Source organism: Diadema setosum, chromosome 8, assembly GCF_964275005.1.
Source record: "Diadema setosum chromosome 8, eeDiaSeto1, whole genome shotgun sequence".
Classification (NCBI taxonomy): Eukaryota; Metazoa; Echinodermata; class Echinoidea; order Diadematoida; family Diadematidae; genus Diadema; species Diadema setosum.
Window position 1 is genome coordinate 28,349,433 of NC_092692.1, and position 72,089 is coordinate 28,421,521.

At 38.3% G+C, this 72,089-nt stretch overlaps 1 protein-coding gene across 1 annotated transcript; it reads right to left on the reverse strand.

The window, feature by feature from the left end:
- Positions 1–10,219: 10,219 nt before the first annotated feature.
- LOC140232180 (uncharacterized) lies at positions 10,220–58,901 on the reverse strand. Its single transcript, XM_072312319.1, has 12 exons — positions 58,847–58,901; positions 58,519–58,640; positions 48,339–48,530; positions 24,846–24,974; positions 23,204–23,331; positions 21,034–21,121; positions 19,886–20,019; positions 16,048–16,132; positions 15,534–15,658; positions 14,161–14,310; positions 11,805–13,078; positions 10,220–10,665 (listed from the first exon to the last, which is right to left on the reverse strand). Exons 1-12 carry the CDS (start codon positions 58,899–58,901, stop codon positions 10,220–10,222), a joined length of 2,928 nt encoding a protein of 975 aa, XP_072168420.1.
- Between the last annotated feature and the right edge of the window lie 13,188 nt (positions 58,902–72,089).

Consider the following 72,089-nt stretch of genomic DNA (forward strand, 5'->3'; position numbering starts at 1 on the left):
GTGCCTATTTTTTGTGTGTTACATTTACTACACACATAGTGTAACTTTACACTTCTACTTAGCAAATGTAGACAAATGTAGAGGGCAACATATACATCTTATTTGAATGACAATAAGAAAACATACTATAATCGATTGACAACAATCACTGACAAATAATCCTTTCTAACACATGCATAGTATTTTTAAGCAAACGACAGGATATTCTAGACAGCTACTCATCACTTAAACATTAAAGATACTGCCTGATGGCAATCAATTTCAATAATATAAGTAACAAAAAAAAAACTATAATGATTAAACTCAGCAAATTCAACAACAAAAAAAGTATTCCATATGAAATGTCGATATTACAGTTTGTAATTGCAAGAAGACATGGAAATCTTTAAACATAATTGTTTTATCAGGGGCGGATGCAGGAATTCCATGAAGAGGGGGCGCCTTTACAAAATTAGAGGGGGTGCACATGCCCCCCCCCCCCAATTTTTTTTTTTTTTTTTTCATTTCTGTTTTGGCAAAAAAATAAAAATAAAGGGGGGAGGCATGCCTGGTGTGCTCCCCCATGAATCCGCCACTGTTTATGCTAACATAATGCTTTAAAGCTGATTACTTTTAAGGATATTCTGTATTTTTCAGAAAACTTTTTTGATTTGGACTGCATAGTCAACTTCGTAAAGCTTTATGCATCACAACTACAGGTGGCAAGGCAAAAGCATTTTAATCGGGATGCGGATAGGGAGGGAGGGACTTTTTTGTTTTGTTCTTTCAGTCACAAGTGCTCAAATTTTTTAACTTCTTTTAGTTCCCAGATTAATAGGATGTTAAAAATAGGGTGATTCAGGCTCAGGCCCTGTCACAGTTCGATAGCCATTTCTTCAAACAAACAAGAGCATTTTGAGACTGTTGTTCACACAGTCAACTGGTATGCCTCTGTCTCTCACTTCTCACTGCATCCGCCATAAGACCATCGTCCATCCTTTGTGTTCCAATGAAGCTATTGACCTTGACCACTGACAAAGGATAAACCTTCAACCCTTTCTGCACAAAGGATATATTCTTGATTTATTCATTTCCATCCATTACATGAGATTATATTATCAATCGAACAGTCTCCAGAGAATTTGCATCCAGATATGAAATTTTTAGCTCAATTCTGGTGACATTTGACATTCCCCTTTGACCTTCAACCTTTAGAAAAGAGGCCAAAAAAAAAACATCTTGTTTGAAGGGCAAACATGGACAAAGTTTCCCTCAGAATATGTTCTTTCAGGGACAGAAATCTTTTTCAGGGAATGGGCAGTTTGCAGTTTTGAGAAACTTCGTAGATGCACACATATGAGAATCTACTTGTGTTGTGTAAGCAGTTTTCACAAGTGAGCATAGTATCGTATAGGTACAGAAAAAAAAAGAAAAAAAGAAGAGTACTTGCTTTCCCTATCTCTTCAATTCCTGTGATAAGATAGCAATGAATCCGACTGCGTATGAGCAGTATGAAAAGATTTTTCTGCTGTATATCACCTTTGAACTAGAGCACATACAATAGGATTATCACGAAGAAACATAGCACATTTTAGTACCACACACATTCTCAATGCAACACACTGAAATCACAGCAAACTAATACAACAAATGAAATGATTAAAATAATGATAATACACATTCTGTTAGCAAAATAGCAATCACTTTCCTCTCTATATATAAAGTATTTATGATAAAATATATCTTTATATGCAAATGACCCTTCGTTACATGTGACCCTCTCATTTCAATTCTACTCAAATCACTTCATACACTAACAATGAAAAGAATATGGTTTCATTTCTTGTGATATCCAAAACTACACATATTCTTCACGTGCAGTGATGTTAGGTGAACATTCAATATCTACTTTACAAAAACATGTGTATAATTTTATCACCTATCATTTGGATTTGAAGTCATTCATCCCAATACATATCACATACATATCACTTCTCCGGACACTTGAAGTTGTCCTCTCCACAAAAGTAATACACTAAACTAGTCTCGATTCAGTCAATTCTAAAGTCTGGCCACCATTTTTTACAGCAAGAAGTTGATACCTTCACAAGAACATAACTTATTCCTTAGAGAAAGAGTTGTGCCTGTGATATCTATATTTTTTTTTTTTTTTGGCTCAAAGATTAATGAATACATCGCTACTACATCACACATTTTCAAAAATTCATCAATAGGAAACACAAGAAATTGGAAGGACACTTCAATTTCAGACTAAGACACTTAGTTCATAGTTTCAACTCCTACCAGACTCTGACAATGTACATTACAATAGAAATGTTTCCTAAAGTGGTGAGATAGAGGCAACAACGCAGTGAAAATCACAAAAACAAAGCAAACAGGATGAACAAAACCTAGCTATTTCTAGGCACCAATGCAATGCCAATCAAAGATACTTTAAATACAGAGAATCAAATGACAATAGCTTCTTTAGTGTATGTCTGATTCTGCTAAATTTTTTAGCAATCAATTGTAAACTCTCCATATTCCTTTAAAATATGTAAACTCCTTGATATCTGCCTGAAAAAAAAAACTAGAAATGTCGCTACGGCGACTGATGCCTCCGCCATAATGCATGATTCTCCCAATAGGTGTATAGTACAATGTCTTGACAATGTGTGATGACAGTTTCACATAACTGGCAAAATATCGAAATAACAGGTTTGTCAGAAATATCTTGAATGTTCACTTTCCACGAACTGGGTTTGCTATAATTGTCTATTAAAGAGTGCAGGTACACATATTTGGGGAATTGAAAATTTTTACTTGACTTCTGACCGACCTTATTATAAGTTTATGCATTGAGTATAATTTTCAAGGTATGAAGAAAGAGTGTAATTACAGTACAATTTTTTTTTTTCATTTAAACCTGACCTTTGACCCTTAACCTTTGACCTTTGACCTTCCGGCTGGAAATTTCCAAGAGAATCTCCATCAAGTAATACATGTACATATCGTCGGTTGAGAATGATAAGGGCGTTCAGTTGCCACTAAACCCATAGTGTTCAAGACCACTTAACGCCCTTCTCATTCTCAACAGACGATATATTAAACACTTTTAAAACTAATAATGCAATCATTGCATATACTAGTATGCATGTATGAGGGAAATACAGTAGTAACATTTTGAGGAGTTGACCTTGACCTTTGAACCCCTGACTATTGACCCATGACCCCTAAATTCCCTAGATAATCCCTGCCAGTCAGTACATGCATATGTACCATGCTCCATGAAGATACATTGAACCATTTGCGAGAAAAGTGATATTGCAACATTTTCACCTAACCTTTGACCTTTTGACCTTTGACCTTATGACATGAAACTCTCTCTGGAGAATCCTTACGCAGTAGTACATGTCTACACTAAGTTTCAAGAAAATAAGTGCGTGCATTGCATAGATATGGGGGAAATAGCAACATTTTTAGCATTTGACCTTGACCTTTTGACCTTTGACCTCTTGTCAATGTCACTAGAATCTACTCAACTAATTGTCCCATCATACATCATCCTTGGACCAAGTTTGGTGAAAGCTGCTTCATCCAGTTTTGAGTTATCACATAAACAGATAAATTTTAGGATTTGACCTTGATCTTTGACCTTTGACCTCTGTCCGATTTCACTGAAAAACTAATCAAGTAATTGTCCCATCATACATCATCCTCCAACAAAGTTTGGTGAAATTTGCTCCATACAGTCTTGAGTTATCGCGTAAACGGATACAATTTCATGATTTGACCTTGACCTTTAGCCGATTTCACCCAAAATCTTATCAAATCGTTGCCCCATCATACTTCATACTTGACCAAGTTTGGTAAAATTCCAGTAAATATTACTCAAGTTATCGCGTAAACGAAAGCGGACGGACGTACGGACGTACAGACGTACGGACGTACGTACGGACGGACGGACAACCCGAAAACATAATGCCTCCGGCACCACTTCGTGGCGGAGGCATAAAAAATCACAGAGTATCCAAGGCATGTCTTTAGGCAGTGGACAAACTTTGATGTGCTTCTAACAGGGTCATCTCAGAAACAACAAGGCCTTGTAAGAGTCAGCTAACGTCCTTTTGGACCTCAACTGTTGGGATGTGATGAGACAAGTTCAGATGATTCCATATATACAACTGCACATTAGTACCATGTCTCATGCCAAAAATAGTCTCACCTGGGTGCAATACGAGAGGGACATATTTTATAACAATAATGACAACAGTACTGACAATGATGATGATGATGATGATGATGATGATGATGATGATGATGATGATGATGATGATGATGATGATGATGATGATAATAATAATAATAATAATAATAATAATAATAATAATAATTATAATAATAATAACAAATATTAATCAAAATTAAAAACACAGATCATAATAAAACCAAGAGAATAATTTGAATTACAGGCAGAAAAAAAAAAAGATGATCATGTATCTGAAACACAAGCTGACAACTTGAGTTTGCTACAAATGTAAGGCAGAAAATATTGACTATCTCCCTTGAATACTCATCATATCACTTGTTTCTTTTTTTCTTTCCAGTGATAAACCTGTTGGTGGCTTGCTTGATGAGCCACATCTTAGCTCAATGTTTCCTATGGCTGCTGTACCCTGGCATGTTAAAGTCACAAAGAAAGTTAGGCACGTTTTCCTGATAGCAGACGCCAGAGTCAGCTGTAATACGATACGCACTGAATATACTGGCAGAAGAGAGTTTAAACTGGTATACTTAATAATCCAAAGCAAAAGACAATATATGATTTCCAAATTATTCCCATCTTTCTCTTTTGATATAACATGCACTGGCGATTTGATATTCATTGACAATGTAAAACAATACATGTCTGCCTGCTGTGTGATAACATGACGTTTTACAGGAAAACTTATCGTACACTAAATCCTTGAACACAAATTATCCTACTCAGCAAGAAGAGGTGAATACAGCAATATCATGAATACGCAGTGCACTTGAAGAAATGCTGCAGATATGTTATGCAAGGCTTAATCTAATTTCTTGCGTGATGTTGTTTTCTTCTTTTGTTTTGTTCACTGCTTTTGGTATACAGTAAATGTCAATCAAGCTCTTGACATTTCCAGGCAATCATGTTAACACAAATATATACATATTATGTTAGACTAAAGTGTGAATGGAGGCATGAAGTTGAAGACATATTTGAAAACCAAAGCTATCATAGTTCCACCATATGAAAGACATGTCCTTACATACTTAAAGCTTTGTGAAGTAAATAATTAACAATCAAAAAGAAGCTATATACATAAAAACTGACACAGTGCACTTCCTTTATAACGAACACGGTTACAGCGAAGTAAAAATTCAGGCGGCAACATTTTTCACTCTATGTATTTCCATTGTTGATTTGTTCTGTTATAACAAATTTCGATATAACAAAAATTCGGACACATAACAAAAGAAAACTGCCGGTCCCGATGACTTCGTTATAATAGGAATCCACTATATATCCATCTACAACACTTTTAACATTATGATATTATTCCATACAGTATGAAGCATTAGGGCTGCAAGACTGTACAAATTGACTTTGCTAATGCCCCTCACTTGAAACACATAAGATAACTGTCAATGAAACATGCATTCACTGTGCAGGTACACAAAACGTTTCATCAAACAAAGGCATTTTTCAAGAGAATCATGGGCACAAAATTTTTGAGACAAATTTGAAATAAAAATTGCAAACCAGACTTCTAACACAACTTTTGACATCACAGACTTGAGTTGTGATTTCTGGTAACTTGAGATTAAAAAAAAAAGAAAAGAAAATATCACTGAATATGCCAGAGTTAAGAATAACACAAAATAAAACAATGACAATATAACTCTGCAGTTGTGTCTGGAGTACGGAGAGATAAAGTGATGACAACAAATTTGAAAGAAACATCCTCAGAACATAGTGAAAGTTAAAAGTAAGTAAGTCGGCAAGTTACAACAAAGGAATCAAATTCAACAAATTATTGGCTAAGAGCTAATAAAGCCATTACGTTAATGGCACTTGCACAAGTTTATGCTGAAAATAAAAAAGAAAGAAGAAAAATCACTATTAGTGATTGGTGGCAGGCAAGTATTCATCTCTTTTGAATATAAAAATAATCAAACTGCACAGAATTTCTGAACTGTCATTTTTTATGATAAAATCTGAAAATACAAGTAAAGCATATAGCTAGGCATTGTTGTCCTTTCTTTGTAAATATATCTAAATAGAGAAAAATTTACAGTCTTTCCTGATAAAGCTATTTGGAATGTCATCTACCTCTAACTTATAAGTTTACACCAAGGTACTATCATATGTTGATTATTTCAGAATCAAAACTACATTGCAAAATATGAATACATGACTCGTGTGCGGGAAGTAGGGGAGAAGAATCAGAATATTAAAGAATGATTTCATGAATACTATGAATTATATCAATTCTCTTTGCACCACTTTTTTCCCTTGTATGTTACTTTCTTACCATACCGCCTTCTCATACATACTTTACTTTGGATGTAACCAACAAAAACAACAAGAAAAGCACTAGGAGAGCGCAGACCTTCGCCAAGCAGCTCATTTCCACCGACATACACATAATGCTGAAAATGGCTCTACTTCCCAATGATAAAGAATTCTTCCAAGTGTCTCTACCTGATAGCTTCCAGTTGCGCCTCAAGAGCACGCTCAGTGTGCACATGCACACCTCAAATACCGTGCAGATTGAATTTCCTTGTTTGAAACACTGGTCTTTCACTGGCTAGTATATCACTAGAAACCCCACGCAGTGATTAATTGCATGGCAAATCTCAATTTGTTTCCTACTTAAAAGGAGAGGGAGAAAGTCATACTGCAAGGGAGGACCCATTCTTGTAAAATCCAGAAGTTCAGTGAACATTTGAGGAAGTCAAGAACATTATGTTGTAGCGATGTAAATTCTAAAGTATAGTGGCAACCTTCTGATTGGCAGCATACTTGAGTGCTTCAGTAATCATACTGACTAACTGCATCTTCAGAAATTAGAATAATTTGCTATCTTCCAGATACATGTCAAATGGAAATAATTGTTTTGTTTTTTCATTGTTTTTTTTAAACAAAAAGAATTGATTAGTGACTTTCATAAGCACAAAAAATAGGTGAGGGGCAAATTAAAGGTGACAAAAGAATTGCATGATTGCAGCAATTCTTTCAACATACCCATCAAAAAGCCTGTTCACTGAATTTTTGGCACAGAAATGATCACATGTTTCATGTTATTTGGGTGTGTGTGTGTGTGTTTGTGAGTACAGAGTTTCAATCAGCTGGTGTTTCTGTTTTACCACTTTCAGTCAAAACTACTTTTTCTCAGGATTAATTCTCAACTGAGGCGATACATAATACATCTCTATGAAGAACAGCTAGTGATAGAGTTTTCATTAAACATTCAACAATTCATTGTTACTCATAGGGAGAAAGGAACCTAAGATTCCTTTGAAGTAACAACATAAAACATGTCCAAATTCAGCACTCACTGATGATAGTATTGACCTAAATTCTATCCTTCTCTGTGACTTTTGTCAGTGAGGGAAAATGCAAAATCCTAATCAAACTGAAATAGTCTCCACACCATGCACATCATGCATTCTGTGACATAAATATAAAGTCTGAAAGCAGAAATGACACTAATGATAGAAAAGAAAGGACACAATTAATATTAGGGAGTATGCTAGCCTAAAGAGAAATTTTTCAAAATCTTGCCTACATACATCAATGACACTATCACAGGTTTCTTGGCCCCAAAGAATGCATTATTTATCATTCCAGGGGCTAGATAAGTACTTTTTTTTTAAAGGTAATGCAAGAGTTGGTGAAAATAGACTGGACATAAAGTACTGCTGCTGTAGTGCTTGTAGTACTTTTCATAACACTAAGGATGATAAATACACTGTAGCTATAAAAAGGTGGGTAAAGATCTGCAAAATTCCTGTATTTTGCTACATTTTGATGATGTACAACTTCTGTACACCCCTATCGATAACATCTCTCGTGTAATGGAACTTAGATAACTCATAATCTATTGATATCTAATCTGAAACAATGCTTCAATAACCTCCAATATCTGGCACTGAGACTACACCCAATACTTTTCTCTATTAAGAAAAAAAATATCCATGTTCAAAAACTCCTGGCCAACATAAAATCAATCAAGTTTCTATGAGTCCCAAAATAATCTTTACAAGCCAGCAGCGCTACCACAAACAGAGAAATACAGACTGAATACTACTATTAAACTAATGCCTTAAATTGCTTTTTAATTTGTGCTCCCTGTACAAGAGAGAGAAATTAAGAAGGTAATTGCCATACACAATTTCTTTTCTAATATATCCCCATGGATCAAATTTCTAACACTACAAAATAACCTGAATGCTAAACACACTATAAAAATGCTGTTACTAATGAATACATTTCTGAATACAACGAAAAAAAACAATCAATCTATAATCTATATATGGATTATATTTATCTATCTATATTTTACTCAACATATTTTCTTGTTTTTCTGTGGACTTTGTTTAAATCCTGAATAGGTACAGTTCAATTTGAGCATGTTCTTGTCCAAACCACCAGACTTTTGTCCGAATACAGTCAACACATAGGTACCGAGTAATATAACTGAGCACAAGCAAACCTAGTACTATGAGGACAGTAGAAGTTCTGATACCTGTAAATTCCTGCACTCGATTCAACTACTAAACTTCATCTCTTTCCAAATTTGCTCAATCTCTGTTCAAGAGACAATCCGTTGTATGAAAACTACATAACATCCCACAGCACTTTCAGCTGTTGGTCATTACTTCATGAGAAATCTTACTAAAAAAAGAATTAAAACTTTATATGCAATGACTGCGCAGTCAAATTGTTTTTGGACACAAAATGCATTTATCCACACACAAATCTAATGAAATTAATTGCACATTGAAAGATAAGAATTAGAACAGAGTGAAAACAAGAGGCATATTTCCCAAAGACAAAAGAGGAACAAATTCTTCATGAAGCAAAATCATGTTTTTCAACTGCTCTGCTCCATTTGAATCCCTCTTGCATATATGCTAAAAATCTCTAATTTGACATCAATGCCATTTTTTGGTAGGAAGATAGGGATCACGAAAAATGCATCAGATAGAAACAACCAGATAGACACAATGCTTAATAGGAAAAAAAAAATGCAAGCATGTTTTTGACAAATGCAACAAGGAAACACTGGCTGAAGGATGGACATAAGGCATCATGTATGCGATCAAAATATATTTTGGTAACTTCTTCATGTGCTACGTCCTACTTAATGTTCCTGCAAGCCATCTGCTCCATCACAGAATGATGACCTGGAAACCTCACTCATGCTCGTATGTTATAACATGGGCAATCAAGCTGGCTACATCATATTTCAAATGCACAAACTATAGATGAGCTACACTTAAAAGCAACTGTTGCCACCCTCTCGAATTAGTACTGTTACATCGGATGAACACGGCAGGCGAAAGTCTGCTGCTGTCACATTTGTGCCCAAAACATCACACCAAGACAAGTAGCTTGACGCTAGCAATCACACACAACCTTTCTTTTCACGAAAGAGTCTTTCAAATCCATACAATCTTTAATACCAAGTTTCCTTTTTAAGAATGTAAAATGTCTTTATAATCTGTTCAATCTCAGTGAACCATGGTACCAGATATCTCCTAACAAAACATACAAATCCAACTTGAGAGGATCCTGACTAATATGGCCATATTTTCCTGCACCCAGAGAAAGTTCTTGTGAAATTCTCAACGAAGTATGCAATAATAACACACCTAGTAGAGTAGTCCATCATATCCACAGACTCATGACATAACACAATATAGCACATATATTATTTCCCAAAACTATATTTTGCAGTTAATCATGTTTTCATATGAAATTCAAAATGGCAGACACAATAATGAGATGAGATTTGAGCTTGCTCCATCATACCCGAATGATCATAACCTTGCCATTCTCTCTCACAACTAAACTTCACTTTCTCATCGCTGATGCTAATAAACAGTAGGTTTACTACCGGCATAAGGCATTGCGTAATACACACACAGGCAGGCACAAGAGTACCTAACTGCATCTATGACAAGAAAAAAGAAAGAAGAAAAAAAAAAAGCCTCACAACTCGTCAAGAATGCTGGAGTCAGTCGACACAGACTGGACCACATGGGCATTTTGACCGTCCCCACTGACTTCAAACTCGATGTCCCCAAAGCCAGACGTCAGGCCGGGTCCCATGCTGGGGACTTCAAAGTCCAAGAGGTTGGCCCCTGCGTCCCCCGATGCCGCACTCGCCATCAAATCCCCCGAGTCTAAGATAACCTTTGAACTCTCTAAGCCTTCCGTCGTCACGGCGACCTGGCTGGCTGAAGAGTGACCCCCCTCCTCGTCCTCGTCCTCCTCGTCTTTGTGGATCTCGATGGACTTCTTCTTCTTCCCCGACGAGACGGTCAGCATGGTCATACCAAAGGGTTTCTTGGCTGCTGTGTTGACCTCTGCGTAGCCCTGCGGGAGTGCCTCATGGTCTGGGCTCACTGGGGTTGGAGTGGGATCCAGTTTTTGTTCTGCAGTCATGAAGCAGAGACGGGAGAAGATAGATGAATATTCATACACTTTATTTGAATATCCATACACTTTATTCTGTTTCAACTTGTTTGTTTCTTTATTTGCTCTTTTCACTTTGAAAATCACATATATTATAAATCTTGCCAAAAAAAGAGATATTTGCTATGAAGTGTGTCACTTTGGTTCGTGCAACACTATTGAACATACACTGCCACATCGCTGTTCCTGTTACTGTTAAGTGGATATTTTTGTGTGAATAATTTTTCCCACTTGGCCAGAAAAATGTCTTGAGTTTCGCATGTTTTCAATTTCGGGGAAACAACGACATTGACCGGTGGAACGCATGGCATGCAAAAATGTTTGCATACTTTTATTTTCACACTACATGTACTTTCTGGTTGTGCAAATTGCATGAAAATGTCAAAACAGCAAAAATTTCCTGTTTCACAGAATCCATACACAGTCTATGACATTGCTTTGCCGCTTGGCATCTGCAAGGCAACATTGGCTCGATTCTTCCATTTGATTTGATGATTACTTCCTCTTCACAAAGATTCTCCCTTTTTCCATTGCTTTCATATTTTATGATTTAGTGAAGGTATGCAGCCTTCAATAGAAGGAATCATTTTATTGCTTCTGCAGTAATGGAAACAAAAAAAGAGATACTAATACTTCATCAGTGAAACTTGTTGGAATTACATTTGACTCAATTTGAAAATTACTGGGGAAAGAATTTAAGATCGTCAATCCAATCTCGAACAATTATTATAAAACAGAGGGACCTTTTACCATAATATCATGGAAATATCTGTCAAAGAATTGAACAGATTTTCCAAGCATATGCTGAATAAAATAACTGCTTGTAATTTTATTCAGGGAACTACCATTATATCAAAGTCCAAGGGACCAGCAGTTTTCCTTTGTTGGATTGAAATTGTGTTCTAGCCAAAGAATAAAGTATATAAAGATATATAGATAATAATTTTGGTGCCAGAACTTTTACTTTTATTGCAACAAGAGTTTCATATAACTGTGTTCTTTATAATGGGAGTGAACTGTACTATTACAGAACATTTCAATTCTATTTCACATTTTTATGGGGCATGCATACTAAATCAAAACTTTTTTCTTTGTTCACCTTCCAGGGTGATAGCCCCAAAGCTCTGTAGGGACTGTTCCTTGATGGGGGAGTCGTTTGGCGCAAAGACATCATTGGACGTTTCAGCAACCGCAGGAGTCTCAACGTCAATGTTGAAGCTAATGGATGTATCTGACGGCTGGTTTGTTGGGGTGTTGAAGAGGGTTGAGGAAGATTGTGAGAAATCTCCAAGGAGGTCTCCGTATTCGATCTTTGCGCCCGGAGTAGGTGTTTCCTTCACTGTGGAGCTGTCTTCCCCTGAGGTCAGGCCAAATGAGAGGTCTGAGCTCTCAAATTCCCCAAACCCGTTGCTGTTGGCAAAGTCAGGGCTGTCCTGGTTCGAAGCATCGCCTGCGGATTCAACTGCCGAGGCGAAGACCCCCGGATCGGAGGATTCCGCGGCACTGAAGGGATTGCTAGACTTGGTGTTGAAAGACTCTGTGAAAGTGACAGTGTTGTCGCCACTATCAAGCATGCTGCTTAAGGCTGTGTTGTAGGCATCTGAGGAGGAGCTGGTATCACCAGCTGTCTGTGAGGAGGCGAACGGGGTGCTGGCACTCACTAGAAGGTGGTCTTCAGTTGAGGAGAAGAACTCCGGAGTCTTTGAGGAAGCCTCTGCACTAGTGTCGTGCTCCATACTGTCTATGCTCAACTGCATTTCACCTTTTGGCATTTCAGTGTCCAGAGCATCTCCAAATCCTATCTCCACTGACTCATTGCCTAGGAGAGGCGGTTCTGCATGGATCACCGGAGTTGTCTTGCTGACGACAACCTCGTCCATGACAGGCACTTGCTGCTGCAAGTCCATTGCGGCGCTCGTTACAATCTTGTCTGACAGTAGAGATGCCTCTGAGGGCTCTTCTGATGCTGGCATCATCAGCGGGTCTGATTTGGCTGCATCCTCGGGCTCATTGTCACCAAATGAGGGGAGTGTGACATCAACACTGACGACCTGTATGGATTGCTCTGGTGGCAGATCTCCGCCCATGACGGATAGGGGGTCCTGCTGCGGACCACCAGCTGAAATGGGGTCAAGGGTCACCCCTACGACTCCCTGACCTGCCTCTTCCAGTCGCTGGGCATCCTGGGACGCCTCGCTGCACTCTGAAGAGCTCTGATTGGCCATGGCTGGTTTCAGTGCATTCCAGCGAGTCTCAAAATCTTCCATGTCTACCCGGTCAACATTCTTTTTCAGATGGGACAGCAGCTCATGCACCTCTTTGACAGTGGGTCTAGCATCACAGTCTAGCCAACAGAACATCATTATCTCAAACCTGCAGAATCAATCAAAATAAAAAGACTGGAAATTGTAGACTATCATTTAAGGCTTTGACACTTTGCAACATGGCAAATTCAGCATATCAATAACCAGCAAAACACAATAGCAAGGAATAGTACACTGTATTACGTGAGAAGATAAGATTTCCATACAGGTGAGGGGGCTGCCTGGGAAATGGAAAAGGCTAACTGAATGTCCATCTCTTGTTAGTCCACATCATCATGCCTATCCCCATATCATGTTCCACACATACAGAAGACATAAAGAAGAAGAGCAAACTGGGAAGTGAAAGGCAGTGAGGTAGCGTGTGGGAACCCATAAACGACAGTAAAATGCGCTGATGAATATTTTAGGATCATGCTGGCCATGATTCTGCCATTTAAACACAAATTAACAAAAGAAAAAATTGGATAGAGAGATATAAATGCATTGCCTGGTGACATCCAGGGTCTTTTACAAACCACTCAACAAAAATTGCAATCTATGATTAATGTGGTTTACCATGAAAGCAGTTTAACAGCAACCAACCAGCCATGAGCCCTTAGGCAGTTGCACTTGACACACCAACTATTCTATCTTACAATATATTCTAATCGCTAAATGGAGCAGGTCACAGGTGTTTATATTCTAGTTTTTTTTCCAGGGGGACAAACTTACAGGCTTTTATGGTGTGATAGCCACTCTGTATGCAGGTGCATGTATTCTAAGGCAAAAGCGAGGTGAGACCAATGTACAATATTCACCTGCATTACACACAAATCTAGAAAAGGAAGTATTTCACCATCTCCTGTGACTAATGGCAAAAGAAAACTACTGTAAAAAATGATATATTCGCAGTATGAAATTTTCGCGAATTGCAGCCTATTGCCTTTTTTGCAGCATGAAATTTTTAGCAGATTGCCAGTGGCATTCAATGCACATAGTGTAGACTAAAGAAATGTTAGTGCATTTTAATTTTCCGAATCTCGGCTCTCACAAAATTTGCGAAATTAAAATGCAAGCGAACATTCCTCATTTTACAGTATTGATAAGGACCATAACGCACATATGTTGTGAAACAGAAGAACCAGGACTCACCATCTGTTTGCATATTTGATCTTCAGGCTGGGTTTGTCCAGTTTGATCTGTTGCTCCACAACCACCTGCCGTAAGACCTGCTCATCACTCAGGTCCGGGTAGGGCTGGTCCCCGCACGTCGACAGCTCCAGCATCATCACTCCGAAGGACCTGCGGAGCGGCAAAACCAAAATGAAAACATAGCCTTGATTTCTAAGTTTCCTCAGAAAGTCATCACAGCACTGATAAGATGTGCGCTTTACAGCATGTCCAAAAAATAATAATTACAATCGGATTTTCGCATTGAAAACTCCCAAAATGATTAAACTGTCTAAATGCTACTTCAGGGTTTTAAAATACAACATCTTAGCTCTATTTTGCAGAAAACCTCATTCAATTTGGTTACGCCGTCACAGAGAAATGTGGCTTGTTGTAAAGCATGTCATGAGTCTGATTCTTCCAAGTTTAGCACTTGCAATTGGATGCTCTTGGACTGTGAACACAATGGACAGAACTTGGAGGGAAGAGATTCCTGCCATGCTCTACAAAATTCCTCATTTCTCTTTAACCACAGAATCAAATCGAATGGGGTTTTTTGTAAGATGTGGGCAATGAGTTATAGTTTCATACCCTGAAATTGTATGTGGAGTGATTCACTATTTTTAAAGTTATCATTGCAGAAGGTCCCGTTGTAATTTTTTTGGGAACATACGGTCCAAGGACATGTAATTAGTTTTAAAATTGAATCAAAATGCTAACAATAGTAAGATGAAATAGGATGATTCAATTATCTTTGAACTAATTAAGAAAAAAAACAAAAATATTCATCCGTGTAATAAATGCATATGTTGTGTCACATACAGTAAGTATGTACTGTACCTGCTATTAAAAGAAAATACACTGGAAGCTGTCTTGTTATAGAATTAACAGGGCAGTAAATTCATTTGGCATAAACACCACACCACGATCCCCTTAAGAGACTTAAGTTGTATATAACAGTTCCTACAAGGAAAAGGGGGTGATGTTGGTAAGAAATGGTTTGTGCAATTTTCCTTGAATGTTTGTAAAAGGAAATATCTTTCTCTGTAATGGAGGGCAAGTGAAAACAGTCCATCCTTGCTTTGCTTGAAACATCATGCATAAAATATGCATTTTCTTCAGATAGTTTGAAAACACTTACATTAAATGAAAGATACATTTAACAAGTTTAAATATTTTGTTGGATTTGTGCCATTTTAGTAACACTTTTACTAATTTGGTGCTTTGCTTTCACTGCAGTCTGGCTGTAGTAATTTCTTTCATAACACTTTCAGAATTATTTACAGTCTTTACAGACTGGGAGAGGGTCAGAGCCAGAGTAAATGGGTTCTATGGACATGAGATAAATCGCTGACCAGACATTTGACGCCTTGGTGATCTTTTTTGGCCGGATGTCTTCGCCGGCGACCTCGATGACCTCCGGTGACAGCCACCTGATCGGGACAGCATGGCGTCCATCTCTCGTTATGTAGTAATCCTCCTGAAGGTGTGCAGTAATGAATACAAGTTTCTTTCATACATCACGAGACTACACATACCACTTACCTAAAGGATAATTTGAGCATGACTGAGCACACAAGGCTCTTTGCACTAAGTCTGTCTTTCAACAACCTTTTACTATTCAACTGTTTGAAGATACACACTAATACAGACATTAATCCCTGTCACAATGAAACCAAAATCAGTAAATAGATAAAACACATCCTTTACAATAATTATCAGTCCCACTCAGTGAAGGTTCGCATTCTTTATGCCCGTGAGGTTAAGATGAATCCCGTCTTTTCCAGTAACTGCACAGGGACAGAAATTCTCATCAGTAGAGACTGCACAAGCAGAACATTACTGCCTGCAGCCCATCCTGATACTTACAGAGTACTGCTCCAGAGCTAGTCCATAATCTCCAATCTTGACTGAGGTGTCAGCACAGACCTGGCAGTTTCTAGCAGCAAGATCACTGGAAACATGAGTAGAATTTGAATAAGAAAGAATTATTCTAGTCCATACAGATACAATTAAGTTTAACAAACATATTCCAAATTGCACAACTGAGAGCAATTGCTTTCAGCCGATTTCTTGTGACCACTGATATGTCCATAACGATTTCCATCAACTCTCTGTATACATGATTTAATATAATGCATGGATCTACAATGAACAGGTAAGTTGTAGCTCCCTGATTATTGTTTGCAAACATTTCACAATCTAGAAGACATGGAAATCCACAAAGTCAAGGGTTTGGGGACAGAATTGAATTTGGATCATCATGCCCCACCCCCATCTTCTCAACTATCCATAGCTACCAAACTAAGCCACCGTTGCCTCTCATTGTCAGGAACATCTGTTATCACTTACATGTACCTATTTCAATGTTTCAACACAAATTGGCCAAACTACTTCTGGATCTGGAGAACACAATCATCGAAATTTGAAAGAGTTTTGGGTCTTACAGGCATAGAATGATTCCTGCAAAGTTTGGTGAACATACAGTGTATGATGAGCAACTTAAAAAAAAAAAATTAATAAATGTGGACTACAAACAATAAAATCGAGACAGACGACAGTAAATGGATGAAAAGCAGTTACAATGGCTTACATTTAAGTCACATTCAAAACTGAAAAAAAAAAAAAAAACATTGAGGATTCAACTCCTCCCCATCCCCACCCCTAACACACACGATCATTAGGGAGGAGACATAATTATTTCCTGTTGAGTTGAGGATCCTAGGCTTTTATATTCCTGTATCACCTCTGTACAGATTCTAAAGACATGTCTTGGAAACCATTCCAGGAAATAGCTTTATGTTGACTGGCAGATCTGAGCTCCTACAAGCACCAACATGTTTGGCACAATAAGCATGTGACTTGGCTCCATAGGTTCTGTAATATTAACCCTTTAGCTCTTGATCAACATATGTTGTGTGTGTGCACATGCCATGCATGTCTGTGGGTGTGTACAAAAAATGTATGTGTGCATGTGTACATGTATATGTGTACAAGAATGTTGGGTGGGGGTGGGGTCATGTAAAACATGCAGAAGCTTCTTCGCCTATTTAATTTCACCCCTGTATCACCCCACTCGGCAGATTGATCTCCAGTACTATTGTGAAATTGAAGATGAAGAATTTGGGGTTTGCAATGTGCGTTGACCTGAAAGGTCTGGCTGAGGAGAAAAGAGGAGTAAGGAAATTAGAAACTAAGGTAAAAGAATACAAAAATGAGAAGAGAAGCAGAAAGGGAAAGGAGAAATAAGTAAAAAGTAGAAGAAATGTGGAGGGGAGGAAAACAGGAAGATGTAAAAGAGGTAAAGTATGTTTGCTGGAGAAGAGGCAGAGTAGGAGAATAGATGAGAAGACAGGAAGAGAAGAGGTACAACTGTAGAAGCAGAAGTAGTCAATAAAGACTTTGATCTCTCTCTCTACATGCTTCCTTTCTTCCACAACAATCCTTTTTAGGACTTCATCAAGACAGGAGAACCTGTAGTCTTTTGTGACTACTTCTATTTCTACCTCTTCTCCTCCTTTCTGCTCAACTTTTCTCTTACTTCGCCTTTCCTCTACCCACATACCTTAACCTCCTTCATTTCTTCTTCTTTTCCTCCACTCCAATATCTTCCACTTTTTACTTCTTTCCCTTCCAATCTTTTCTTCTCTTCTCATGTTTGCCTTCTCTTACATTTCTCATTTTCTCTTCTCCTCCATTCTAACCAAAAAGACCTTTTTCAGGTCAACACACGCGGTGATCTGCAAATTCTGCAGCTTTACGTTCATTTTTGCCATACACACTACATGGGCTGATTTTGCTACAACACACATTTCCCATAGACCCTTGCCCAAGTATACTCAGGACCCGTCTTCAACTAATCAATACAGTGATATTTCCTGCATTCCTCGGTGAAATGAGCTTGACACTGCAAGATTTATTAGGGTGCTATGGTGTTAAGAGTCTACAACCAAAATTATTTCGAATGATTTTCATTGATTTATTATATATTTTTTTGTTTGGGGGGGGGGGGGCAAACAAAACTAGGGTATCGAAAAAAGAGAAAAAGACCAATAATTTCTACTGTCACAGTACATTTACATTTAAAGAATTCAAGATTGACAAAGCCCTATACCTGCAGCAATTCGTTTGACAAAATTTCAATGCATCCGGGGTTTCCAAGCAGCTTTTAATTCCCATTATATATACACCTGTGCAGATGAAATCTGGTATGGCAATTGTGCAACGATTCTTTCCATCGTGTCTTGAAATATCTATGTGCTCGTTGTGCAAATAAATATCTTCATTTCACACGTACAGCTGCAATCTGGCATGGCAACTAAGCAATATCTGTTGTTCATTGTTTCCAACTTTGTGGTTTAAAAAAAAAACCCCTCTCTCCAAACTTGTTGCTAATCATGGCATGGGAATTGCACAACATGTCTCCAAACTGTATTGTGCAAAACTCTTCCCTTTCTAGAGGGGGAGAAGGTTTCAGATCCCCATAATTGTCCAGTACCAAAAACTTTTCAGTATAAGAACAATGGAATAAACTAGAAATGTCGCTACGGCGACTGGTGTATGCCTCCGCCATAATGCATGGTTCTCCTAATAGGTCTATAGTACAATGTCTTGACAATGTGTGATGACAGTTTCACACAATTGGCAAAATATTAAAATGACAGGTTTGCCACAAATGTGCTGAATGTTCACTTTCCTAGAACTAGGTTCAACTGGATGAATGATTAAAACGTCAGAGTGCAGGTATTTGGGGGAACTGATGATTTTCACTTGACTTTTGACCCTTTTACAAGTTTATGCATTGAGCAATTTTCAAGGTATTGAGAAAAAGTATAATTTCAGTATCAAATGGTAAAATAGTATTATCGAAACCTGGCCTTTGACCTTTGACCCCACAGTTCCAAAGAGAATCACTGTTAGGTAGAACATGCATAAATATGTAAGTTTCATGACAATACCTTGAGTTACTTTTGAGATATGGAGGAAAAAGTGCAATTTAGCACTTTCACTTGACCTTTGACCTTTTGGCAAGAAACTTCCCACAGAATATATATTGGGTTATACATGCATACATCAAGTTTTTAAAAAGTCCTTCAGGCATTGCATAAATATAAGGAAAGTAGTTATATTTTGAGGAGTTGACCTTGACCTTTGACCCCTGACCTTTGACCCATGACCCCCAACTTCCCTAGATAATCACTGCCCATCGGTACAAGTATATATACTATGTTCCATGAAGATACCTTGAACCATTTGCGAGATATGGAGAAAAACATGAAATTTCAATTTTTTTTTCACAAAATAACCTGTGACCTTTGACCTTTGACCCTGTGACCCTAAAATCCACACAAAGTATCATCCCCCAAGGATATACCCTCATACTAAGTTTGATGCAAAACCACCACACGGTTCTTGAGATATCGACAAAAACAAAACGGGACGGACGGACGGACGGACGACCCGAAAACATAATGCCTCCGGCCACTTCGTTGGCGGAGGCATAAAAATCCCCCTTTTGACTCCACTGGTTCGCCACTATTGGCTAAGCAGTTTTCAAGAGCATTTGTGTGTGTGTGTGTGTGTGTGTGTTGTGTGTGTGCTAAATACATGTACAACTAAGGCAATTGCAGTTTTCTGCAAACAACATAAGAGTAAGAAAAAAGAAGAAAAGTGAGGATAGCATATTGAAGTCTTTGTGGTGGCTTACATGTGAATAAAATCAGCCTGGTGGAGCCAGAGCAGACCCGAAATGATGTCGTGCGCCATGCGCAGCTGGATGTCTTTCTGTGCCAAATCATCTATCGAGCCACGGTTCTTGCGCAAATAACTTTTGAGGTCACCCTACAGACAGTCAAAAATAACGCACACGATAATATCATTTGATGGGTATGGAAGAACAGGAGAGTGTTATTCAATGCTAGTTGATTCTGTTTTTCTTTGCTCATTACACTGGTAGATGGTTTAAATACCACAATGCATGAATACAAAAAAACAAGTACTCAGGAAATTAAAAGAACAAAGCACTCTAAAAACTACAAGAAACAAGTAATTAGAAAAAAAGTTTGTACTAAAAATACATTGTGTGGCTCCTTTGCATCTTGGACACAAGAATATGCTGTGGAAATGCTGAAGAGATTCTGTAACCCTATTATATGTGCTCAGGCATTTAGCTTAACTTGCCTGGATTTTCTTTGTTTGTTTGTTTGTTTGTTTTTTGTTTTGTTTTTTGTCAGGATTCAGTAATCCATCCAAACTTGACCTAGTTGAACAGCACTGAAGATTAGCGAGTCCATTCAGGTGTAGAAATGCGCTTCAGTTGAACAGGAAAACCATGGTGATACAATAGAGAATAGGGGATTTATATGTAATCTCCATTCGTTGGCAATTCGTGTTGAGACACCTGCTCCAACTGGCAAAGAAAACACTCTAGTGTGTGGGTCAATCAGCAAATAAGGGTTAAATAGTACACTTAGTTTGAAAGTACTCTTCACCACAAAGAAAAAAAGAAAACAAAAACATTTTTTCATGAACTCAGATCATGGAGTGGAGGACATAGGCATCAAATTGTATTTCACTGAACATTGTAACCATGCAAGTTGAGGCCAAAAAAAAAATTAAGTTGTTGAGTTTTTTTTTTTTCTCTCTCTCTCTCTCTTTCTCACGAAGAAGGAATTTCAATTAGCAAGGAGCAACTTATTTCACACGGCATTCAACACTTGAGTGCAGACATCTCGCCACAAGCTTAATCATTGATGGACAAGCTCAAAAGTTCATTAACACCTTTTGGGTAACTATATTAACCGAGGTGTTTGCTCTGTCTCTGTTTGGCTGATGAGAACCCCTACCGGTACTTACGTAGGGAGCGTATTCCAGGACCAGGAGCAGTGGGATGGTCTCGATACACTGGCCGAGGAGCATCAGCACATTGGGGTGATTCACTTCTCTGTTCAAAATGATAGAAATTACCATTGAAATAATATGATTTTGTTCAAATTTATGATGCCCCAGCTCATCTGGTATCAAAAAGATAGTCAAGGGGCAGTATGAGATTCTGAAATTATCTACTCACAGCTCATGTAAAATGGAGGGGGGGGGGGAATAAACTGAAAGAGCAGGAATCCTTGGAAAGGCTGGATTGAAAAAGTACTACCAGCAAAAGAACAAAAATCAAAAGCATTATAATTTATAGTACCATGTTTACATCATAATCATTCAACTACCCTTAAAATTTGCGAGACACACTCATAAGAGCCAAAGGAGTTTATTTTAAAAAGAGCTATGATTCATCTTACACTCAATTTATTGAGCATAACTCTGTGAACTGACTGTAAGATCAATTCTGCTTGTATGATTGATTTAAAGCACAGATTAAATAGCAAATCGAACATTAACTTTTTCTGAATCGCATCAATGGTAAGATTGTTCTGCTGATCAATCTTTATGAAACAGGCCCAAGGACTGATAACTAAAGACATCTAGCCTCTCTACTATATTTTGGTATCCAAGCTACAATAGAGAACCCTCCTTTGATGAATACACACCCACGACCATCATTATATGTCTTGGGTGGTTGGCCTGATTCTGAGTTCTTGTCCTCTTCCACGTTACTCAGTAGTACATGGCTATTTACGAAAGTCAATTTATTATTCACACAACTTAACAGTCTCCAGACACCTCTTTTACTCCTGGCTGGCTGTTTTCTTTTACTGTCTTCACACTTTATGCTGATCTTTTATCTCCCCTTCCTTTTGACACTATCCCTGTCTGTAGAAGTTGTACATGAAACTAAACCTAAGTCAATAGGAATTGGCTCTCCCCCTCAGAATGACAGAAACTCATTGGTGTCGATGGGAGGGTCTTCAATCCTCCCGTTGACGAGAAAGGCGTAACTTTGTACTTTGTACCTGAGTAGGTAAGTGATGTCTAAATTCCATAATCCTATACCCTTTTGGTTTTTGAATGCATGCAGTTCTTATTGACACTAAACCTAAATTTGAATGAGGAGTAAGTTAATAAATAAATACTTTTTCATAGGTGCAGCTCATCAAAACAAGGCAAATCTAATCTAGAACATACTATATAAACCTTTTTTTTTGTATGTGAAATATTGATCCACATTCTTTTTTCTCTCTCTCTCTCTCTTTTTTTTTTTTTGGGGGGGGGGGGGGAGCAAATTGCCCACCAAGGCAGGGCTCCGTTTAATCTTGCAAACGGCAATAACAACACTTCTCTGAGGAGCAACTTAAGGGAAAAACATCTGAGAAATAATTACGCCAGAAGGAAATTGTACATGCACTCAGCAATATCTTACTCTCATAGACAACTCGCAGTCTCCCTTTCTCCAAGAGAAAAAAAGAAGAAGAAATAAATGTAACACAAGCCATACACACATACCAGCATGTTGACATTTATCCTGTGAAAGTCAAGCTCAGCTATACCAACTTTATGATCGATGTATCCTCGTTTTAATAGAATAACAGCCTGATCATATGTCATATCATGTCATTTTTTTTTTCCGCATTTAAAAGGTGTAGACTGTGCATTGTCAATGTGAGTGACATGTCTTCACTATATCTTACTCACCTTTCACTGACAGTATAAGTTAATTTTGCTAGTTGCCACTGGTTCACAAGTTTATCAGTGAGAAGAAACTACCATGGTATGAATAGTAATACCCATAGTAATGATAGTATTTGGAGTAGCAGCAGTAGAAGTAGTAGTAGCAGCAGCAGTTGTAATCATAATGATGATATTAACTATGAAGATGATAACAATTATACATGTAATAATAACATTAACAATTGATCCATCTATTTCTATCATCCCTTCTTTTTTCATTACCCCCCCCCCCCCCTCATCCTTGCTGCTTTCAATCTCTGTCATGCTATGCCAACCAAGCCTTCCTATGATTGTTAGGCAATCTTACAATCCCATCTCACACCAACCAGACCTACTGCTGGAAGAAGGGGGTGGGGCCACATCGTGGATGTGGGCGTGGATGTGGGTGTGGCTGGGTTAATCTCACCTGTAAGGCTGTACCTCCTGAAGGAAGAGGAGCTGTTCCTCCGGACTGGCCGTGTCCCTCAGCTGCTTGATCACCACCCTGGTCTTTCTCATGCCCTGGTGAAGCCTGTGGGCCTCTCCTTGCAACACCTGCACCATGCATTCAAATTTATGCAAATTTATGCCAAATTATGCAAATTTCATTTTTTCTCTGAAAAAAAAAGGAATAGAACAGATTCACAAGTTTAGAACAAGTTCGTAACGATCGATGATTAACTGCTTATTGAAATGGTCATTTAAAGAGTTGCATAAAGTTACTATTTTATAGAAATTATTGCAGCAGATAATCATATCAGGAATGATACATGATAATTAAAAATTCATTCAAAATGAAATATCTATTAAAGGTGATACGCAGCAGCTTTTACTTGGAGGGAGTCCCAAATGCTTTAATATGCATACACATACTTTGGCTTTTGTTGTCAATTGCAACAAGGCTATTCTATGGCTTTCCTTTACAGTCATCACATTGCTAGGCCAACTCATGATCTCATTCTGCGTCTCAGACCTCACACAGACACACACACAGCGTGCACAGTGAGAATTCTGTGAAGGATGAAGTCTTTTGAACTTTGGAGTATGTGCACCAGTCAGTACATGATACTGTATGTGCACTTGATATCGAGCGGCCATCCCCGCCATCCCCCCCCCCCCACCTTCACAATTTCACAAAACGAAAGAGAATTTATTGACGTTAACAGCATGGTCATGTGACTTGCAGAGATACCACATTGCTGGTAAGTACAAAAATATCTTTCTTTTATACACACAATATGATATGTAACTTTGTGTTTTGTTTTGTTTTTTTAACTTCTCTTGATCTGTTTCTTTGGTTTTATTTGTTTGATTAAAAAACCATTTTTACACTTTTCCTCTACACATCTGCAAATGACTGAATTCAAATGATTACCAGGGGGGCGTTTCATCAACGAGTTCGTCGGAGGTTTTCACCGACAAATTTGCTATCAGCCAATCAGACGCAAGGATTTCAGTAGCTTTTAACAGTTGTCGGTGTAAATCACCGACAAAAAATTTCATGAAACACCCCCCAGGCATACCTACATAGTTATGTGTTTTCCTGCTGACTAGAATTCAAGAGCTTCAACTTCAGGAGCATCATTTGTTATTATGTTATTGCATTTAGATTTTGTAAGCAGGTTATAAAACTTTACCAATAAATGATATTAAGTGAATAAATGCCCACATGACATCCTGTTGTAGTTGTAGCTGTTGCTCCATTTATTACCTTTCAGCTTTTTGATAGATATGCTGCTGTTTGACTCTTTAAAAAACATACAAACAAACAATTGAAGGGGGAGTGTATTTTGCCCCTTGACCAAACATGTTCTAAACCGAACAACCCCCCTCCCCCACACACACACACACACATTCCCACCCACAATGAAAAAACATTGCACAGCCTCTACACAAATTTCTTCTTTACTGCAATCCTAAGAGGGTCGCTTGTCTAGGTTTGTTTGTTTGTTTGTTTGTTTGAATCAAAACAACAACAGATACCACAGAATTGCCATTATCTTAAAGTCAGAGTGGAACACCAAAACCCTGCCAACGACAACAAAATTCAACAGGACCAGTCACCTTACCTTGCCAAACCATCCATTTCCGAGCTCATCTACATAGTTCAGTTGGTCTCTCGGAAAGACAAATCTGGGTGAGTTGAGGTGCTTCAATTCTCCTTGGTTTGAATTAGCATCTGCTTTTGATGACCCAACCTATGAGGAAGAAATAGAGAGAGTAAAACAAATTATTTGGCAGACATTTATACACTAGGCAATACAGGCATAAGTACTCTGCTCGGTAGTTTGAACATATGGCTCTCAACAACAATAAAAAAGGAACAAAAAAACTCAGCGACTGAAAAAAAAAAAGATCATAAAAAAATAGATATGAAATACAGGTAAGAGATATTGCCCCTTCATCACCAGATTACCGGACATTGAACACTTTGATACACAATTGAACTCACTTAGTCACAGGCTGTGTATTGCACAGGATTTGAATACTTTTAGTAACCACACCAGTCTTTTCTAGACACACACAATTCTTCCTGCTCTAAAACAATTACACTCAACCTTGCCTAAGTCAAATCTGTTTGGACTGAAGAGATAGCTTTGACTTAGAGAAAATTCAACTTATGAGGGATTAAAATCGATAGAATATAAAGAGAAGAGCACTTGAAAAGACTTAGTGTATTAGGCGATTATTCAACTTAATGCGAGGACGACTTAAAGGGATGGTACAGTATTGGTGGAGATGAGAATTGGGCTATTAACTTTTTGTGAGATACCAAGAAACCACTTATGAAAAAGTACAGAGCATACCATTTTAAGAGGGATTCAAAGTTTATTTGATGAAAATCGGGATTGGAATGACTGAAACATCCAAAAACAAATTAATACAAAGCGATTGTAATGAAATGTAGTCCCACACTTTATTAGAATCGCTCTGTTTTGGATATCTCAGCCATTTCAAAACCAATTTTCACAAATAAACGTTGAATTCCTCATGGAATTACATGCTCTTTCATATTTCATAAGAGGTTTCTCATTATCTCACCAAAAAATGGTAGAAACCTGAAATTAGGTCTCATCCAAATCTATACGATCCCTTTAAGCAAGGTTGACTGTATAATGTATGTTTGTTTGTTTGTTTGGTTTTTTTTTTTTTTTTGGGGGGGGGGGTAAGGGAGAGCAGTGAGGCATGTTAAGCTTTATTGTTATCAACAAATGCGAATTGTTCGCGTCCAATAGAAATTACATTTTAAGTTGCTGGTATTATGGCAGATAGCTCTTCTCCAGCCCATCATTTAGCTTTCAATCATATCATCCCTTTTAGATGCAGGTAACCATGAGTATCTGGGTTGAGTGCATTTAACAGTTAAATTGACAGTGGGCACAGGTGCATTAGCCTGACAGCTACTGTCAGTGGCGACGTAAAGACAGGAGTGCTATAAATCTGAATGCTGAACGCCATTGCTGAAAATGGTAGGATACTGGAAGTACTTTGCTCATGAAAAGTCTGATGTTGTCGTCGTTCGGTCTGTGATTCTTGTATTAGCAGGCTAAGGGGTGACCTCTATTCATGTCAATTACATGCCACAGAGAGGTACAGTAAACTCCATTTCTCCTTTCTCTCTCTGTCTCTCTCTCTCTGTCACTCTAGATTAAAGGATGTGTACAGTTCTGGTCGAGGTGAGAATTTAGCTTTTAGGCCAAGTAAAAAAAGAAAGTAGTTTCTCGTCCGGGTTTTTTGAGCAAGGCGATGAGGGAGGTCCTTACTATTTGATATCTTACTATTTTTTCAAGGATCGTCAAAATGAAAGAAATAGGGCCTATGTGTTTCTCGTCCGGTAATTCTGAGAAAGGTAACGAGAGAGGGCTTTACAATTTTCTATATTCAATTTATGAAATGAAATATCACTCTGGTAGCTGTGTTATGAGACCATGTCCCAAGTGTACGTCTTGCCTGCACTCTGTGCATTTTCAAACAAATAGATATATGTGCCATACTTGAAATGAAACTTCATGCATGCAAAAATACATTTGCTTTTTCTTTCCACTACAGATGTCAGGGGAAAATGACCATCTTAATACTGGTATTTAGTGTTGTAATGGCTTTTCTGATACCAGTGTTCTTGCAATTCTGATGTATTGTGCTATCAATTGAAACAGGTATAAAACATGTCTTTCAACAAATGTACGACTGAAATAAATTCCATGATATTCAAAACACTGCTTTATTTATTGGTGTTTGTGACTTTTTGTGTCCACACAGCTGGTATGTATATCTGCAGTTCTTCACAGTACAATTGTAGCATATTCAACTGGAAACTGGCTTGTACAATTGCAGATGGATGTCAAAATGATACTGATATGGCATTCTAGCATTAAACGTTTAAAGATGTTTCTTCATGTTCTAAAAAGACATTTGATAATCACTCATTATTTGGATGATGAATGATTGTATAACAGTACACACTACAGATGATACCACTCACGGCTGTGTCCGTGAATTTACATCGTGAAGAAAAGTATCCCGCAGAAATACGAGACAAACCAGAATCCGTGGAAAAGTTATTTATTTTGTAGATACACTCATTTAATAATTCTACATTTGCTGGAAAAGCGCATTCATTTTCTCTTCAAAATAGAATGTATCGCCGTGACAGACCAGGGGATGGGGACCCTGGACAGCTACAAAACACGCACACTTTGCCGATATACGGTGCGGCACGGCCACTGCACTGGCACCGTGTACCAGGGAGGTGTGGACCTCCCTGCTGGCACCGTACCTTCCGACACTGCACACACATGCACATAGTCACAATGACATGAAAATGTATACAAACTCGATACCGTACAATCCTCACAAGCATTTGTACAGTACAATTCATCCGCTTAAAATATCAGAAACGGGGAAAAATACGAACAACGCGCGAAATATGCGTGGAATATCAGCGATTGTTCGCAAAAATGTTGCCGCTATCGCGTTCACGACGTACCGAGTGCGCTGTACATCACAGCCCAGCAACTAGGCCGGCCCGCGCCGCCGCGCCGCCCATCCAACTACAGTGCAGTTCGACTGCTTTGTGGGTCATTCCTTCTTGCCGATCGGCCGAGCTCGCAGTGTTATGCATGCGTTATTACATACGCACTACACACAGAAGCTACAGCTGTACTACAGTCTACAGCTAAGTAGAGGACGCAAGGCGTAAAAATTAGAAATGAGACGTCACGATTGTTAGGTGAATTGTCGATCTTTTTTTTTTCCGGCGGCCGAAAAAATAGTAAATATCAAAAAAGTCGATGCGGCAACTGAAAATCGATGCGGGCGGGGAGCGGGCTGGGACGAGAATTATGGTATTTTCAGCGCCATTTTTAAAATAGTAAATAGTAAAAAAATCGATGCGGCGGCCAAAATCGATGCGCGCGAGGACGAGAAACTGGTTTCTTTTTTTACTTGGCCTTAACGCTTTGCGATATATTCAGAAACCACTCTATGAGATGTCAAAAGAGCACGCAAAGCTAAGGGGTATCAAAAGTCCATTTGATGAAAATCGGCTTTGAAATGGCTGAGATATCCAAAAACAAAGTGAAACAAAGAGATCCTAATAAAAGACATGGCCTGTAGTCTTTTATTATTATCACTTTTTTGGATATCTCAGCCATTTGAAAACCAATTTTCATCAAATAAACATTGAATCCTTGTTAGAATTACATGCTCTTTCATATTTCATAAGAGGTTTCTCAGTATCTCACTTAGGTATGTTCAAAACATGAATCCCCATCTAAACCAGAACTGTACAGTCCCTTTAACACTCCCTTTTTAGTGTTGGAAACTGGAAGCACAGCTGTCATTATTATTTAAAAAAAAAAAAAAAAAAAAAAAAAAAATCTGTGTAGGATTTGTTCTGCATGGTTTACAAACATACACTTCCACTGGTAATACAGGAATTCCTGGACAAGTTTTAGGGAAAGACTAGCTCAACTTGCAAAATACAATACTTCCACACATCTACCATATGTGAGTCTTTTGAAAATCCATGTGACAACATGGCTGGGGAAAAAAAAGTCACTGTTTCATTTTGATTCATCAAACCACTTTTGTGGAATTCTCACATTTAAACATGTACATGATTGTATACATTGTACACTGCATCATATGCCATTCCAGATGAGGGACATGTCATTTAGAAGCTGTGTATTTTCCTCTGATAGATTCCAAATCCCTTGATTCAGGCTTGAATTGACACTACACAGATTATTTGACAGAAATGTACTTCACTGAAAACATTATGTTCAGAGCGTTTAATTGCCCGCCTGACAAAGAAACTGTGACTCATTAAAATTCCCCGTCTGATCAGACCTACAATAAACCCTGTCTATAGATGTGCTGGGAGATTACATTTTTTTTTTTTTTTTTGTCACCTAACTTCACTGCAATACCTGTTATTCATTGTAGATAGACATAGTATACCCATGGGTATGACAGCTATGACTATGTTACAATGTATGTTTCATTGCTATTACCTACTATAAAATCAGGCATTTTCATGTGCATGAATTTTTCGAGAAATTCACCAGGAGACAAGATTCGTGAAATTTAGATGCATACAAAAGTTCTTGTCTACACTATATGCATTGAATGCCAGTGGCAATTCACAAAAATTTCATACTGAGAAAGGGGTCATTGGCTCCAATGGGTGAAGATTTCTGGTTTTAATACAGTACTGCAGATCTATCAGGAATATTTTGCGTTTACATTGTTATCTCAATTCCATGAGTAAAATATGCCCATTTGTAATAGAATCATGTCTGAACAAACATATCTTTGTGGTAGTATTCTAAGAAAATAACATTTTTAAACGCTTTTTAGTCAGCATTAACTGCATACCAGTAATCTTAATAGCCCTACATCTTTTTTATTGGATCAAAGTTATGCACCGTAGTTCACCTATGATACCTTTTAGAAATTAACCATCATGAGCTAACAGGTTATTAACGCACACAATATGATCCCATATTATCTGAACATTAGTTTTGACATAGTCACTCTGACCTGTTTCCATGGCAACATGTATGACTATTGCTGTGATTGGCACACACTCGCTTTAGGAATTCAACAAATAGTGGTATGAGAGGCAAAGGTCAAGTCAGATGGTGTATCACACGTATAATATTGCCCAACCTTCAAACACGACACAGACAATAGCGTTGCCCTACCAGTCATAAAATTAGTGTAATTCACAGATTATACACACACTCTGTACATTAACCTGCCTTTTAACGCTTTTCTGTGAGGTCACACAGGCAAATGAATGACTGTCATAAAAAACATACAGACTGTAATGTCAGATAGATATAGATGTGGTTTCGATTTTGCTTGGTATCCGAATATCTGGAGGGTCAGAAAGACATCAATGTGTGGGAAGAGTAAAACAAACTTGTGAAACACAGTTTGAATAGCATGTTATGGCTTCTTGTGTGGATCTTGAAATTGTCCCCTTTGGCAGAAGACTACACTCTGACATCCATATAATTTGAGAGCTTTAGATTTTCGCGAGACAGACGTTCAAAGAAAAAAAAAATGTTCTGCGCACGCACAAAATCGTTTATCAAAGTTCATCATTCAGTCTTCAAAGTTTTCACAACACATGCTGGGTCTTTTTTGCATCCACTCAGTTCACAACGCAAAGAGAGCCCTGCATGTACTGATGCACTGATCATATGGGGGCACCATTTTACTTTTAATGGGTTGCATCTTTGCGTAATCTAAAGCTTCTTTGCAACACAACACAAGAGGAGAGGAGAGCAGCCAACACAATCGTCATCAAAACATCCGTGTTGCAAAAATATCTAAAGTTTCCTATAATTGTTTTGTGCCTATAAGAGGCTATGATACACCGCTTGTATCTATTTCTTATTTGTTTTCAAAAGGGTACCATTTTTACTGCAGCTTGTGAGGACATGAACTTCATCTGATATATCACTTCATATGAAACAACAGGAAGAGATGTCATTGTCTCAAAAACAAATGTGAACACTTTGTATGCTTGTCCAATTTTGATCAGATTTCCACAAGTCAATTTACTTCTGCTGTACTGGAGAGCATTAGACTGATTAAGACCTCCCTTTGGTAAATGTGCCATCTCTTTCAACTGTAGCCTGCATGTAGCTTTTATTCTCTCTTCAATGATTGAATCATGAGAGGTGCGGCCAAAAATCTAATGGATATTATTCACTGCCACCAAAAAATAAAAAATAAAATAAAAATAAAAATAGAAAGGTATGGAAATGAACCAATGCAATATTCAACACAACATCCTTCATCTGACGAAAAATAAAATGATAATGATAAAAAAAAAAATTAAAAAATCAGGCATCACTGATCCCCGCCCCCCCCCCCCCCCCCAGTGTTTACAATGCCAAAGTATGAACTATTAATTTCCCTACTGGTTCTGTGAACATACAAACAACACATACTGTATATGCTATATATTTCGCGTGGGTTTTATTTTCGCGAATTTCGCGAGTCGGGAGCTATTCGCGAAATTAACAACACGCGAAAATATTACCTTCCAAAATGAATCCCTTGCCTTGATGATACGAACATTTCAGTACTAGTATACCATGTCACTGCTTACCGAACAGACCGTATAAACTGGCTAAGCTTGTTTACGTACATATAGCACGTCCACATCGAACTACAGTTTGACCTCGATTATCCGGCCATGTCGGGACCGGCGCTCATCCGGATAAGCGAACTGGCTGGATATGGGAGACACAATGTTAATGTATATAGCTGCCGTCCAAGCTGCCGTCCCAGTGCACTGGCAGCTAGGCAGGTAGCGTACCCCGCAACGGTGGTGTAATCTATGCTAGCCTGCGCAAAATTGTAGTCCCTTCTTCACAAAAATAAAGTATATGCTTTATGACTCAGTGAAAATCATACATGTTTTACCTCAGATATTGAGAAACCTATCATGCCAATCTTATGAAATTAGTGAAATAGATCTATGAAAAGATATTAAAGTCACTGTTTTTTCTCAATTTTTGGATGAAAAAAAAACAACAGTCCTTCGTGAACGCGTCCGGATAATAGAGATTTCCGGATAAAAGGAGGTCGGATAATCGAGGTCGAACTGTACTAGTATACACAGCCCAGTCGTTGTAAGTAGCATTCGCACAGCACAGTAGACGGCCCAATACTATTTCTGCGAGAAATTCCACTTTCTTTTGTTTTTGTTTTTTTCATTGGCCACAACGTCACAAGCGCGCGGCGTGTCACCCTTGATTACATGTGCGCTATAGCTCTTGCCTTTGCATGCCGCTAAGTCTTTACAAGTACTGTATGTCAACTTTAGGGGCCGGGGCTTCGTATGCTCCAGCTGGTTGCCGCTGAATTTACTCGTACCCCTCGTACCACTCGTCAGAAATCTAGCACGATATACTTAACCACTTCAAAAATGTTGAATTCTAACGACTAAACTTACTAGTTTGCAGAGTTTGGTAAGTTTTTTTCATGCAGTGTATAACTAGTATCATTCTTATTTGCTAGTAAGTTGAAAATTCACACTTTCTTTGCCATTTCATATTTTCTCTGGTCCCCCAATCGCGAATTTAACCACTCGCGAAAATGTGTGACAGCGGCAATACGCGAAAATTTATGTACGCTGTGACAGAGCGAGTGGATCAATCCTGTGTCATACATGCACCACAAATTGATGATATTGAATATCAGTCATTTGAAAGGATGACATTTCATTTTACAGCATATAGTTAGTGCATCAATACTGCAGCCGCCATATTGGCTCTATGGGATAAAAGGTGATCATTCAGCAGAAAACTGTCTTCTCCTTTGCAAACCATAATATTAAGGGATACAAAGAAATTGTTGAGTTCGCAAACCATAATATAAAGAAATACAAAGAAGATGTTGAGTCTTTGGAAATTTGTGGAAAGTTTCGGCTGTTTCCCCAGTACAAACTGTTACAATCAAATATATAAGAAATGTTGAGTCTGGGGAAACTTATGGAAAATTTTGGGAAGGGTGCTAGCCCCAGAGAGGAGGGAGAAGCACCACACATATATACATGGGATTTTCCATCATGACCAGCCAGGTGGTAGTGGACAGTCGCTAAGACAAAGTAGAGTGTAGTCTAATGGTCAGCCTGATGGTCACTTTTGAACAGGCATGATCATGGCCTAAAGCCATGTAACCGACAACTGATTGGAGGATGGTTTGCATAAATTATTAAGGGGTGGAGCATGTAAATGCTATTATATTCATTATGTTGTTGCTAGGTGTTGCTAGGTGGTGCTAGACAAAATTTTCCATAGCACCATGTGCTGCACCCTCAGAATCATTATAAATAGAATGATTTTGTTCTTTGAAGTCAGTTGATTCGAGCATTCATGTATTCATCGGTCACTCATTGAGTGGGAGATACCCACTCTCTTATACCGCACCGGAAGACTTGTGAACTTCATCTACAAGACAATAAACGACCATCTTTGTACATATTGTACATCACTGTCTGCTTCGAAGTTCTTCAAAGTGTCATCGTGTGGTTGTTGAGCGTGAAAGGTACGCCAGTGTGCTGACAATGCGGCATTGCTGAAAACCATCCAGTTACATTTGGTGGCAGCGGTGGGATGAACTCCCAGTACCTGAGCAACAATTAATACCATCAGCTGAGACTCTATTTCTGCGCTGTGTGAACCAGAAATATTGCCTGACCCGGGAGAAGCTGAGTAGCAACCGTGCTGTTGGTGACAAAGTTGCTTTGAAATACTGTCTTGGGACTCGAAAGCTTTGTGTGCGAGTTCCAACATCGAGAAAGACTGGAAAAGCTGAGCCCAAAACTTGTATCAGTCGTCTGCAACGCAGTTGGGGTGTCGTCAACACCGACGTTGGGCAATGAGGTCCAGCCTGTGGCTTTGCAGACAGACGGGAGATCGAGGGGCTGACTGAGACGACATCGTGCACTGGAGTGAGCAGTCGTCAGGACAGAGTCTGGAACAAGACTACAGCAGGGGACAGCTGGCTGACCCAGAGTGACGGCAGCAACGGCAGCAACGGTGACCACAAGGAGCCAAGGCCAGTTGACTGATAAGGGGGAGCGAAAGTCTTATCAGAGGGGTAAGTGAGTTTCTCTTAATTAGTCAACTTCAAGGCAAGGCAGAGAGAGTGGACACACTACTGCGATACATTGTATTACCTTTATATTGTATGTGTAGTGAAAAGGTTGCATGTTGATTAGTTAGAAACATGGAGGAAGAGGGTAACCTAAGTCAGTTAAGGATGCAGGAGTTGAGACAAAAATGTGAAGAGTTGGGGCTGTCACATGAAGGGTTGAATAGGAACCAGTTGATCAAAAACATAGAAGAGGCAAAGGAAGAGCAGGCTTCGCCTCTGCCAAGTGCACCAGTCATGAGCACAGATAAGACTACGACCCAAAACACTGCTGCGCGCACTGAGTCTGATACAATGGAAGAAGCACGCATGCAATTTGAACTTGAAAAGATGCGGATGCAGGTGCGCCTTGCTGAATTAGAAAATGCCAAATTGGAAATTGAGCGCAAGGGGACCAATGCAGGGTCTTTTGGTTTAGATGGGGGTATCAGAAGGATGCCGATGTACAAAGAAGGAGAAGATGTTGATGTGTTTCTCCGTGCTTTTGAGAAGATGGCGCAATTAAATGAGTGGCCAAGGGAGGTATGGGCACTACAGCTCGCCCCCTTACTGGCAGGTAGAGCTAGGGAGGCATACTCAAGACTGTCACTTGAAAGTAGTAGAGTGTATGATGAAGTCAAATTAGCCATCTTGCGTAGGTATGACCTCACACCCGAGGCATATAGGGTCAAGTTCAGGGAACTGAAGGTGGATAGGGACGAGACCTATACTGAGTTTTCTGTAAAGCTGACGGACCTTCTCGGGCGGTGGCTCCAGGGGGCGGGGGCTTTAAACGATCTAGACAGACTAAAGGAGGAGATCCTAAAAGAGCAAATGCTAAAACAAGTATCTTTTGACCTAAGGGTGTGGCTCCGAGACCATGAGCCAGATACACTGGGTGACATGGCAAGGCTTGCCGACCAGTATGTCATCAGCAGAAAAGGGGCAGGTAAACCACAGGGACACTGGGGTAAAGCAGGCCCTAATCACTCCCCTAAACCAGGTTGGAATTCGGGATCAGGAGGGGGAAAAGGAGAAAGTAAGCCAAACCCTCAACAGAATAAGAAGCAAAATGAGGATAGGGGTAACTACAGAGCAAAGGTGAGGTGTTACACCTGTGATAAGTTTGGTCATATCGCAGTAAATTGTCCAAATGCCCACAAATCTGAGGTCCAGGCAGAGAAGAAGGGGAATGACAAATCCAAGGAACACGGTCCCACCTATTTCTGTAGACCTGAGCCCCACCCCAAACTAAGACCATACATTAGTGACGCCAGACTGGGGGACAGACATGTACGTTTGCTGCGTGATTCGGGATGCACTCATTCTCTAGCGAGAAGTGATGTTGTAGATCCTACATTCATTATCCCAGGTGAGACAGTGAAAATGAGAGGTCTCTTTAGTAAGAAAGAGGTACCGATTGCACGTGTGCATCTCATTAGTGAGCCATACGGGATCAAGAAATGGATCCGTGTTGGACTGGTAGATGAGATTGAAGTTGATGTTTTGCTTGGAAATGAGGTGCTAGATGAGAATGACCCTGACTTAGACATCCCCGACTATGTGAGTAGAAAAGAGGCAAGCTTAGTGGTAACAAGAAATCAGGCCCGTGAAAAGGAGTTAAAAGAAGAGCAAACTAGAGCAGAAGTGATCAGATCCAAAGTTCAGGTGAGGGACTTGTTCGGGGAGAATGAGCAAGGGGAGGCTGCAGATAGCGGCAATGATGATGATGAGAGAGAGGATGGTGCACATGAGGTGAATGATGAGAATGATGTGCACGATGATGATACAACTGTGGGGACAGGTGAGTCTGATACCACTAGTGACAAGGCAGCAAACGGAGAAGAGCCACAAGGAGAGAAAATACTCCCCACTTACTTAGACATTGGTAGAAAGGAATTGATTCAAGCCCAACAAGATGACCCCTCATTGAAATCAGTATGGGAGAAGGTGGAAAAGAAAGAGGGAAATGAGGGAAGATGTCATTTCTATGTCGAGAATGGGGTACTCATGCGAGAGTGGTCAGGAAACTCTAAATCAGAAAGTAGGGAGGTGTACACGCAAATAGTAGTACCAAAGGGGTATAGAACAAGACTACTGGAGGTTGCCCATGACAACCTAACAGCTGGTCACCTCGGGGTAGGCAAAACACAGCAAAGATTGATGCAGAATTTTTATTGGCCTGGTATTTTCAGAGATGTGGCAGAATTTTGCAAGACTTGTGGTCCGTGCCAAAAGTGTGCAAGCCAGACAAGAGGGATTAGTAGGGCAAAACTAGTCTCGGTGCCAGTCATTGGCAGCCCCTTCAGAAAGATAGCACTTGACATAGTAGGGCCACTGCCTCGTAGTAAGAAGGGAAACAGGTACATTCTTGTTGTGTGTGATTACGCAACCCGGTATCCAGAGGCAGTACCCCTCCCCTCCATTGAGGCGGAGAGAGTGGCAGACGAGCTGATAAGGATCTTTAGTAGAGTAGGGATCCCCCATGAACTCTTGTCAGACCAGGGGTCAAATTTTATGTCCCTACTCATGAAGCAGCTGTGCAGTAGTCTAGGCATTAAACAGATAAGGACCAGCCCCTACCATCCCCAGGCTAATGGCCTAGTTGAAAGATTTAATGCTACCCTGAAAGACATGCTCAAACCCTACACACTGGAGGGAAATGTGACCTGGGATGACCTCATCCCATATGTATTGTTTGCCTATCGGGAGGTTCCCCAAGAATCTACAGGGTTTTCCCCTTTTGAGCTCCTGTATGGACACAGAGTAAGAGGGCCCCTAGATGTGATCAGAGAGGCATGGTTGGGAGAGACAGTGCCAGAGGAAGGGTTAGTATCATATGTGCTAAATTGTAGGGAAAGATTAGCCAACATCACAACAGCTGCCCAAAAGAACCTTGCCCAAGCCCAGAAGAGGCAGAAAGCCTGGTACGACAGGAAAGCCAGGACAAAAGACCTACAAGTAGGCGACAAGGTGTTAGTCCTCCTCCCATCAAGCAGCAACAAGCTGCTAGCCAAATGGCAAGGACCCTATCCTGTGATACAGAAATTGAGTGATGTGAATTACGTAGTTGAGATGGGGGACAAGAGGAAGAAGCATAGAGTATTTCACACAAACATGCTGCGAGTTTGGAGAGAGCGAGAGGAATGTGTGATGTACACGGATGTGGATGATGGAAATGATGACGAGTACCTAGACCAGTTTATAGAGCCACTGACACAAAGAGGGACCTCTAGTGAAGTGGAACTCCCTGACTACCTGACAACACAACAAACCCAACAATTAGGTGACGTCATTCATGACTTTACGGACATCCTAAGTGACAATCCCGGACGGACTGACAGGATTGAACACGACTTAGTGACATCCAATGACCACCCCATTAGGCAAAAGGCCTATCGACTACCTCATGCTGTGAGAGAGACAGTAAAAAGGGAGCTAGATGAAATGCTTGAGGCAGGGGTAATTTCCCATTCAGATTCCCCATATGCGAGTCCCTTAGTAATCGTAAAAAAGAAGGATAGGTCACTAAGACTTTGCGTCGATTACCGAAAGCTTAATCAGGTGACAGAGTTTGACGCCTACCCTATGCCCAACATTGAGGCTATCATTGATGAGTTGGGAAAAGCCAAATTCATGACAACCATAGATCTAACCAAGGGATATTGGCAAGTCCCTCTCACAAAAGAAGCAAGGAAGAAATCTGCTTTCATAACCCCTTTTGGCCTTTTCGAGTTTAATGTCATGCCATTTGGCATGCAAGGCGCGCCAGCAACTTTTCAGAGGTTGGTGGACCAGGTGCTGCTCGGCGTGAATGAATTTGCGACAGCATACATAGATGATATCATCATCTACAGCGAGTCATGGGATGAACATCTTGCTCATGTGCGGGAGGTGCTTGGTAGACTGCGAGCGGCTGGCTTGACAGCAAAACCGAGCAAATGCAAGTTTGCACGAAAAGAGGTATTATACCTTGGCTTTGTTTTGGGTGAGGGATGTGTCAAGCCAGAGCCTGCGAAGATTGACGCAGTTGTGAATTTCCCTCAACCAGTCACAAAAACTGACGTGCGCGCATTTCTAGGACTGACTGGATACTACCGTAAATTCATCCCTAACTACAGCAAAGTGGCAGCCCCACTCTCAGATCTCACTCGCAAGAACGAACCAAGGTTAGTTAGGTGGAACAGCAAGTGCAGTGAAGCACTGGAGGTACTCAAACATGCACTAGTGAAATCCCCTGTGCTTAGAAACCCTGACTTTGAGAAAGAGTTCATTGTACAGGTTGATGCATCTGACAGAGGTATTGGGGCAGTGCTCAGTCAGAAAGATGAGAAAGTGGAAGAGCACCCCATAGCCTACATCAGCAAAAAGTTGCTACCAAGGGAACAAAGGTACGCCACGATTGAGAAGGAATGCCTGGCAATCGTGTGGGCTATCCAAAAGTTTCAGCCGTACCTGTTTGGGAGGAAGTTCCTTGTACAGACAGATCACAATCCACTCCGATGGCTCCATCAGATGCAGAACCATAATGCTAGGTTAATGAGATGGTGTCTGCAGCTGCAGGCTTACCCCATGCGTGTAGAACACAGAAGCGGGGCTAAAAATGGAAATGCGGACGGTCTGTCACGCATGTAAGCTGTGACTATTAGGCAATTATAGCTACTCCTAGTTGTGCGGACTTTGCTCTCTGGTAATAGAATTATGAGAAAATGTATGTTAATGCCTTGTATCTCAGTCATGATAATGATGTTGGTAGAGAACATATAGTCCTGTATAATATGTTAACATCACAAGTTAACCCTCTGCCTTGCTGTTGACTATAAGAGAACTCTCTACCCGAAAACCCCTTTAAAGTACCTAACGATGTGAATTTGAATTTCATCATCACTTGGACACTAAATACCATTCTGGCCAAGAAGAAGGATTCCGTAAGCATGGATGCCACACTAAATATTTGAACGGCTGCAAGATGAACACTAAGAAGTTTAGTGAACATTGTTCCTGTGGCCAGGATTAATTTGTCATCATTCTACACATTGAATAATGCACTATGAATGATGTGAATTTTGTTTAATCACTATCCAAAGAATTATGCACTGAATGTGGAAGGAAAGTGGCGATTCAAATGCTTATACTCGCTCACAGCTGGCTCTCATTTTGCAGGAAGAGATGAATATTTATAATTACCATGTGTATTCTGAGCATTTTCAAGTATGATAATATGATGTGCCAATAACACATATATTGAGCAAGTGCAAAACATGGTTTGAATTTCTGACAGTTCAGTTGGTCAGATGACAAATAATGAATGTGTGTAAATAATTACTTTATGTTTAATTCTTTCAACAGGGAGCAGAATTATCTCTTGGTGTACATGATGAATTTAATGTGACTTTGATGCATAATCATTGGTTAATGGAAATGGGTATATGAAAAAGAATGTTGATCTTTATCATTCCACCCCATTTACATTATCTTAAGGAGGGGGAAGTTTGTGACAGAGCGAGTGGATCAATCCTGTGTCATACATGCACCACAAATTGATGATATTGAATATCAGTCATTTGAAAGGATGACATTTCATTTTACAGCATATAGTTAGTGCATCAATACTGCAGCCGCCATATTGGCTCTATGGGATAAAAGGTGATCATTCAGCAGAAAACTGTCTTCTCCTTTGCAAACCATAATATTAAGGGATACAAAGAAATTGTTGAGTTCGCAAACCATAATATAAAGAAATACAAAGAAGATGTTGAGTCTTTGGAAATTTGTGGAAAGTTTCGGCTGTTTCCCCAGTACAAACTGTTACAATCAAATATATAAGAAATGTTGAGTCTGGGGAAACTTATGGAAAATTTTGGGAAGGGTGCTAGCCCCAGAGAGGAGGGAGAAGCACCACACATATATACATGGGATTTTCCATCATGACCAGCCAGGTGGTAGTGGACAGTCGCTAAGACAAAGTAGAGTGTAGTCTAATGGTCAGCCTGATGGTCACTTTTGAACAGGCATGATCATGGCCTAAAGCCATGTAACCGACAACTGATTGGAGGATGGTTTGCATAAATTATTAAGGGGTGGAGCATGTAAATGCTATTATATTCATTATGTTGTTGCTAGGTGTTGCTAGGTGGTGCTAGACAAAATTTTCCATAGCACCATGTGCTGCACCCTCAGAATCATTATAAATAGAATGATTTTGTTCTTTGAAGTCAGTTGATTCGAGCATTCATGTATTCATCGGTCACTCATTGAGTGGGAGATACCCACTCTCTTATACCGCACCGGAAGACTTGTGAACTTCATCTACAAGACAATAAACGACCATCTTTGTACATATTGTACATCACTGTCTGCTTCGAAGTTCTTCAAAGTGTCATCGTGTGGTTGTTGAGCGTGAAAGGTACGCCAGTGTGCTGAGAATGCGGCATTGCTGAAAACCATCCAGTTACAACGCGAAAATTATAGCGTATACAGTACTACTTTGCACTTTATGATAGTATAAAGGCCTCTGGTACAAGCACCATGAATATTATGCAATTTACCGGTACTTAATAAACTGACTTCTATTATACGCTTGAAGTAAATTTTTGTAAATGTAATTTCAATTCAATACAAAACATTTTTTACAAAGATTTGAAATCCTCCCAACGATAAATATAGTAGCAACTGTATACTGAAACAAAAAATATGTATGGATGACATAGTTTTCAACGATACACACAAAACCTATCAAATACTGGCCGGGTACAGAAATATTCAGTACACAATGCCACAACCTGCCCACTCTGCTATTAAAGCTGAAGAAAAAAAAAAATATATAAAGTAAAACTCTGTTGGGTTAGGCAATGTCCACAAAGCAATGCAAACATGCATCATGCACTTATGATTTGGTATGTATTTTGAATGAGCTCTTGTATACTTCCCACACACAAAATGCATTTTGAATTACTCATGGTCAAGTTTAAAGTTGAGAGGGGAAAAAAAATCAACCAAGGATGACAAATACATACAAATTACCACAGTTTGAGATTTCCACATGTATAACACAGTATATTGTAAACACAAAATGTGGAGCGATATAAAACTGACATTCAATTGCACTTCACTTGCAAACACAGACAACAAAACCAATATTTTCCTAATGATGATGATTTGGCTTGTACTGCTAAATACTTTTAACAAATGAAGACAGGAGCACACAAACAACTAAATTGACTAAAAATCATTATCAAATAAAATTCTTGATCTTTGCCCTTGCAGAACATGAGCCAATCAATAGTTCAAAGGAAATCTTGATGTGGAGAAACTGTTCCCAGCCTATTCTGAGGGTACTCTGGTATTTCATCTAGGCAGACACATTCTAAAATTGTCATTGAGTCATCTCTATCCTAGTTTTCTGCCTAGACAACATCTTTCACAAGCCATTCAGACTTTCAAATCAGATATATGTATGTACAGCAGGACAATGACTGGCAAATCTGAGTTTGAGTCTAGGTATTGTACATTGTACATTGCAGCTGCTTTCACAGAGAGTGAATAAATGCCTATAATACTATGTGTTTTCTTAAAAGTAAACCACCTTGGAACAGAAAAGTCCCATATCATGAGGGATTACGTAATGAGAGCAATATGCTTTACAGAAACTGTTTGCAACGGGGGGTTGAACCTGGGACCCCAAGTTGAGACTCCAGGTTGGTTTCATCCACTGAGCTATAAAACCTACTTGAAATCATATTCTACTTGATGTCACCATTTAACAGGGTATCAAACTTTGATTGAAATCACCTGCAAATCCAGTTATGAGAAATTAAAATGTCTTCACTTGTTCATTTATTTTTCTTGTTGAAACTGGAGACATCTTCCTGTTGTCTTCATATATATATATGAAACATCTTTTTTAAAAACTTACCTCAAACTGTATATTAGTTATCTGGTAACGTAATGTTCTGCCTTTTTTTTTTTCTTTTTTACAATTCCTCTACATTGTTCAGTGATTGTGTTATTCTAATCAAGTTAATTGTTGTAAATAGTGTGATTCTGTATAATTTTTCAATAAAACATAAATAAAAAAAAAAAGTAATCAATTCAATATTGTGAAAGATCTGTGTACTCAAAAGTTGACATTTACAGTGTATCATACAATGAAGTCCATTTCTATTTGAGACCCCCCCCCCCCCATAAAAGGAAATTAGAGCTGCAATGATTTAAAGGAAGCTGTTTTGATCATCTTTAAAGAAAACAGAATGCCTTTGAATCAAAGCACTGTTCATGACAGTCATACCAACATATTAACCATGCATGCAGTTTAGATTCTCTACCAATTGGGTACATGTATGAATACCCATGGCAACATCTCAATATTGTCAGCATTATTATTTAGTGATTTGTTTTTTGTGAAAAAAAAAAGATAAACAATTCAAATTACACGTACAAAATGTAATTTAGCCAAGTATGCTGCAACTTGATCAATGTGACATTTTTACCTCTAGCTGCTGCACTAAAACAGAGCTTAAAAATTGAATTCACAAAAGAAATCATAAGCAATACTTCAATGCGGATTTGATATGATAGAGTATCTACCACTTATTTTGGAAGTAAAGATCAGCATTCTTTCTGCTGAATTACCAGAATTAAAGGCAAATGAGTTTAAAGGACAAGTTCACCTTCATAAATATAAGGATTGAGAGAATGCAGCAATATTAGTAGAACACATCAGTGAAAATCTGAGGAAAATTGGACAATTGATGCAAAAGTTATGAATTTTTGTGTTGGAACCGCTGGATGAGGAGACTACTAAGGCTTGTGATGTCATATGAGTACAACAGTATAAAGAAAATGTGAAGAAAATTCAACATATTTTCACTTTTTTCACATAATAAAAGAGCACTTAACTTGCCTCTTTCTAAAGGCAATGGGAATAATATTACCCATATGTCAGTAACGAGTCGAGGGAATGTGTACTTTTTTCAAAAGATGAAATTTTGTGAAATTCTCTTTATATTTTCCTTATATTGTTGTACGCATGTGACATCATGCACCGCACTAGTCTTCTCATCCAGCGGTGACTGCACAAAAACTTCAAAAATTCGTAACTTTTGAACGGATTGTCCGATTTTCTTCAAACTTTCAATGATGTGTTCTACTAATATTGCTACATTCTCTCAATCCTTATGTTAATGAAGGTGAACTTGTCCTTTAAACTTAATCAAAATGGTAAATTTTCATCATTTGCATTGTGGTACACTGCACAAACAGTGATGGTTAGTTGGTATGTACACTGTATATTCAAACCAATTCATCCAGTTCAACAAAGCTTCAAAATACCATCTCCAGGTTTCTGTTTGTATCTGGGGGTGGGGATCACATTTCCTCATTTGTATTGTGGTATACTGCACAAACAGGGATGGTCAGTTATATATTCCAAACCAATTCATCCAATTTTACATGCCTTCACAATGCCCTTGTCTCCAGTTTATTGTATCACAGCCTTTTATTCTCTGTTATTACCCCTGTTTCTATTTCCTGGAGTACTACACTGTAGTTCAAAACAATTTAACACCTGCTGAAATGCTCACACTCACACTCACAAAACGTAACTTGAAAACTTTACACAGACTCGCGAGCAGTTTTTGTCATCATTTCACGGTGACTAGTATGTACAGTGTATGGTTGTGATTCTTTCGATGTAAAATTGTATGATTTTAAAGTCTCCAACGTGTAGCCAGTATTTAAAATTGTGATCCGTAGGATACTATATTCCCCTTTCATACAGACAGACACAGAAGCAAACCCTAGTGCAGTATGCCACACCAATGATTCATATTTCCTTCATGTTTTTTCACTTAATCATATTATGACATCAACCACTGGCAGACCACTTTAACAGGTCATTGTGTAACAGCATACTTCAAAATTCCCCATGCCAACTACTGCATACAAGATTATAATTTATTAGTGGAAAAATGAGCAAAGAAAATGGGCTTCCATTGGGATTTTAACTTGAGACCTCCGGATTGCTGGCCGTGAGTAATTTGGACAGAACAAAATACACAGAAATACAAATCCTCTGAAACAGTGTTGGCAATTCTTGATGACTAAACACTGCTGGCAATTACATAGTTACCTAGAATTAGCTACTTGCAGATCCCCCAACCTTTCTAACTGAAAAATAGGGATGATTTGGCTCAAGGTAGAAAAGAAAAATCAGTTCCCACTGGAGTGTGGAGTAAAATTACCAAGAAAAATAGGAAACTCCTATTAATCAAGAGCTAAGAATGGTCACAATTCTTTCCTCCAAATTCAGAATGATAGTGAGGTCTGAACTTGGTCTCTATCTTCCATCTAATAATAAGATGCAGCATTTTGTTGCTGTTAATGTTGTTGCTGTTGTGTGTGTGTGTGGGGGGGGGGGCCATTCTGTGTACATATGCAATACTACAGTACCATGTGTGCGTGCATATGTGCATTTCACTTTTTAATAGCAGGAAAAGGAGGCAAATTAATTACATATAAGTATAGTACTGTAAAAGTGGATATTTTCACACAACTCATTTTTTGCGCTTGGCCGGGTAAGAAGAGTTTCGCATGTTTTTAAATCCTTGGAATCAAGACATCGCGCACAGGCACATATAACAAGCAAAAACATTCACTTGCTTTTATTTTTGCGCTAGTTTCTGGTTGCGCGAAATGCGTGAAAATTTCAACACCGCGAAAATTTCCACTTTTACAGCATCTAAATTGCTCAGAACAGTATTGACAATAAATACCATCATTAATTTATTAAACAAAAATGATTACATGATTTTGCATGTTTCTGTGGGTTTTTTTTTTTAATAACATTTATATTTAAACCGATGTAACATTGTTTTTCATGCATAGAAATTTTTCTTTAATTTCCATTCTATCTCATCCCTGCAAATAAAGCAACAGAAACTTTAACCTACACTAGTGCATAATTTGTAAAACATTGGCAACTAGAGAAGCACTTTGAGAGCACAAACCTCTGCTAAGCAGCTAATTTCCACCTATGATCTTGTTCTTCCATAGAGATTGTGATTTCCACCATACGTATGCATGCTGAAAATCGCCCAAATTCCCAATATAGAACTTAGAAGCCTTTTGTTACGTCATCAACCCTCAGCTGCGCGGTGCGCCTCGCCCTAGCAGAAACTAGAGTACACACTTTAATAGTGCGCGTATGAAAACCTCAAAAACTGTGGTTTAAACTCCAAGTTCATTGACCCTACCTGCCAAAATATCAAAAATTCTTCATAAAATCCACAAAAAAAAATTAGTGGATCACTACCAAAATGTAATCATCTGTTCCTAATATCATTCTCAACCTCTCCTGCAAGTTTCATTGAAATTCATCCAAAACTTTTTGAATTATTTTGCACACGGACAAACAAACCAACAGTAATAAAAATGTAACCTCCTCCCTTGGCAGAGGTAATGAGAGAAGCATACAATATGTCTCGGCACTAGGATGTATCAGGGAATTTGTTCCGTGGTATCGCATCTAGCAACTTGCTATGCATTTTTAATGTGACTGCTGTACAAAAAGTACTTTGTGTAGAAATTTGAAAACATGCAATTGTATATTATTTTTTCCAAAATATTGTTCCATCAACTGAAATTGATATCCAAATTTGAGAAGCTAAATTATGGTTGTACGTATTCAAATTTTCTTCTTTTTTTTTTTTTCCTACTAAATAGCTTACGGATGGAAGCTGCAGGATGAGATACAAATGGCTGAAGCTGGACTTAAGTATGTACCAGTTGAGTCATGAAAGAATCAAGTTTGCTTAACCTTCGGCTCTGTGGTCAGGCAAAGACAATAAACCACAAGTCCAGCAAAAAGAAAGCATTACTTCTGATGCCTCCAGGATGATTCATGATTTGAGGACACTTCAGTTGACAAGATTTTCCTAGATCATGGTTTAATACACACTACACACAGAGCATGCTAGTTCTCAAGGTGCTTTGCAACTCGAAATTTTATGCCATCAGAAATATACCTTGACATTGTGCACAAATGCTGTAGAGATAAGGTATGTCTCTGCATGATGACTTGTATAACTCGATCGCAGAGATACAGGTTGCAAAAGATATGCATCATGTATAATGTACACATAGCATGAAGTCACTAGTGGCTGGGTACCACTGCTCTACTCCTTCGGATACTCTCTGATGCGATCTAGTCTTTACTTTTGAGCATTTGACCATGCCATATGGACAAAAATCTTAAGCTTAAAGGGAAGCAGTCCTGAGATTTTCACTGTAATGATAATTAAGAAGAGTAAAAAACATAACTTTTCACCAGTTTATATGCGTGGAAATGAAAAACTGTCTCCGTACGTGATTTTTGAAAAATAATTCCTGCAAGCGATCATGTAAGAGCCGGCAAAAAGATGGTATGTCATGCATGCCCTACTCAGTCAGTTGACAGCCGTGCCTCTAAAAACCAATTTAAGTGTTGGAATGATTGGTTGCAATTTTATCATATAATGTGAAAGTTTGTGGTTTTATTATTTCAAACAAAATATTTCAAGCTTAGTTATATATAATTCATGAAAAATTGATATTGTTAACATAAATTTATATGTATTTTTAAACCAAATATACAATGAACTTGACATCAAATAGGCACGGTCCTTTTCTAGCTTCCGTCCGTGTTGCATACTTCTTAGCGTAGAAACCACTCTCGCGCGCGAATTCTTACCATACTAATGTACACAGTACTCCGTCTAGCTGATTTTGCCGAAGATAACCTGGGCTGTGCATGAGAGAGTCGAGTTCTTCAAAGAAACTATTGTTTGTATCTCAATATTTCTGTAAGTAGTCAGATATCGCCTTTCCTCGAAAAAAAACTATGACGTGAGCCAGGAAGGGTAAACACAGGGGGTCGTAGGGATATGATTTCGCTCCACTTTGCCGTGCATGTCCAGTCGGCACTGGCAGCAGCTAGCTCAGTGGCACTGTACTGCAGTCCAACCCCGGCTGCAGCCCCACGGTAAATGAAACATAGCTTGCCACTTTCCTTACCTCTCTACGCTTTTTTCCCTCGGTTCTCTTCGAAGTCGATGCTCGAGGTGTTTCTGTTTTATAACTCATGTGAGCAAATGGTCGGGATTGCATCTGGCTTCAGGAGTTTTCTCGGTTTATAACCGAGGGCCACAGCCTGCCGGTCCACATAAAAACATCACTTCTCAAATGGTCCACGCACAGGTAGGTCACAACACGACATTGAGATTTTGTAGGCCCTAAGTTTCTTATGTTCGGCATCGTTGTACCGAGATTTCCCAGCTATACAGCTCACCTTTCACGATACTTTTGTGGGTCTGGGACGGAAAAAAGGATTTTCCTGGGAAATTTTCTGAACGATTCGAGCAAAACTACTGATGTAAGATAGCCTGACCAGACGACGCTGAATGCGGTCACCCCTATAGTGTACTACAATGCAGGCCTGTAGCTGTGTAGAACCGTGTCTACCTACAATCTGTACGTACTAGAACATGCATGAGCGGCGACAGGGCTGCAGCTGCGCTTGTGATAGACTGGAAAAGTGTGAAGGGCAAACCGCGTACGGGGTATTTACCGTAGATCTAGTTGTACCATCCACACGTGTACTGAGCGAATAATATACACAATACATACACACACACACACACACACACACACACACACACAACGTAGAAACAATGTCAAATACTACTAGTAGTAGCCACCGACGTCTTCATGCATCCGGGTAACTAGGGAGCGTACAGATAACGAGCAGAACACGGCTGGGAAGAGTTGTGCCTCGGTGACGTCTGACTCTCCGCCAGGACTTGCTCATTAGCATATTCACCATGCAGATTCACACTTTTTCAACAAAAATTTACGAGCTTATTTGGTGATTTGAAAGTTTGTTTTCGGTGAAGTAGTTCATTGGAGGTACCAACAACAACATATTTTTTTAAATTTCGCGAGGACTGCTTCCTTTTAAGAACCTGTAGTAAAGTACAGAAACATTTCACTCACATGCAAGCTTCTCCTTTTCAGCATGTCATAATGCAATGTCTGTTTTCAGGATGTCACACATATATTATGATAAAAATCTTAGTGTGTTGATCCATGTGAAACGCCAACGCCAGGATGTCACACATATATTATGATAAAAATCTTAGTGTGTTGATGTGAAACGCCAACACCCCTCATGGATCACCATGTTTACAGAAGGTTTATAATCAGCTCGACACCCTTGTGAAAATGACACACTGTAGCTTCAACCTGGAAATTAGTTATATTCTTAGTTGGATCAGAGCTTGGGAGATGATGAACAGTTTGCTTTGTGAAATGATGTATTGTGGAATTTTGACGGCTGCAAAAGCTTTGAACCAAACTCAGCAACCTACCTGCGGCACACCATGGGTGGTCACTCCTTGCAATCGGGACAGGTCTGGGAGTTGTTCGATGCTGACAGTCTCCGTTATGCCCCCTGGGGGCACAGAGGGGGTGCTCTGCGTCGGTGGACTAAAGTCCGCAAAGGCGTCATTGCTGCGGCCATTAGCATGCCCGTCATCATACTCCACTGACTCTTCGTATTTCTGCAGAGACAAGCAAGAGGAGAGGGATTAGCAGTTAGAAATTCACACCATCATGCCTCCAGCATATCGTGAGAGAAGAAATTCAAGTTAGGCTCAAATTATTTCATTACTTACAGTTTAGATGATGCACTTCACAAGCACACTGACCATTAATGAATAAAATCAAGACACCAAACTGTAAAAGCTTGACTCAGGTTTAAATATGAAATGAAAAGTCATACAAATTATAGATTTCACTCCTCAACAAACTAGAAATATCAGTCAAAATCACATGTACATGTATGGTATGCAAAGTTATAGCCTTATATTATAAGGCATTATAATGGCACATTAAAAATGTGTATTCTTGTCCCCTTGATTTTCATGCACAATATTGACTACAATTATTCAATGAAACACAATGCAATTCTATCAATTGGGCTACTGTAGTAAATGACCACATTCTAAGTCATTCTACATGTACATGTACATGTACATGTACATGTAAATCCCATTCAATAAAGTCATTATCATGTGATTTTACTCCATTCAGTTTAAAGCCACCTTGAAAATTGTGTGGAATTGGACATCAATATTGTTGCATTGTTCTACGCCATTGCTCTGTGGTCATACATTGGTGACAGACTACTGATGTTCATTCTGACATAATAAATTTTGATTTCAAAATACTTTTCATCAGCATTTGTTTGTTTGTTTGTTTTTTTATTTGTTAGATTCCATACAATGTAGGAGGGGGCATGCAGTTTGAAAATGAAAACAGTGGATGAAAAGCGCACATTCATGTGTACATGTATTATCACATATCTCATATCTCATATCAAAATATATTATATAATATACTATTCATTATATTGTTTTATCATATCATATATTATATTGCATTGTACTATATTATATCATATCACATTATATGACATCATCAAATAGAATGAAAGCATAATAGTTCAATTATCAAAGCCATGTCTGCAGTAACCTCAACCCAATCACTATAAATTCTCAAACTCTATAATCGGTATAACTTATTCAAAGGTGTTCAAACGAAAAAGTTTGAAAATCCTCCGGAGGTCTCCTTTAAAATACTGTGTAGGATTAATTCTCTGCTCAAGGCTTGGCATCAAAGCAGAGCACTTTAATCCCAGTGTAAATACATTGTACATTGATAACACAGTCTATGTGGATGATTGGTCACTTGCTTCCTTCTGCCACAGTAGGACAGTCAAACATTTATGGAGCCATGTGATGAAATATAATTTAGGATAAGGTGAGACAACACTTTCCAATAATTTTGTTTGCCATATTTCTCATGAATGTTGTTGTAATTCTCATGCTTCTATTTTTAATAAGTCATATTGTTTACAATGCTGTCTATTTTGGTTATATGTTTTTACCAAAGTGTACGTACAGTATAAATCTCAACTCAACTAGACTTAAACATCAGACAATCAAAGGTTGTTTGGATTAGCTGGAAATGAGTTTTGGTACACAATATACAACAATCCAGAGCAGTCTCAGCAGTTGGCAAACATTCAAATGAATTAAAGGGACTAGGACTTTTTCCCTTCTGGTTAGCTGTCAAGTACAGGGGAACCTTGCTATTGAATTTCTTCATTATATCAAATATCTTATTACATCTGGAATAAATACAGAAGAATATAAAGGAATACAAAATTATATCTTGCTATAATATCCAACCTCGCTATAACGAGGTTCCACTGGAGAAGACTGTGTCTTCACAATCACAAATCCTGTAAATCATTGACAAAAATATCTCCCTAATCATCATACAATTTCTTGCATACACATTATTAAACACTGAAAGCAATCAGAGCACTGAAATCATAGAATCCCCAGGAAATATCCACATTTGAATTTGACGCGATAAGACTACGGGTGTGGCATTTGCCCTGCGCCGTGAACAAACAATATCGCTGCACCCACACAGTTTGTGGCTGGAATGATGACTCTTTTCTAATCCATCATTGCACTAGAAGTATTAATGTGATCTATGCATATCCTGGATGACTCAAGGAGTAGCTCAGAATGGTACAGTTGGCAAAATACACTCAGCTGGCATGTTCAGAGATTGCTCGGAAGGAAAACCAGCAACACAATGATCATCAGCCTGTACCCACAAAATTCGCCACACCATCTGTACAGCTTTAGAATGATGAATGAGAATTCATATTTCACTCAATCTCTGTTCTGAGACGGGTAGTAACACGCATGGATGCACAAAGTGCTGGCATGTATCACTTCAATGTAAGGAAACGGTTTGAATTCATGCACGGCACAATATTGCATTTAATGCCTCTACTTTATGGTGGTACCCCATAATCTATTATAAAGACAAATTATAATCAAAATCGCTAAAATCAAATCCGCCTTGAAAATGCATCTTTTCACAGTCTAAAACACAAAATTCAGTATCAATGCATTGCAGTTGTATAGCTTTAATGTCTCCCATTACAGTCTTTTCTTTTCTTGAGTTCATCTTTTCACAGTCTAAAACATAAAATTCAGTATCACTGCATTGCAATTGTATAGCTTTAATGTCTCCCATTGCAGTCTTTTCTTTTCTTGAGTTCAAGGGGACGTAATCAGTGTTGTGATATGTATGAGAGGAAAAGTAGTGTTCTTATTATCATTGAATGTAATATCTTAACTATCATGTTTATTGTTATTATCATTACTATCATGCAATTTCTATTATCATTGTTACTGTCAACCTTCCTTTATGTGAACTAATGTTTATAGCAAAAATATACACTCTCTATTAAAGTCATAATGCAACTTGATAAACAAAACAATTTCAAGACAGGGCAACATACTGTACACCAGTTCCTCAGTAATAGAACAGCAGAAGAAGGAAGAAGAGCGACACGGCAAGGGAGCAAGAGTCAGAGAAAGAACTGTCATCTATTAAAAGTAGTGCATCGACAGCTGTTAAAGGAATCATATAGTTTTGGTTGAGACCTAATTTGAGGTTTCTAACATTTTTGGGTGAGATAATGAGAAACCTCTTATGAAATATGAAAGAGCATGTGGTTCCATGAGGAATTCAACATTCATTTGATGAAAATTGGTTTTGAAATGGCTGAGATATCCAAAGTAGAGCGATTCTAATAAAGTGTGGGACCCACACTTTATTACGATTGCTCTGTTTTATACTTTGTTTTTGGATGTTTCAGTTAAATTCCAAACCCGATTTTCATCAAATAAACTTTGAATTCTTCTTAAAATGGTATGTTGTGTACTATTTCATGTGTTTTCTTGGTATCTTGCAAAAACTTAAAAGCCCAATTCTCATCTCCACCAATACTTTACTATCCCTTTAAAGTGGGGTGTGCAATCATCCGAAATGCAAAAGAACTCTCTGTCTACCACTGTGCAGAAAAGTACATCCACTTTGGATGATCCATTCATTTTGCATCAAGTGGGGATGCAGAGCAGAATCATCAGAGTCTGCAAGAAATACCACGTGCCAGGAAGTTCCACTGTGTTAAAGGGATCGTACAGTTATGGTTGAGACCTAATTTCAGGTTTTTAACATCTTTTGGTGAGATAATGAGAAACCTCTTATAAAATGTGAAAGAGCATGTAATTTTATGAGGAATTCAACGTTTATTTGTTGAAAATTGGTTTTGAAATGGCTGAGATATCAAAAACGAGCAATTCTAGTAAAGTGTGGGACCCACACTTTATTACGACCGCTTTGTTTTACTTTGTTTTTTGATGTTTCAGTCATTCCAAACCCGATTTTCGTCAAATAAACTTTGTATTCCTCATAAAAGGGTATGTTCTGTACTATATCATAAGTGTTTTCTTTGTATCTCGCAAAAAGTTAAAAACCCAATTCTCATCTCCACCAAAACTGTACTATCCCTTTAAGACGCTGCAAGTAAGTATGGTAGCAACACAAAACTTGACCTGTAACTGCGATATCAAATTCCTGTTGGATGAGGCAAAATGGAATTTGCAATTTTCACTGAAGAATTCATACATTTTATCCCCTGTTACTATGTCACACTCAAGAATCCTGATATTCATCTATTCAACTTTTATTTTCTTGTAAGTTACATCAATGTGACGCCAAAGAGTAAGCACAAGTCTACCTACCGAGAACAGCAGAGCTCAATTCCATGAAAAGATCTTCAGATGTAGAGTATTTGGGACAAAGCTCAGTTGTGTAATTCATCATCATATTTCATATCCGATGTTGCATTCAGTTGATTTATTAGCATCTCAAGTGTTGAACATAGTTCATTTTTGTCACTGGCATCTCTCTGGAGATAAAATTGAATGCCCTTTTCCATACATCTATGTTTAAATCTTAACCTGTTTCCTATGGGAACCTGGTGGCCTGTGCACTAAGTCTATCTAGGGATTTCAGAATTCAGTATGGAACGGGTTAAATATGATACAGTATGTACATCCAAGTGATGCTGATCAGGGAGCACCAGTCCAACTTCCACCAACAGCAGAGCTCAATCCTGGACAGAGATCTTCAGAAGTAGAACGCTCAGGTAAAAAAGCTCAGGTATCTCATTTATCATCACAATACAATAATAGTCATGGCGGATCATGTAGCATTAAATTGATTTATTATGATCTAATAAATGTGTTTAAAGGCTACTGCACACTCTACACAATCAGACTGGTCTTAAAGTCTTAAGCCAAGCTGGGTCTCAAGACCAGTCCTACGACCGGACACCGCACACTATATGACTGAACCTTACGAGTAGGCTTACGACTGTAAAGCGCACGCAGTGCGCACTGCGTGTGCTTGCATTGTACTGCAATGTGAATGGCTGAAAGCCTACGACCAGTCGTAGAAATTCAACATGTCAAACCTCTACGACTGGCGCTAAGACCCAGTCGTACGACTAGAAAATGGCAAGACTGTGACGTCACACTTCTAGTCTTAAGGTCGTAAGACCGCTGAATTGGGGCAAAATTGTGTAGTGTGCGGCGGGCTTAACATCAATTTTGTCACCAGTTTCTCTCTATGCAGGTAAAATTGATGTCCTTTTCTATAGTCTTAAATATAACCAGATATCTACCCAGTATAATTATATTGTCTAAAGTCTATCCAGTAGATCTGTGTGATAGTGATCAGCAAGCACGAGTCCACCTTCTGCCGACTGCAGAGCTTGATCCAGACAGAAGTCTTCAGCATGGAGGTACATGTGCATGCAGGAAAAGTATGCAGGTAAAGCATGCAGGTAAAGTCTTCAAATCTTCACAGAGGTCCAGTTTGGGATGTCAAAGCAACACGTATCCGAGTACAGCAGTATAGAAATTTTTGTTTTAAGATCCTTCTAATTAGCACTTGTAAGAGACCACAAATATAGCAGCACATTAATGATTAAATTCTTTGCAGGTTGTCACATGGCTTTTGATGGTGGATTTAATCATTAGATTTACTGATCCATGAGTCAGTAGATGTTGCCTCAACAGGAATGCAGGAATTCAGTTTACCACGTTTTTGTACACCTTTTTGTAAATAAACATAAAATGTACAGGCGATTCCCATTTAAAGGACAAGTTCACCTTCATTAACATAAGGATTGAGAGAATGTAGCAATATTAGTAGAGCACATCATTGAAAGTTCGAGGAAAATCGGGCAATCCGTTCAAAAGTTATGAATTTTTGAAGTTTTTGTGCAGTCACCGCTGGATGAGAAGACTACTGCAGTGTATGATGTCACATGCGTACAACAATATAAGGAAAATTTCATCTTTTGAAAAAAGTACATGTTCTCTCGACTCGTTACTAACATATGTTACATGTATGGGTAATATTATTCCCATTGCCTTTAGAAAGAGGCAAGTCAAGTGCTCCTTTATTATGCGAAAAAAAAGTGAAAATATGTTGAATTTTCTTTACATTTTCTTTATACTGTTGTACTCATATGACATCACGAGCCTTAGTAGTCTCCTCATCCAGCGGTTCCAACACAAACATTTTAAAAATTCATAACTTTTACATCGATTGTCCAATTTTCCTCAAACTTTCACTGATGTGTTCTACTAATATTGCTGCATTCTCTCAATCCTTATGTTTATGAAGGTGAACTTGTCCTTTAATGAAGTCGTCAGAAAGGTAGTTTTCTTTCATTACACATTGACATTTTTTTACAAACTGCATGTATAACAAACAAAACATAATGATTAAATTAAAAATACATACGTGTAGTATATCTTTTGACATTATTTAGAATATGCTGCTTTTCATCAGCATGATATGTTTTGTACATTTATATCATTTTGTTGAAAATGAAGATGAATAAATGAAATTATGAAAACAAGCAAACCACATGTGTGTATATATTTGCCTACATTGTTAGTCATCTTGAACCCACCCCTCTAAAAAAACAGATTCCTTCATGTTGGACTTTGCTCAGATATTTTTCTGATCTGCTCATTTTACAAATTACATTCAGTGGCTTTTACTGCAGACAAGGTTATCTCAAGAGCAAACTCTCCTTCATGCTTCTATGTTCCACTCCAAGCTCATGAGGAAAACGAGGGGAAAAAACAAAACAAAAATAAAATTCTGGGAGCAAATAAGCAAAGAATACAGAGCTTTACAGCTAATATCAATTTGGCAATGGATATTATACCCTGGGGGTATGTGTGGTTATTGAATTGCTCCGGTTGGTGGCGTCCCCCCCCCCCCCCTTTCTTTTCTTTAGTTCCTCTCAGATTAGTCCATAGGAGATTCCCACTGTCCAGATACCATTCTAATTGTAATGAAAAAGGCTGCAGGTAATTTTGCAATTTAGATAATTTCCCTTGCTCTGCATTGTAGAATTAATCAAATATTCATGTGGGTTTGATGAACACAATCCGTACTTCTATTCTGCATTAATCATTGCTACAGATGTTTTGGATTTTTAGCTGGAAAGAATGATTTGTAATTTTTTTTTTTTTCATGGTCTTCTTATGGCCTGTTTGTTTGTTTTTTTCTTTCATCTTTGATGCACATTGCATTCATCATCTCCAAGTTCCAATCCCATTTTAGAGAGAGTAATTGGTACATAAGAAAAATTCTCTCTCTCAAAAAAAACAACAACAACATTAAAATGAATAAATATTTCCATCACAAAAGACTTCAAGAATACTTTATATTGAGGAGGTGTAAATTTAAAGTCTACCATGCATTGAAATCATGGCAGGCCAATGATTTTCTACACAGGGAAAGAAATTGTGAATATCAAAGTTACTGTATGGACAAAAATAATTTCTCACCACTATCGTGCTTCTCTCCCCCATATTTTCACTTTAACTTTATTCTTGACAGAAAAGAATCAATTAATGCCATCAGGCAATTAATGTCTCAATCGCTACAAATATCAAGGAGCATGCTGCCACTTGATTCTCATCAAATGCATCATCAATAATTGCACATTTTCATCCATCTCGGTTGGATGTTACATAGAACATCATTTAGGGTAGGCTGTCCTTTAGCGTACAGGCTAATGGTGCACTTACAGAAATTGTTTTCCAACATGCATGAGTTGCCATATGGTTTTTATTTACAAACACTGGTCTAATGCGAGAAAAAAAAAATACCAGTCAAATATAAGACAAGGTTAAAATCCAGACAAAAGAATTTGCAAATCTGCTAGCACCAAATAATGTACACATGAAATATTGCATCTTTAGTGTAAAAAGTTCTGCACATTTCACACCATGTAATCCCAGTAATAGTATAAATATACGTGGTAATAACGTAGGAATATTCTGCTTACTACTACTATGCAGACATGAATCTAACACACATATGCCTATGGTCAGAAAGAGAAGGGGAAAATGTCATATAATGCAGGTTATCTCATTTTGTTGAAAACAATCACTAAATCACAAGAGTATTTCCATGAAAATAGCAGAGGTACAGTAGGCTCACCATACGGCTTCATCCATACACATCTTTATGTGATAATCTAGATGTCCGAGTGATAGATTTCACAATGTATCTTTCAGTTTAAATTATCTCTTCTTCGAGAACAAAATGTTTTAAAATATAATACCAATGGTTGCCTGCATGGCAACTGTCCTCACAATTTACTTGTCTACCGGTGAAGTTTGGTTGTCCCAGATAAAGTAGACACAAAAATGTGTAACTTGCGCTTTAAAGGGAATGCAAACCCAAAGAGCAATGTGAATTGAGTAAAAGCAGCAATATTAGTAAAACACATCAGTGAAAGTTTGAGGAAAATGGACAATCGATGCAACGGTTAGGAATTTTTAAATTTTGGTGTTGGAACCGCAGGATGAGGAGACTACTAGAGGTTATGACGTATGAGTGGACAACAATGCAAAGAAAATATAAAGGAAATTCAGCAAAAATTCACTACTCTACCATTATGAAAGAGCACGTGACTAATTGCTTTCAGAAAGCAGGGGGAATAATTGCTACTCTTAACATGTCAGTATCAAGTAGATGGAATTTGTAATTTTCATGAAAAATGAATTTTTGTGGAATTTTCTTTATATTTTTTTTATATTGTTGTCCACTCATACTTCATAATCTCTAGTAGTCTCCTCATCCAGCAGTCCCAACACCAAAACTTTGAAAATTCATAACTTTTGCATCGACTGTCTGATTTTCTTCAAACTTTCACTGATGTGTTCTACTAATGTTGCTGCTTTCACTCAATTCACATTGCTCTTTGGGTTTGCGTTCCCTTTAATGTTATATAATGTTCTATATTCAAGGTTAGTATATACAGTTGAACCTCTATTATCCGGCCTCCCTTTATCCGGATCTCTCTATTATACGGACGCAATCTCGCCGTGATTTTTTTTTTTTTTATATTATAATTACGGGAGGAAAGGGGGATTCCCAACTCCATGAGAACTCCTACACAACACACATGAATTACATATACTTGATACATTTCTTAATAATTATTTAGGTAAATCATCCCGAGAATTTATAAAAGAAAATGATTTCACTCTTGCAAACACAAACCTCTATTTTGGGGTCTGTTACTGAGTGGTACAGTGGTACATGTGGTACTACAATGGGCTACATCAGTACATGTGTATGTATATGTACATGTATAAAGCATTGAGTCTCCCATATCCGGCCAAATCCCTTATCCGGATGAGCCCCGGTCCCGACTTGTCCGGATACGAGAGGTTCAACTGTACCGACATACAATTTGTGTACTATCAGCTTTCTGACAAGCCTACTAGATGGAGTGTTTCAGGCTTGATGGTGCACCTGAGTAGCAACATGTCAATACACCTAAAGCAAGCGGATGATAAACCAGAAAGATTTGTACAAATTTTATGATCGGCTATGATAAATGCACTACTTACAGGTAAAACGAAGTCATTTACTCCTGTAGTGTAATTTTATGTCTGGGAGTGCTGACGCTACCAGTTTCTCAGTGATGCAAATATCATTGGCATCGAAAAAAGTTCATAATTTCAGAAAAAAAAAATGCATTTTTTCCTCACATGAAATCTATCCACTTCTTTCAACCTGTCATTGTGGCTGCTTCCATCAATCGTATTCATTACATGATCACCCATAATCTTTTGTTTCGCACTTCTTCTTTTTCTAACTTTTGTTATCTTTGTGCATGTCTGTGTGATAATGATGATAATGATGACAAAATAACATAATTTATATAGTGCTGTTCATCTGTAGAAACATTCAAAGACACCCAGATCACAAAACATGTCACACATACTCACAAAAGTTCCTGGAAAAAATAGGTTTTCAGTTCAGATTTGAAGGTATTGAGGTTGTTATGATCTGGAGAGGGATTGACATATTTAAATCCAAAAGGATAATACAGTAATCTCAAGTTCTCAATATTTTTTAGTGTCACAATCAAATCAAATCATAGTCACCAACAAGCTACAGCCATATAGGTTCTTTCGATCCATAGCATCACACTTGTCAAATATATTCAAGTTGCCAACTCTCATTTACAGTGCCATTGCAAATGTCATATTATCACAGACTCACCAGAATACTGGTCTTTCCACAGCAGCAGACGCAGCCAAAGACAGCCAGGATGATGCACACCAGTGAGCCAATGGACACGGCTAGCAACGCTGCGGTCGTCTGCTCTCCCAAGTGACCAGAATCTGCAAAGCAATGCCATTTTTTTTTTCAAAATTCAGTCCTACATGAACGATTAAAGGTGTTCACAAAGGAGCTTTTTACAAATTTATAAAGGGAAATGGTGATTTACATCTGTACTTACATACAACTCTGACAAAATGTGGAACAATGTCTTATCACAACAATTTTTTTTCCCTAACTACCGTCACATAATCATGTATACTCATACCCTGAAACAAATCCCAGACATTAACACAAACGTGGGCTGACTTGACGGGGGTCATGCCAGAATAGTACCTCCTAAAGCACAGATACCATGATATCATACAATCAAAGGTGAGAAAGTCAGTAACTTTGTTACTTGTAAAGAATAAATACATATATTATATTCACTTGAGCTTTGGTTCATGAATTTCCTGTGAAGTTATCGTAGCAAGTCTATCTTTTGTGAAATCTCATGCTCCCAAAATATTTGGCATGCAGTTGCAAGATGCCCACCATTGATTGAAAGTGACATTATGAATTATGAAGATGCTTTGCATAGGAAAAAAATTGATGTCATACTAACCACCGATCGGTAACGCCAGACAGCATTGTGAACACAGCACACCGGCAAGCAGCGAACTGACCGCCACAGCTCTGGACATCATGATGACCATCCAGCTGTGGAGCAAAAACCACAAAGGTGGGACTGAAGACTACTCAATGGTCAGCAAGCCACTTATGTACTACTCATTTAGGATTGATTGAAGGGTTTAGTTCATTACTTCATTCACTAGTTTGCAGTGTGATTATCAGTTGTTGGGCAGCTAGTTATTAGCACTTTATGCATCAAATCCAGTACAAGACCATAAGCAGATATGAAGGTCTCTCTCTCAATGTGCTCAAAATAATGCATTTACTGTAAGTCTGCAGTTCCAATCAGGATCGCAGTAAAATTTTCAGAATATAATCTACAGTGTGAACCCAAAATAACTTGTTTGGGAGATTTGGGTTGCAATCCAACTAATGGTAATATGTTTGATAGTCTACAGACCAAGTGAGAAGATACGACCTAGAACAAATAATGCCTCCAGCACCACTTCGCGGCGGAGGCATGAAAAGCACTTCAAAGCACTGTCAGCCAGTGTCCCCTGCGCACAATCCATCCCAGTTTTAGCTTTCTCCATGCTGCTGCACATATTACTGTACATGTCGAATATTTTGCGAGGTTTTTATTTTCGCAAATTTCGCGAGTCAGGTGCTTTTCGCGAAATTAAAAACGCGCAAAAATAACATCTGACTCTGATCCCAATATAAATGTGACGCACATGTATACATTTCTCTGTGCAGTACAATACTTCACGATCACAAATTTAACCACTCGCAAAATCGTCGGGAAGTCATGATTCACGAAAATTTAGACTCGCTAAATATATGGCGTATACAGTATTCCTTCAAGGTTCAAGGCCCGACATTAGCAGTGGCCTAGTGGCCTAGTGCCCACATAAAAATTTATATTGGGCCACCAAACTTCTAAAAAAGATTACCTGTTACTGACCCGATAGGGCAATCAAGATTCAAAATGGATCTTCATGTTTTATTTTAGTTCATCCCACTACCAAAACATTTCTTTTTTTGAGCTATCAACATTTCAAAATGTTCAGATTTTTTACAGAGCAGTGGCTCGGATGGGCCATCAGAGCAAAATGTTGTTGTCAAGCAGTCCTGGGACTGTAGGAATAGGCCTATTACCAGTGTGCACTGCACTGCAGCATTTTCTCTGGATTCAGATTTTTACTTTGAACAAGGTTTCATGCTCTCAGGACTCCAAGTCAGCTTTGGACTTTGTTGTATGCTTGTTTGTTTGTTAGGGGATGCTCTTCTTTTAGGGGGAGATCTGGGCCCCATTTCATTGAAAGTTGATATGATCGACACTAGATGGCAACTCTCATTGGAATGAAAATTGTTGTGGTAATGACAAGAATCCAGCTTCCAGATTGGCTGTTTCTATGGGAAGTTCCCATTCCAGCAAGAAAGGCAGCAATTCATTAGTAGAACACATTAGCGCAGCTTTGGGGAAAATTGGACAGTCCATTCAAAAGTTATGAATATTCAATGTATCTGTGCAGTCACTGCCGGATGAGAAGACTACTACTGTGTATGATGTCACATAGAATGTATCGGGCCTAGAGAGGCCTATAAGCTAAATAAAAAGAGAATTTCACACAAATCTTCTTTTTTGAAAAAAGTACACATTTCCTCAACTTTTCACCGATGTATGTTAATAATTTTTAAGGGGATTATTAATCTCCTTGCCTTCTTAAAGTCATAAAATACAAAGGCAAGTCAAGTGTTCTTTTATTACGCAAGAAAAGTATAAATATGTTGAATTTTCTTTATAGTTTACTTTATATCGTTCTGCACGTGACACCACTACAAGCTGTAGTAGTATGCCTACTACTACTAGTAGTCTTCTCATCCAGCAGTGATCGACTGAAACAGAAATTTAGAAATTCTTATATAACTTTTGAACGGATTGTCCACTTTTCCTCAAACTCAGTCTCACTGATGTGTTCTACTGATATTGCTGCATTCACTCAACCCATATTGGCCCATGTAAGTAGGCTATTTAGATGCTGTTATTTGTGCATACACTATACAGATATTTTCGCGAATGGAGAGGTCATGACTCATAGACAGTTTTGCGAATGTTGTTTTCACGAACTTACACAAATGCAAACATAAATGCACTATAACCCAAGTGCATCAAGGCATTTTCGCATGTTGTTAACTATGTAATCCAACCGTAATTCGCAAAAATAACACTGTATTAACAGTTTAGATCAACATAACATTTCTATGAAACAGTAGTTCTAGACTCCATTGAAGATGGACATGTCCTTTAACATCATTTGTGACCCGCTTCAACAAAATGATCCTTAAGTCAGGCGAGGTCGATTATTTGAAAATTGCACGATATAATCCCCTAATCTTTCTGCTTTAGATTGATATATAACACATTTTATAAAAATAATCGGCTGTGGAGATATTGATGTTTAAAAGAGAGCATGTCGAGACGTCTGGAAAATCACTGTTTCGAGAAAAGCGCCCTAAAAGTCTTCCTTTCGACGCAATCGCGATCAACAGACACGCAAGTCAGTTTTCATCTCTGGACAATAGAAGGTAAGCCCTAGCAACCCCCGAATGAAGAGTTCATTCAAGCACATCAGCGTCGGCGGTCTCCTCACCAACCAATCAGTGACCAGGATGTGAGAAGTGGCTGAGCATAGCGCACCCCGCCCGCACACACCAGTCGACTGGGCAGTGTGCGAGCTTCACGCTTCGGTTAGCAGCAAGCAGCAAACTGACCAATGAGATCACTCTGGTCGTTGAACCTATCTGTGGCGCTCAATCCAAATTTTCGAACCAGTTTCTGCTTCGTTGAAACGCCAAAAAACATGGCTCAGAAAAACGCTATTTTTTGGTCTTTCCTTTGATCATTTTGCTTCAAAATTTCGACAGATGATAGAAGACATGTTAGACTCCAATAATATATCAAAATCAGAAAATCGTAAGTTTTGACCAATTTTAATGCTCTGACTTCAAACTCGATTTTCACAGCTTCGACCGTGCGCGACTTTAGGACCTTTTTGTTGTAGCGGGTCACATTTATGAAATGGGGCCCTGGAAGATGCAATCTTGCTGGAAGTGGAATTAACTCGAGGCTAGGCCTAACGTTAGATATCTAACTTGATGTTTTACTACCTTTACTTTAGAATATATGGAGATCTCTATTTTATTTGCTATGTATGTCTGCTGTATGTAACGTTAGGTGTCTAACATTTAGACTGCATTATAAGTTCAAGAACATCTGCCGCCGCATTCACACAACCTTCTTACAAATTGCCGCCATTCGACTTTCTTTCCTTCCTGCATGATGCTCTACTTTTATGATTTTTACAGAACTTTGCTTTGTCCGTCTAACGTTATAACGTATATGGTATAGGCCTACGTCTGGAACACGCCCCCATCACCACCGCCTGCAGAGCTAGAGCCACCTCGCAAGGTTGTGTTTACACGGCTTTGCTGGGCTTTATCATAAACGGTAGTGGTACATACATGGTAGTCCTAGCAGTGGTAGTGGTAGTAGTAATTTTGCAGTGCGCAGACGGCCCTATTGATGGCCTCTGTGAGCCCACTGCTGAAAAACTGACCGCATAACAACTGTAATTTACATTAAAGTATTAAAATTATGCTATGTCGAGTCTGATTTACGCAATGCATGTGGACTTACATATCAATTATGCCGTTTACACGATTGGAGAACTGATTAGACACCGCACATCAGGAATTTCGATGTCTTTCTTCAACACTTAGCATCGCCAGCTCGCACCGGTTATTCTGCAGCAGAAGAGAATGTTGCTCTTCTTCAACACCACTGACCCAGCTAAAGCATATACACAAAAATACACGCACGATACCCCATGAGCAGGCATCGCCTGCTGCCCTCTCTCGCGTTCTGTCATACAAGCGGCTAGGCTCAGCTCAACGTTTAGTCGAACCATGGACCCAGGGAGGTTCACGAGAGGAACCCTGGGACCAAGATTGTGATCTATAGCTGCGCTGTATAGGTCTTTCTTTTTCCAATCAGGAACTGCTGTGCAAGACTGTAAGATTCCTTTCCCTCATTCCTTTGCACAATTACTCAATATAGAACGGTAGGCCTACTCACAATTTTGTTTTCAGAATTGTTAGGCCTATAAATGAGCATCGTTTCTAAAATGGGGGGCGGGAGGGGGGGGGGGTAACGGAAGAAGAGTAGGCACCATGGTGACGGATGTCTTTGTTTGTTTTTCGTTGTTGTTTTTTTTTTTTTCCTCCAAAATATTAGGCCCTATATTTCCTTTTGAGTCGTTATCGTGGCAGGCAATATGCAGCCCCCAAAGCGCAACACATGATCTCATTTCACTTTCAGACTATAAGTCATGTAACATTCAACCAAAATAAATGTCGGAACTATAGGTGCACTGTTGGGTGGCAGAAAAATGAGATGCGCTACTAATGCGGAGTTCGTGAAAGAAAATACTACTTTTACATGTACTACTACTGCTACTACTGCTGCTGCTGCTACTATTACTACTATTACTACTATATACTACTACTATACCAACTGCTATACTACTACTACTAAACTTACTACTTATACTAATACTGCTACTACTGCTGCTGCTACTATTACTACTATTACTACTATATACTACTCATACTATACCAACTACTATACTACTACTACTTACTACTTATACTACTACTACTACTGCTACTAATTATAATAATAATCTACTATACTACTACTTATACTACTACTACTACCATAATACCACACTACTTCTATACTTATAAAGCCTATACCACACTAAAGGTGCAATAAACCACGTGTAAATAGCACATATAACAACAACAACAACAACAACAACAAAAATGTCTCTATTTTCATATAGTGGGGAAACAAAAATAAAGGAAAAATAGGCATGCAAGTGAGAAGAAACAATACAAGATGAATACTGACAAAAAGTCTAATCCATAAATAGACTAGAAAAGAGCACTGGAATGCACATTATGGGAGACAAAAGTATATATATAATTCCTGATTTATTCTGCATGTTATGTTTTGTTGGGAAAAGAAGAATGAAAATAAATAAATTTAATTGAAAAAAAAATTGAAAAAAATGCAGGCATCTGATTACAACGGCACAGGTATTATACATCAGAGAGATCTGTATGGAAACTTGGTGATAAGGGTCGAGTAAAGTACTACATGTACTACCCCCCCCCCCCCCGTCCCCAGTCTCCAATCCATACATGCGCCCGCACCTTTTTGTATAGAAAATATAGATTATAAATGTATTCCAGGGTTGTCATATATAGATTCATTTTCTGGCTTTGCTTTTTCTTTCAACCCATCAATCATTCCGTAACAAAGAAATACAATTTATATTGCTCCAAAACAATGATAAATTGTTATCATTACAATCACACTGACTTTTATCACGATTTCAAAATGTACAATAGTTTCATCATGATAGAACTTTCCTTATAAAATTGTGTAAATGAAAAATCTACAAAAACAAGTAAATCAAATAAAGTAAATGGTATGAAACTGAATACAATACTATTGTATTCAGTTTCATACCATTTACTTTATTTGATTTACTATAACTATTAACTATTAGTTACTGCACTGTTGACATGTCATAGCTGTACCAGCAGGCCCTATACCCATGCATAAAAAACGAAAGTCATGGTGTGTTTTTAACTCATGTGATGTTTTGACATGATTGTGACTTAACCCGTTGAGGATGGGCTGATTTTGCTTCAACATGCACGTGAAGTATTTTTCCATCGCAGTTAGTCACAGAGTAAAACAAGGTGGTCCTAATAAAAACTGAATCCCACCTATTATTAGGACCTCTTTTTTTTCTTTTTCTTTTTTTGATATCGCAGTCATTTCCAAACCAGTTTTGATCAAATAAACTTTAAATTCCTGGTAGGATTATTATGCTTTTTCATATTTCACGAGAGGTTCTCATCTCACAAAAAAAAAAGAAAGTTAGAAACATGAAGCCCCATCTCAACCAAAACTATTCAGGGGCGGATCCAGGAATTCCGTAAAGAAGCGCGTTTACAAAATTAAAGGGGGGCGCACGCACCCCTCCCCATTTTTTCTTTTTATTTCTTTTGTTTAAACAAAAAAAAAATAAAGGGGGGGGGGGCGTGCACCGGTTGCGGTCCTCCCTGGATCCGCCACTGCTATTATACCATCTCTTTTAAGCCCTAACTATTTTATCATTGTGTATAATAACTTTATCATCATTAATGTAAATCATAATCATTGTCATCGTGACTCATAAAGGGTCTGAAAACTTACAGTAGCTTATCAGCTGATTATGGTCTTGTTTTTATTGAGCAATGCGCATTGTATTCATCACAAACTAATTCTGTCTGTCCGTATTCGAGACATTCTCATCAAGCCGTGTCGTCATTTCTTCCCGTTTATTTCTATCTCCCGCGTGATATTGTTGATTTAAAAGTCACACATTTCTTATTGTGAGTTGGTTGTAGAACATTCACCTTTACTCATCCAAAGCGAACTATAACAGCATTAAACTTTGCTTGCTAAGATGTGCAAGATTGCAAAACAGTATCCCGGGAAAACCCGGGTGGTGACTATTATAAAATGCTTCAGATGTTCGAAGTCGTATTATTATTGGCCTTATAGGGACATTCATCATAGATTATGTAGATTCAATGCAGAAGAACATCAACTCAGTCAAGTTTTGGGAAAGCCGGACAACCTAATCAAAAGTTATACATTTTTTGAATTTTAGTCAACTCCATGAGCCGACATCGCTGGAAAAGAAAAAGAAATAAAATATATAGATTGATAAAGCAAATGTGAAAGAATAGCAAAATATGCATTGTTTCTATTCAGTCGTTCATGATAAGTAGGTGCTGTGAAACTTTATTATGATCTACATGTATTGCTTGCAATTATTGTTAAAAATATAAGATTTATCAATGTTTACTTTGTATATTTGTATTACCTTTCTGTTTGATGGGCATAAAAGCATAATTGAAGTTGAAAAAAAAAACTAATAAATTGACAGAATTTCATGTTCATTCGTATACATGATGAAATAGCACTTACCTCTTTCAGAAGGCAGAGGGAATTATTGACCTTCATACTTTTAAGTGACTAATGCCTTGCAGTAACAGGAAACTCGTGCACTTTTGGTGTAAACATAAATGAAATTTTGTGAGTTTTGCAAAGATAGCGAAGTGCTTTTTGAATGGGTTGTCCGACCCTCGGCAAACTTATGACTGATATGTTTTTCTGATAATTCTGCATTAACTGGATATACATTGTCTGGGATGACTCCTATAAAGCCAATATGACTGCAAGCATCAGCTGGAGCATAGTCACCGTCTGGGTATTTTCGGGATGCTATTTTGCAATCGTGAATGCACATCTTGGCAACCAAAGTTTAATACTGTATAGTTCGCACGGGCGGAGTAAAAGTTAAGTGTTCTAAAACCAACCCACAATATAAAAAATGTGTGACCTTTTTAATTCTTAGATCCTCAATGAATCACGACGACAAAATCATAATTAAGATTATCAATATCCGAGACACAATGATAAAAATAATATTTAGGGTTTCAAGGGATGGAATAGTTTTGGTTGAGGTGGGGCTTCAGGTTTCTATTGTGTGTGTGTGTGTGTGTGTGTGTGTGTGTGTGTGTGTGTATGTGTGTGTGTGTGATGATGAAAACCTCTCGTGAAACATGAAAGAGCATTTAACCCTACTAGGAATTCAATGTTTACTTGATGAAAATAGGTTTCGAAACGGCTGCGATATCCAAGGACAAAAAGGTCCTAAGAAATGAATAAAAGCAATGTTGCCTGGGCAAAGTCCCCCGCCCCCGTTCCACCCATACACACGGAAATAAACTCGACATGCGTGCTCCATCCTTTTTCCTGTCTTCATAACGCTTCCCTCGATTTTCTTTGGAAAACAAAATTAAAGTGCATTTCAATTCAATTCAATTCAACTTTATTTTCATTTCCATTAAAAAAACAGAGAAAATTATATACAATGCATTAACAGAACATATTTGTAATAATAAAAAAAATACATTAACAAAATACATGTGATCATAGGTAACAACTATTACATTTTTATGGTGTATATACATAAATATGCATCTACAAGGATGGGAATGGAAATGGAGGGTAACACTAAAAAGCCAAGCTTGTGCAATATGGGACCCTCAGGATTACATAAGAGAACGAATAATGACTTCATGAGACAAATATATGAAACAAAATCAGAGAAACCAGTGTCAACTGACGTTAAATAAAATAACAGGAAGAAACGAAAAAAAAAGAAAGTAAAAAGAAAAAAGAAGGAAAAGAGAAAAAAAAAAGAAAGGAAAAAAATCCCTGCTCTGCTTTACATCAACCACGCTCCATGCCCTTCACGAACGCCATCAACACTCTTTTTCCTTTCCATGAGAGAAAAAAAAAAATGTATTTTATGTAGACTAAATGGAAACAAGAAAATGAATGAAGACATTATTCACAACTGCTTAGAGCGTAGTTTTAGTTGTACATAATAATCTTGATAGCTGCATTTATGCAAGGGAATGAGTGCAATTTCTTGAAGCAAACTATACGCTCTGTCCAGATGACTTTGGTCTAAGAATATCAGTCATCACAAACACACACACACACACACACACACACACACACACGCACGCATACACACATGAAGCAGTAAGATTTTCATTCAAATCAAACAAAAGATAAAAATATAAGAACATCCATACAAGTGTGCATTCTCTTTTATTTCTTCATGTGAACTCTTAATCTCCTGATGACTGCACATTTCTTATTGTGAGTTGGTTATGGATTAGGGCCCGCACGTTTACTCTGCCCGTTAGAAGTACACAATATCCAAAACACACGCATACATATACATAAACTTTGATTGGCAATTAAAGATGTATGATTGCAAAATAGCATCTCGGGAATACCCGGCAGACTATTACAGAAATACTTCTAGTATAAACAAAGTTAATTTGACATAAACACAATTTAGTCATAATAAGTCACAGACAATAGCACTGTATACCTCACTAAGAATTTTGTTTCATTGTATATTGCTAGGTCACTTTTTTTTTTGCAGATAATGGCAGAGGGAAATTTGATCCCACCTAATAGTGGTTTATTCATCCGAAAATCAAAAAGGATTCATTATATCAAAGATTCGTTTATCCGCAAATGAAATAAGGTTCGTTATTGCCAAGGTTCGTAAATCCAAAAATGAAATAGAGCCCGTTATTCTGAAGGCTCGCTATAATCCGAAAAGGAAATTAGGTTCGTTTATTCCCAAAGTTTCATTTTCGAATCACGAACCTTCGAAATGACGAACCTTATTTCATTTTTCGATTAATTGAACCATCAATATTTGAAATGAAGCTATGGAATTAAGGAAATGATCGCTGATAACTTTAACAAGTAACGATCTTAGACCTCATTGACTTCCTCGTCCCTGGATTTCCCCAGTTATCCATGTATTGATAGAATAGAATCATATTATGTTTTCAGGCATACTTGATGGTTTGGTGATTTTGAACAGAAGCAACAGGAACTATAGAGGTTAAACACTTATTTTGGCTAGAGTGATACTTTATTCGTTTGAGCCTCGTTATCGGTATACAGTCTCGGTCAGAAGTTTCGACAGTTTTTGTTATTTGTTTGATTGTCTTTCAATTGCATTGCCACAATATCACATATATGATATTTGTAGGGAAGAGCAAGGAAGATAATTATAGCCGTCTACGTATACGAGGCGGCACGTTATGCAATATTGATGCAATTGATTCAGAATGCTTGAACGCCAATAAGAAGCATGTCCCAGCTTGCCCGAAATGACATAAACAAGACTTTCTTTCTGTTGTTTTTTAGCACGTGATAAATCACAAGCTTACCTGAAACCTTTGCCAAATCTAATAAAAATGTTCAACTCCTTGTTATATTCCTGGATGTGATGTCATATTTTTCGAATTGTTTGCAAACAAATCTGGAAGATTGCGAAATGGCGCGCAGTGTTATTATGGCGCGAAGAGTTGTCGCGCCCAGCCAATGACCTTCTCTGTAACCGCAATGTTAGGGTTTTTTCGGGCGATGAATTTTGGTGATGGGAGAACACAGCTGATTGCAGTGGGCAACATCCACGTATGTTTTGTTTTGTTTTTTATTGTTACACATGGCCAGTAGATATGAGAGCAAGAAACTGAATTCCACGTCAACTATACTTAATTCTTCTCCAACCCCACCCCACCCCCATGCTGTTCATACTGTATAGGTCTGATACAATTAGCGCCTGTATACTTTTATTTTCTGCATCTATATAACCCCCTCCCTTTGTTCCTTGAAACTATGCAATGAACGAGACAAACAATTAAAATGTTATTACCAGGATCGTATAGTTTTGGTTGAGACCTAACTTCAGGTTTCTAACATTTTTGGGTGGGATGATAAGAAACCTCTCATGAAATATGAAAGAGCAAGTCATTCCAAGTGGAAATGTGGGACCCACACAAAAGGTGTGACCCACCTTTTATTATGATCGCTTAGTTTTACTTTGTTTTTGGATATCTCAGCCATTCGAAAATCGATTTCCATCAAATAAACTTTAAATTTCTCTGAAAATGTTATGCTCTGAAAATTTCACAAGTGTTTTCTTGATATCTCGCAAAAAGTTAAAAGCCCAATCCTCATCTCCACAAATTCTGTATTATCCCCGGTATACACCTGATGCCCAATATTGGCTCAGCAAGTCGACGGCTTCATGAATAACAATATACAACGCTTGCACTCCTTATAACTCTAATGTGATATGACGCAATATCACTGTTGCAACGACATGCAGTGTGGTTGCATTTTGTTTTGATAGTAAAACAAACGTTTGACGAATGCGCTCCCTGAACCTCTGTTAAACGTGGATTAAAATCAGACTTCACACACATTCACACACACACAAAAAAAAAAACCGAAACAAAACAAATCAAAATTAACAGCAAGCTGTTAGAGAAGTCTGAACCGGCAATTTGTTGTTTAAACTCATGTTTTCTTTCTTTTTCTTTTCTTTTTTTTTTGCTTGTGTAACGATGAAGTAACATACACAACTACTGTAAGTAAAGAGTTATAAAGCAAAAATAAAAAAAAAATGAACTGAATACAATTCTTAACATCATCCGAAGAATTCTAAAATACCTAACTGCACAACATCTTGACAAATTCCTGTTGCTTGTGAAAAGAAAATTACTGCAGGAGCTAGACCGCCAATATTTGTGTGCTGTATACAAGCAAAACTTTCTGGGATAATGGCTTAAAAACAAACTAGGATATGCCAGAAAAAAATGGAACTTAAAATGCTGGTTCATCTTCAAGTGGGTTATACTGAGTGTCACTTTTACGTGTTGTGTCGTCTGCGAATTTCGCAAAAGCGATGCAACATCAGACATATATTGCACGAATTAAGAGGGTGAGAACCAGACGTATAGGCAAAAACCATAAGGGCACCGCCGATATTACGTCAGATGTGTTTTGTGTGTCAATTCACGTTTATGACACATGCTTTTCGAATGGCCGGAAATGCACAATAATGATTTGTAATACAAGTCGATATTCTGATCAATCTGGTATGTTCATAAGTCGCGGAAGACTGCATGCATTACGAAGTTAGCCTGACCAGATTTGACTTGATTTCACTCGCAGTGACATTGTATGAACTCGCAGTGACATGCAAATACTAGTAAGAGATTTCAGGTTGATCTTTTCTTAGCTTGAAGGTATATTGAGGTCTACATTCACATTTCGCTGGAATTGGCACAATGTCGGCGGTGGAAGTTGTTGTAACAAAAACAACAAAAAAGAAGACCTGTTTCTGGCACTATAACCTAGGGATATTCTTCCTGAACCTTGATAATAAGGAAGGATACGTCATGCTGGCAATATCCTTAACGCTGCAGGTAGACTGCCTATAAGAAGTCTTTGGAATATAAAAAAACAATGAAAAAAAAAAAGATCCCGGCAAAATCAGCCAACGAAATAGAAAATAACAGAACAAAAAACAAATAAAACACGTAGAGCGTCTTCATTTAATGATAATAACAATTTAAAAAAGAAGATTTTTTTTTTTTCGAAGCATTATTTTCACGATTAAATCCTTGAAAAGAATGTGTGTAGGTCCTATTACAATTAAATTCAATCTTATGCTTCCCCGGTAAGCATGCAGACAGCGTCAGGCTTTTAGCCAGTTCATAGTTACAATTGAGCATGTGCAGATGACAGTTACTGACTTCTTTCTGAGATACTTAAAAAAAAAACTGGACAAGAATTTTCTCGAAAACTAGGGCCTATATGACTTGTAATAAATGTTTATGAATAACATGGGTGCATAAGTACACATTCACAGACGAATGTGTATATTCCTTTCAAACAAGTCAACCTATTCCATACCGAATTCTGAAATCCCATATCAACTTAAGACGCAGGCCACCTGGTTTCCGTACGGAACAGGTTACCAAAGGTCATTCACGCAGCACTAGCATGTAAATCACCATTCAGATTCTGTGTGGGTGTTTTCAGATGCTATTCTAATGAATGGATTAATTTATGTTTTGAAAAGTCTGTTCATGGTTCAGAGTAATTGTAGACTATTGATAACTGTGAACTGGTTTATCCGGATCGCCCGTTCCACACCAACGCTTAGTTATCAATCCTCGGAACCCATTCACATTTCTCTCGTGAAAATACGCACTCATTATTATACTATGCATTATTGAAAACGAAAAACATAAACACAAGCTAAAGTGACTCATCACTAACTTGCGAAATAATCTTGAAAGTGTCGATAAGC

Bases quoted from the DNA above. Each gene is read 5' to 3' on its own strand.
- LOC140232180 (XM_072312319.1), bottom strand. From the start codon at position 58,901: ATGACCCCCGTCAAGTCAGCCCACGTTTGTGTTAATGTCTGGGATTTG. The intron at 58,641-58,846 runs GTATGAGTATAC...ATTGCTTTGCAG, and splicing joins TGTCTGGGATTTGTTTCAGG to ATTCTGGTCACTTGGGAGAG. The intron at 15,659-16,047 runs GTAAGTATCAGG...GCACACCTTCAG, and splicing joins TAGCTCTGGAGCAGTACTCT to GAGGATTACTACATAACGAG.